The sequence below is a fragment of the Plecotus auritus genome, assembly GCF_963455305.1.
Source record: "Plecotus auritus genome assembly, chromosome: 7".
NCBI lineage: Eukaryota > Metazoa > Chordata > Mammalia > Chiroptera > Vespertilionidae > Plecotus > Plecotus auritus.
The window spans coordinates 173754214-173814180 of NC_137774.1; the positions used below are offsets into that span (position 1 = coordinate 173754214).

At 46.6% G+C, this 59967-nt stretch overlaps 2 protein-coding genes across 3 annotated transcripts; both read left to right on the plus strand.

Moving 5' to 3' along the window:
- Positions 1 to 11130: 11130 nt before the first annotated feature.
- C1QTNF3 (C1q and TNF related 3) lies at positions 11131 to 34666 on the plus strand (the record flags this gene model as incomplete). 2 transcript variants are annotated; one of them, XM_080680073.1, is made up of 6 exons in its annotated part: positions 11131 to 11381; positions 18015 to 18126; positions 22576 to 22730; positions 23723 to 23852; positions 29739 to 29838; positions 32623 to 34666. In XM_080680073.1, the coding sequence occupies 6 exons, from the start codon at positions 11301 to 11303 to the stop codon at positions 32780 to 32782; spliced, it is 738 nt and encodes a 245-aa protein (XP_080536199.1). In that variant the 3' UTR covers positions 32783 to 34666. The 2 variants fall into 2 exon arrangements, with proteins under 2 accessions (XP_080536199.1, XP_080536200.1); XM_080680074.1 differs by having other exon boundaries at positions 11301 to 11600; positions 32623 to 34658.
- Positions 34667 to 40283: 5617 nt separating this feature from the next.
- AMACR (alpha-methylacyl-CoA racemase) lies at positions 40284 to 54793 on the plus strand. Its single transcript, XM_080682520.1, has 5 exons — positions 40284 to 40636; positions 43232 to 43375; positions 44376 to 44536; positions 50944 to 51130; positions 54087 to 54793. The coding sequence occupies exons 1-5, from the start codon at positions 40288 to 40290 to the stop codon at positions 54494 to 54496; spliced, it is 1251 nt and encodes a 416-aa protein (XP_080538646.1). The 5' UTR covers positions 40284 to 40287; the 3' UTR covers positions 54497 to 54793.
- Positions 54794 to 59967: the final 5174 nt, after the last annotated feature.

Here is a 59967-nt window from a genome sequence, read left to right on the forward strand (position 1 = left end):
GCATTAGTAAGTTATTTCTTGTGCTTGTTAAACTTGCATTTTTCGTTGTTACTTTTTTGTCTGCCATACATCCCAGGTCATAAAATGCATTTAACTACATGGGCTGGTTATCTATATATATAAAAGCCTAAGCAACCATTACAACTGGTCAACCGAATGACTGGTCGACCCATCACTATGATGCACACTGACCACCAGGGGGCAGATGCTCAATGCAGGAGCTGCCCCCTGGTGGTCAGTGCACTCCTACAGCCAACCTCCTGTGGTCCCTCCCCCCTGGCTGGCCAACCTCCCGCGTTCCCTACCCTCCGCCGACCGGCCCCCAACCTCTTGCAGTCCCTCCCCTCTGACTGGGTGAGATGGCTCCCATGACCCCGATCGTCAGCCAGGCTGAGGGACCCCACCCGTACACGAATTCGTGCACCAGGCCTCTAGTTAGAATATAAAAGTCATGATAAAAATTAATAAGTAAAGTTCTACAACCCAGAATGATGTCAAAAATAACAAAAGGTGAACTCCAGTGCAAGTATTGGATATAATGTGTGTGTTTTAGGACAGGTAAAACCAGTGAAAATTTGTATAAGCAACTGTAAGAGAAAGAGCAAGAGGATGTACCATGATCAATACCTGAAATTATACTTTATCGATCCTGTATTAGTTCAGTCTCCTCTTTCCCATGAGTTGTCTGCTGTGAAACCATAAAATAATGGTTTGGAACTCATCAAAGCCTTGCATAACCTTCACTCAATGCAGAGGACCTTTCCTGGGAGACTAATTAAAATTTCGAGAACAAGTATGAAATCATGCATTTCCAGGGAAAATGGATGGGTGGTGCTCCTGAATTGAAGAGCGGTCCCTGAAATTCCAGTGACAATGACCAGGTTCAGTGATACGCCCAGAACTGTAAGCACTTGAATAGAATGGCCAGGGGTGGATGTCAGGAAGCAACGAACTCTATTACCCCAGGCCCGAGCAGCTGTCCCCCAGCTGCTGCTGTTTCAAGTTGAAGGCAGATGTGTGCGGAGTTCATCTGTATATTGGGAAACATGAGATTTTTGTGGGTATAGCTGCCAGAACATCGCAACTCTCTCCGGAGCTTCGGCTTACTGGCAAAGCCCCCACAGACTTAGAAAACAGATTGCAGACTGCCCAGCATCAACAGGAGTGAAATCCATGTCAGTGATTGGTCTGAAGGCTTCTGCTCCCTTCTGTGAATTGGAAAAAAAAAAATCCTATGCTTTTATCAGGTGAGTCTGATTATGTCGATAATCTACACCTCCCTCTCACGGAAAAGACTGCTGAACCCATAATAGACACCTGGATCGCTAAGAACTGAGGTGCAGAAATACATGTTCCTCTTATTTCTCACTCCTCTCCTAGGTGCCCTTCCTTTCCTGGCTAAACTTTCCACACACTGAACGGTAGGTAATACATGAGGTTTGCTTCCATTTGCACCTGTTTCAGAGGGCACTTCCCCAGAGGGTAGGAACAAGCCAGGGAGAGAGGATGGAAGCGGCTCACCCTGGCTCCTCGCTTCCTGGAGGGCCTGCTCAGAGGGCTGTGTGGGGAAGCCAGGTGCTCACTGCCACTCAGATAGTCCAGGAGAGCCGAGACTCAAAGCCAGGTCTTCCCAGACTGGGGCTGGTGCTCTCTCCACTGCCGCTCTACTGGTCAGGGAAGTCCTAATGGAGGTGGTGGACTGGAGTTTGCCTAGAAGCCTGAGTGAGATCTAGGCAAGCAAAGACCACTAATGACTTTTCCTTCAGTGCCTAAGCACTGAGGAGCAGCATTCGCTGCAGTAGATACATAAGGTGTCATTCATTACGAAGCACGCAGGTCACTGGTCTAGAAGTCAGTGGAGCTACTAGTATGTTTTCGTTCGGGGCTGCCACCAGCTAGCTGTGTTCCCTTGGGCATGCTCCTTCTCCTTTCTGAGCCATTCTTTGCTCAAACCTAACAGGGCAAAGGAACGAGATTAAATGGACTGCAGCAGGCTCTGCTTTCCTTAAAATCCTGGGGTGCTCTTGCTGCTCATAGAATATGGGACCTCTGATATGCATCCCAGCCCGGTGCCTGAAATCTGGCTGATTTGGCACCCAAGTCAATCCCAAGTGGGGCCGGCCAAGGATGCGGTCATGGAGCAGGCGCCTTTCACTGGATTGGTGGGAAGGGCTCTGAAGGACAGAGCAGCATGTCACACCAGCTGGCGGGAACCAATGGGGTGAGTGAAGTCAGGAGGGGATGCGGCTGGCGGGACTACAGGTTTGGAATTCAGTTTAAGGCTGGGCATAAAGAAATGTATTCGGGACGCCAAGCCCAGATGCGCTCCCTCTGTGGTTCGGGTGGAGTGTCTGGGATCGGCATTACTCATGTGGAAACATTCTGCTCTCTCATGCCTCCAGAAGCTCCTGGAGCAGGCTGTGGCAACCACGAAAGCAGGCAGGCCAGGGCTGCCCTATTCTCTGCTGAAACAAATGATTGATTTTCAAGGTGGATGAGAAGTGTCATTGGAGTTATTCATAAATCTGCAGAGCTGTATTCCTTCAGGAGTTTCTTCTGTTTCTGCATAGAAAACAAATCTATCCTTATTTTCTCAAATGCATCTCCGGGAAGTAAAATAAATTAATGAAAATTTTTTTAAAATCACACAAGGCTTCTAGACTACTCACTGAACACCAACCCCCTGTAGTGTTACAGAAGACCGGAAAAAAACCAAGCCACGCTTAGAGAAAGGGAGTTACATTTTATGAAGCGCAGGGCCAGAGAAAAATGTGCCTTTCAAATTCTGCCCGCCCCTCCCCCCCCCCCCCCCCCACGGAGGAAACCTTTCCTATTTATACTTTTCCTAGCTCTTTTATCTCCCAAATTTGGAATGAGACTTCCAGGCCTTCTGGGAAAGAAGGCCTACGTGCTGGGAAGGGGCCATGAGACCATATCTCAAGGCCTGGCCTGGTGTCAGCACTGACAACTCTGTCTGGGGCATAGTCCACGGCCTCTCTGGAATGGGAGTCCTTATTATTTAAGCAAGTGAGCGTTTACAGAAGCCAAAATAGCAGGGTTAAAATTTCAAACAGCAGTTTTTATATATGATGGATGCTTCAGTAGTACTGAAGCTGAACTCAATGGAGGAAATAGTTTCCCAGCACTTAAAGAGAGAAACTGATTGTTTTCACTCAGCTGAAACCTCTTCGTGGGTTTAATGATTCAAATGCTATTTTAATTGCTTACTCGCTAGCAGGAAGCATAATAAAGTTTATATGGACCTGATATTTTTTTTTCTAATGATTTTCTCCAGTTCCACTGTGGTTTTGTTTTGTTTTCTATCCCTGCACTACAGTAGGTAGTGAGTGCCACACAATGTGCTGGGAAGAGTAAACCATCTCTTTTAATTTTCCCAACCACCATGTGAAACAGGTATCATTAGCTCATTTTACGAAGGAGGAAAAGGAATCTTAGAATGGTTGAGGTATCATGGCTAGAAAGCTGAGGAGTTGGGACTCAGACTGAGGCTGGGTCTGGAGCCAACGCCAGCATTCATCTGTCCATCTGTCCATCCTTCCATCTGTCACCCATTTATCTGACACCCATCCACCCACTATTCTTCCATTATCACCTGCCTATCCATCCGCCTGGCCCCCAGTGAACTGCTAAGGGGGCTGGGAGGTGTCTAGGGAGAGAACAGTGAAATGGGCGCACAGGGCACTGTTTCTGCTGTGGAAAGTCCTGGAAGCTTCGCTGGGGAGAGAGTGGCTGACGGTGGAGGAGGTATACTGCCTCCTTGGGGAGTACTGGGGACCCCCAAATGCAGGAAGGATTTCTAGCCTCTACATCCTTGAGCCCAGGCAGGCTTTAACTCATTAGTCTCTACAATCGATTAATTTGGTGTGTTTTCCATTTGCTTATTCTACTGCTAGAAGGCATCGGTGGGCGCTCTCTAAGTGGAAGTTGTAGAATAAGGCTCGGCACAATAATACACACAGCACTGCTATTTCCCTCAAGGGCCCTCGATCTGGCTGAAAAGGTAAGACAACACATAGAGAGTAGTAAGTCCTAACACGATAAAGGCGGTTCGTGTATCAAAGGCATAAGCAACACAAATGGGTCATCTCACAGAGCAGGACCGTTGAGTGATTTGAAACTTGAAACTCAGCAGATCATGGATGCCAGTCAAGGACCAGGCTCTTCACATCTTTCTAGAAGTTCTGCCATCTGCATTCATAAACAAGGCAATCTTGAGTGGAAGAAAAGACAGAAAAGGTACATTTCCTTTTTTTGTGTGTCCCTTTTTAAAAGTAAAGTCCTTTCCCCAAGTACGGCAGAAGGTGTCTCTTACATTGTGTGTTGTCAGTGTCTATGCCCCGAATAATCACTGGCAAAAGACGACACCCATCCCGAGTTAATCCCTGCAAGTGGGACTCGCTTCCTTAGAAAGAAGAGCAAAATCAAATCTGTTACAGGGAGACAGGGAGTAAAGTTGTTACGGTGTCTGCCGTGGAGCTGGTGTTCAGCTCTACATGAATCGTTCAGACGTGTAGTATAACAGCAGGAACCCGCTGTGGTGGCATCTAAATAAGCCTGGCAACGCATCATGAAGAAAGGCTCCTAGCGTCAGAGAGAGCTTTTCAGGGAGACAGTGCCCAGCAGGGACAAACATCTGAGGATGGATGGGCAATGGAAGGGCGTGTCTGACCAGGCAGGGAAGTCTACGGGAGCTTGAGGAAGGCTGAGCTCAGGGAAACTGGGCGTAGGGATAGTGAGGCCCATCCCAACATACGTATCCCATCCTCCCCGGAGTATTTCAGGACGAGGAAATTAACTTCTAGTCTCCACGACTCCTGAATTATTCCTTGTGGTTACCCAATGTTCCCAGCTCTTGGGGGGTATCCGTTCACGTTTCACAATGAGGCCTGGGGCCCAGTTGCTGGGTCAAACACCAGTCTTGATGTTGCTGTGAAGGCATGCTTAAAGATGTAGTTAACTTTCAAATCAGCAGACGGTGAGTGAAGCCGATTATCCTCCATCATGTGGGTGGGCCACATCTAATCAGTTGAAGGCCTGAAGAGAAAAGACTGAGGTTCCCCCCCGCCAAAGAGGAAAGAATTCTGCATCCACAACACCTTCAGACTCATGACTGTAATGCCAACTCCTGTTGGAATTCCCAACCTGCTGGGTTACCTGGTTGGTTCCATACTTGTCAGCCTCTGCAATCTCATCAGGAAATTTCTTAAAGTAACACCTCTCTCTCTCTCTCTCTCTCTCTCTCTCTCTCTCTCTCTCTCTCTCTGCTATACTACAAGTCTGAACTATTCATTTAGAGCTTAGCATCAGCTCCACCCTAATAACGCACCTCTGATTAACAAGTCTCCCACTTTAAGGATGAGCTTGGGTTTTAGGATCTTGCTCTATAGCTCGGCAAGATCTTTGAGAAAGCAACACTTGTCTGGCCTTCGTTGTGTGGACACAGTTTGCCTTGACAGATGCCCAGGAGGCCAGCAGGGAGACAGGCTCCTGAGTGTCAGAGCTGCTTCTGCCTCGGCCTTCTTCAGGGTCTGGTTCCAGCTCATTTGGCCTGCATTGCAGGGTGAACCTGGTGAATGAGGAAAATGGGGTTGGCCATTATGTTAGTGGCCGATGTGTAATTGGCAAGTCACTGAAAGGGAAAGACTCAAAAGCTCGTCTGTGAATGCTCCAAATCTAACCCAGGGGTCCTGAGTGCCATCCCCAGGGGGAATAGGAAAGCTTTTGTGGAATTGCATTGCCCTCTGTCTGAAGAAAGAAATTATTAAGAAAAATGGAGATGAAGTGCATAAAGTTTATAAAAGGGGGATTCAGACAGACTTCCCTGGATGATGTAACTCAGGTGCTTCCCCAGGAACCTGAGCACCTGCTCCCAGTGGCAGGAACAGACCCAGGGAGCAGCTTGGTGCATCGCATTAGAAAGCCAGGCAGTTGCCTCTCGGCCCCGCCCCAGCCTTTAAAGCTCTGCCTGGTGATGCCAGCTGCGACTCTGAAAATTACTGTTCTCCTTTGTCAACCAGTAGGGGGTGCTGGAAGGTGGGAGGATCCTGGGAGACACTGGCTCATTCCTTCTGCTTGCTGTTTTTGTGTCAACTGAGCAATGGCCTTCATTTTTATTTTTTTTAAGTTTTTTTTAAAAATGTATTTCTTTATTGACTTTAGAGAGGAAGTGAGAAGGAGAAAGAGATAGAAACATCAATGATGAGAGAAAATCATTGATCGGCTGCCTCCTGCACGCCCCCTCCTGGGGATCGAGCCCGCAACCTGGGCATGTGCCCTTGGCTGGAATCAAACCTGGGACCCTTCAGTCTGCAGGCCGACGCTCTATCCACTGAGCCAAACTGGCTAGGGCCTGAGCAATGGCCTTTAACTAGTTGGTTCCAGGCCAGCATCTTTCTATTAGCCTCACTGCACCCTGACAAAGGTGCAAGCGTCAGTTGGGGAATGACCTGTCCTCGGTCATTTGAATCCCAGCTCTGCAGGGTCCCTCCTTCCAGCTTCTAAACTCTAATAACACCGGCCTCTTCCTTTCCAACGCCCATCTCGATTCCTGCAGTTACTACCTCTGTGTTCAACCCATTCCTTAGATTAAATTCTCTCTGTGGAAATACCTGGGGTGGTTTCTGTTTTTCTGTTTCTACTCTGACTACTGACACAAATGCTTAATGATACCAGCCATTAATCCTCTATTACCCAACACATTCTGTTACACACACACACACACACACACACACACACACACACACACACACTTTCCTGTTTCTCACACACCTCTCTGATTAGAATTGTCTTCTCACCCAGAGCTCCTACGGGAGAACTTGTTGTTCAGTAAACATACACTTACAGTTTTCATTTGGACGCGGTTTTCATGCCTCAGTCCCTGACGGCCCCCTTTTGGCCATGGAGGCGGACCCATCCCAGGGACACTGGCAGGAGTTTCCTGCACTTGCCCAATGAGGGTCAGACCCGAAACTGTGTCACCCCACCACAGCGATGGCGCCCTCACTAACCGACCCTCCTCCTCCTCCGGTGTTCTGCCCCCGGTCCTGCCTCATATCGGTGCCAAGCTTGAAAACGATTTTCTCTAAATGGCAAGCGCTAATACTGAATGATTATTTGCAGTTTCCTCTTTCTGAAAACACGTGTTCCTTTCTTTTCATTCTTCTCCAAGTAAAACTCACCGAGAAGGATCTGAGAAAGCCTTCAACATCAGGACATAAGTGCCCAATACGGCTACCCTACCTCATCTCAGGGAGCATTTTTGTTTTATTTGCGTTTTAAGAAACCTCTCGCTTGTTTAGATCAAGGGGATCGAGCCTTGATTTTAGAATCTCACCGCGCTGAGCACAGGGAGGGAGGACTTTTCAGTGGGGAGGGGCGGAGAGCGGTGGGTTGTACCCCAATACTGAACCTCCTGCAGACAGGCGTCGTCTTCAGCTCCCTTGACGTTGGCGCTGAGATAAAGACACGTTCAGCCTCGCACAGTCCTTCACTGTCCCAGCCAAACCACAGCTGATCTCTTTTCTGCCAAAGCACAGCGAGTGCCCCGGGGAGACCACAGGGCACCTCCACACCTCAGAACAGCTGTCTTTGTAAGGAAGGCTGAGCAAACATTTGCCTCCGGCTGGCAGCCAGTTCGCAGAGCTGACTCTGCACACGTATTCACGCGCACCCTGCTGCGCGTGGAGCTGGCGGTGCCAACATCCTGTCTGGACTTTTGGGGCCGCTGAACAAGCAGGAGTCCCCCCAGATCTTAGCAGACGGGTGTCCCCAGACATCCTTTGGAGCTTTCACAGACAGGCCGTGTGCTAGTGAGACTATGATCCTAGATGTCTTCCATACTCAGCCCACAGGCAAGAAGTTACGCCCAGTTCTAACCCACTCCTTTGAACAAGGGACGTTGCCACCACAGGTACAGGATCACAGCCCCAAGGAGGATTTAACAGGAGCCACGGTTAAAATGCAGGCAATGGGGAGGCACTGAGGCTTTGAAAGGGCCTGGGCTGGGAGGCTGGGGGTCTTGTCTGGGGCCATGCTACAAGCCATTCCTGAACTTGAACAAGTGGCTAAATCTTCTCGGACTGCTGTCTCCTCGGCTGGAGTTTTTCAGGCTTCCCTGCATGCTCTGCACTGGTGTGCAGCGGCTGCCCTCCCAGCGGCACAAATCAGGTGGCTTAACTGCAGGAATGTATCGTCTCAGACCTCTGGACATCTGAGGTGTGGGTGTCCACAGAGCTGGCTCCTTCTGAAGACTGGGGGGGGGGGAGGGGGAGGGGGAGGAGGGAGAGGGGGCAGGAGGAGACTGTACCACGCCTGGCCCTGGCTTCTGGTGGTTTGCCGGCAGCCTTTGGCGATCCTTGACTGGCACACGCATCCCCTGATCTCTGCCCTCGTCTTCACGTGGTGTTGTCCCCGTGTGCGCGTCTGTCTCTGTGTCCAAACGTTTCCTCTTGGTAACAGCACCGTCGTGTCTGGTTAGGGCCCATCCTAATGATCTCATCTTAACACGCGCATCTACAAGGAGTTTATTTCCAAATAAAGTCATCCTCATGGGGGCTGGGGGTTAGGCCTTCAACATCTTTTTTGGGGTGATACATTTCAACTCGTAACTCTCTGACCGCGGATTCCTGCAGGCAGGCCCCGTGAGCCATGAGCTGGCCTCCTGTCTGCGGGCAGCCTGCCTTGGGTCTTCCCTGCTTCTCTGGAGGGAGGCAGCAGGACCCGTGGAGGCAAATCCTGATGACCCCTTCCAGCTGTGTGACGCCAGGCAAGTCACGTTACCTCTCTGGGCCTCTGATCCGGGGGTGAGAGGTTTACTGAGAAAAGTAATGAGCTGAATGAAGCAAAGAAGTACCAGGCTGGCACGTGGTAAGTGCTCAAAAAAGTATAGACGTTATTTATTCTCCTTGAGTCAAGGAGAGGACGGGCCAGTGACTGACTTCTAACCCTGGCTGCACATTGGAATCTTCTCGGGGAGCTTTGTAAACGCTGTTGGTGCCCACACCCCACGAGACATTCTGACTCAATTGGTCTGGGACGGGGCCCAGGCACGAATATATTTAGAAGTTCCCCGGTTGATTTTATTATGCGGCCAAGATTGAGAACCAGTAGAATAGATGGAAGGCTTGAAAACACCAAAGGAAAGTCTCAATGCCGTTGAAAGTCAGAAGGGGTTGACGTGTAGCCACTTGGCCAGAGGGTCCGGGCTGAGGGAGCCGCCAGAGAGCGCTTAGAAAACTGGCGAAGGGGTGACCTGGATTCAGAGCCCTTCCTCGCCCCGGGGTCTTGCTGGTGAGGAGCATCCCCCTGGGACACAGCTCAGGACCTGTCCTCCCACCGCTACCGTCCATCCACCCGTCTGTCTGTCCGCAGGGCCCGGGGACTAGCCTTCCCGTCTCCAGCTCCAGGTCTGTTAAACAACCCCCAGTTAGAGCTAGTGTCAGATAATGCTTGAGGTGCTGCATCCCAGGGGCAGAAGCAGAGATCCTCCAGGGGGCAGGTTGTGGACAACGTGGGGTAGACTTGTAGAATGGGGCTGGCTGAGCGTCTTACACCCCACCATATGGGATCTGCCTGCTTTGGATAAGCCTGGCTCCCAAGGTCTACAGTTGTCAACTGCAGAGCTTCTGTTACAGCAGAACTCTCACTCACTCCGTCCCCAGCACCAGGTCCTTCCCATGCGTGGACGTGGGCGTGGGCGTGGGGGCAGCTGTCTGGCAGTTGCAGGGTGGTAAAGCCCTCGGGCTTCTCTGCTGAGTGAGGAGGGCAGCTGAGAGAGGGGGGCAGCTGAGAGAGGAGGGCAGCTGAGAGAGGGGGGCAGCTGAGAGAGGGGGGCAGCTGAGACAGGAGGGCAGCCCCCGCTCTCTCCAGCTGCTCCGTCACATCAGCTTCACCATCAGGCCTGGCCCCTCTGAGCGTTGGCCTTCTAACAGGGCCCCTTGTCCGCTTGGCATCAGACACTTGCACTCATCCACTTCCTGCAAGTCCCGGGGTCTCTCACTCCTCCAGTGACTTATTATTATGTGAGCGAATGAGGAATAGTAAGGGACGTATATAAATAGAAGCCACCTTAACTGTAAACTCTATATCAGGCGTCCTCAAACTACAGCCCGCGGGCCACATGCGGCCCGCCGAGGACATGTATCCGGCCCGCCGGGTGCCGCTGCCTGTCCTGCTTAGCAGCCGATGCGTCCCGGGCCCGCAGTGCGCATAGGAATTTGTTCATAGTTGTTTTTTTTAAACTATAGTCCGGCCCTCCAACGGTCTGAGGGACAGTGAACTGGCCCCCTGTTTAAAAAGTTTGAGGACCCCTGCTCTATATGAATTCTCTTAATTTATTATCGCCAAGAGGTTAGGCATGTCCATTCGCCCTTCAGCAGAATTAATAAAAGTGTAGTGAGCAGAACAAAGGACACGAGGGCCCCCTCCATCCTGCTCTGCTCGGAGGCCTGCGTTCGGCTCAGCGCGTCCATGTGTTCGATTTCAACCAACAACACGTCAGAAGGAAGAGTAGCCAGAGACGCTCTTTCAGTGCAAAGGAGGATGTCCTGGTTGCATCCACCACAGCAACTTGGTGAACTTGGACTTCACTCTGGCTTTTGGAAACTCGGGGAAATGTGTTTGCTGGATGTGTGCAGTTCAGGGAAAGAGCATTTGCTGGACAGGGACACGCAGTTGCTAACCCCAGAGACTCCGCCTGAATGCAGCCTGGCGTTCAGGACCCACCCCATGGCCTTCTGCTGCTGGTGTCGGGGAGGCGGGAGGGGAAATGAGTTCCTTTAAGGTGGGGGAAATGGTGCCTTTTCAGAGCGAGTGCAGGAGCTTTCTGGATCGCCCTGGCGGGTTCCCACTGCCTCTCGGGCCGGATTTCCTGGCAGGCCCGCCGGAGGCTTTTCCAAAAGGCGTCTCAGACTGCGGGGCGCAGCCTTCCCCTGTCTCATCTCGACAGCGAGCCCCTGGACACACGCTCCCTGTTTCCAGCTGGTCGCACATGCTTTTTTTTTTTTTTTTTTTTTTTCACGCTGGAACCAGGAAAACGGGCCAAGGTGTGACATTTACGAACCCCGGCAACTGGGAGCTGTGCGCGCAAGCCCGCGCTGCCTGTGATGTGGGGAAGTGATGAATGGGCTGTTCTGCTTCCCCGCTGGCATGCCTGCAGCCTTATTTATTACCCGGCGAAGTATAAAACCGCGGGCCAGGCCGGCTGCACTCCTCCAGCCCCGAGGAGACCGCGCGCCTGAGCCGGCCGTCTTCCCCAGGACGCTCCGGGCTCCTTGAGAACCATGCCGGGGCGGCTCATCCATTGGCATCTGCTGGCTCTGTTTTTCCTCCCTTTTTGCCTGTGTCAAGACGAATACATGGAGGTGAGCGGAAGAGCTAATAAAGTGGTGGCCAGAATAGTGCAGAGCCACCAGCAGACCGTCCGTAGTGGCTCCAGGAGGGAGACAGTGAGAGAGCGGAGCCATCCTAGAATGGGGACTGCGGCTAATAACGCGTCTGCAGACCTAAAACCCCCGAGGCCCGATGAGCTACCGCACCCCGAGGTAGATGACCTAGCCCAGATCACCCCATTCTGGGGCCAGGTACTCAGAATTCTCTTCTAAGGCTTTACTGGGAGTGGCTGTCCTTGCTTCTGCTTCAGCTGTGATGCCCAGGGGGGATGCTTCTGAGCAATCTGCTGAGCTGCTTGTGGGTCTCTTTCGGGGGTGCTCTGTGCACGAGGGGGGCTGTGGGTCTCTCAGAAAGCCAGCAGAGGTCGCATCGGTGTGCTGGGACACAGAGGCTGCCGTGGAGCCCCACCAAATAGGACACTGGGGGCCGCCAGCTCCCTGCTCTGCTGTGACTGGGGTCCCCCTTCCATTGGTTTGGAGAGAGGAGGCTGTTCTAGAGAAGGCTCATTTGCAGACCCTAAGAGAGCTGGGCTTTCCGAATCAGTGCCCAGCAGGGAGAGGCTGCCCTGGAGGTTTTGCTTTGATTTGAGAGTTTACTGTGACCTTTTATGCCAGGCGAGGTGATCTGATTTATAGCTTTCTAGGTTGCTAAGTTTCTATGTTCAGTCTGTTTAAAAAGGACCGAAGAGCCCTGGCTCAGTGGATAGAGTGTCAGCCTGTGGACTGAGGGGGTCCCCGGTTCCCGGTCAAGGACACATGCCTGGGTTTCCGGCTTGATCCCCAGTGGGGGGCGTGCAGGAGGCAGCCGATCCATGATTCTCTCTCATCATTGATGTTTCTGTCTCTCTCTCCTTCTCCCTTCCTCTCTGAAATCAATGAAGAAATACATATTTTTTAAAAAGGACCAAAGAGTTAAAATAAACAAAAGTGTTCAATCAACAAAAAGACTATATATTTAAAATGTAAACCTTATTGTATGAGTGAATGCCTGATAGTCACAGAGGATGGGATTAATTTCTCAGACTAAGAGCTCAGCAATAAGAGAACATCTTTAACTCTTTTTTAAAATTTAATCTTTATTGCTGAGAGTATTACAAACATCCCCCTTTTCTCCCTCCAATGGCCCCCTCCACTGGGTTCTCGTCCCGCCCCAGGCCTTCACCACCCTATTGTTTGTGTCCATAGGTAATGAATGCATATATGCATATAAATTCTTTGGTTGATCTCTTCCCACCTCCTGCCCTCCCCTTCCCTCTGAGATCCTTCAGTCTGTTCCATGTTTCCATACCTCTGGTTCTATTTTATCCACCAGTTTCTTTTGTTCATTAGATTCATCTTTAACCCTTTTAGGGCAGTATGGGAGTGAGCTAAATTTTCAGTGTAGTGAATGGCGAATTGGTGGGGCTCAATTTCTTTTAAACATTAAAAACAGGAAGAAACAGATTTAAAAATGTCTTTTCAAAACTATTGAACATATTTTTAATTGGAGTATAATTGACATTGTAGTGGTTTTAGGGGAACAACATAGGGAGAAACAGATTCTGATTTACTTTCTAGGCACCAAGCATGCTGAAATCAGATGAGGGGGAAAGGAGAGTTACTTTGAACTATATGATCTTTGAACAAATAGGTTTCACCACAAGAACTGACTGTTTTGATGCATTTCAATAGGCCCCCAAAAGGTACATGCAGTTGAAATCTGAACCCCTCCTACCACAGGTGGAGACTTTGGGTTGAGACTCCTTATCTGCTCAGACCAAGTTCACACACAGAACCACCTGTAGATCTAGGACTAACCTGGGGCCTCTAACCACTCGGTTCCGTGGGGCTGCGCCAAGGAAAAATTGCGTCTTAATTAAGGAGCCGCAGAAGAAATGCTGACCTTTAAATACAACCTCCATTTTGAAAGGCACTTTTAGAGCTTGTCCTCTCGTCTGACAGGCTTTTGGCTGCAGGGTGAGTGATGCTAAGCTGTGTTTTCCATTGTGGGGAAGATATTTCCCCTTCGTCCAAACCTTGATCTGGACTTTCTATTTTAGTCGATGGGATCTTTGCTGGATCCTTCCCGGCTCTGGCAGGGTGAGCCCCTAGAAGCAGCAGAAAGCAGATGTAGACTGTCATCCGTCATTATTTCTTGGCAGCCGATACCTAGCAGGCCACTAAAGTCCAAATTAATATCTACTCCACCCCACCTTCTAGTCCCCCTGGGCATTTAGCATGCTGAAATCAGATGGGGGGAGGGCAAGAAGTCAGTTTCTGTCTGTTTTTGAAGTCAGGGGGCTTTTAAACTCCTCTGCTTCTCTAACATATTTCCAAACAAACCACTAACAGGAGATACTGAGGAGATTTAGTCATTGATATTCTAGACGTCTTCAAAGCAATTCTTCTGCCAATGGATATGGAAACCCACCTGAATTGAGGATTGTACTGTGTTCTTCTTTTGTTTTAATTTTTCTGTCTCCTCATTCATTCTTTCACCAGTCATTTCCCGTGCCTCTATTGTGTGCCAAGCTTTAGGATGGCCATAAACACGCCCAAGGTCCTACTTCCGATCACTTCTGAAGCATTCTAGTGTCCGTAAATGAATAGATAATTAAATACCACGTGGCCAACTCAATGCACAAGAGACAGTTGGGGGAAAAGTGTCAGAGTGGTGGGCACTGAGTTGGATCTCAAAGACGAAACCAAAGGGTGGCTGTCCATGGGCAAAGTGGGAGGAAGACCTGGATGGTTTCAGAGCCGGGCTGGAGGGTGCTGTTGGCTGGTTGAGGAGCTTAGGTCATACTTTGCCAGGAAAAGTAGGTTTGTCTGTTCATAGCAGGGCAATAAGGTGTCAGGTTTGGGCTCTAGAGAATGCCCGTGCCCATAGGGTCCATGGATGGGAGTGTGCAGAGATGGGGGTGAACAGACCTGGACTCTTTCCCTGGCATTTTCTTCTCTGCAGCTCTTCGCCATTCACCTATATCAGTCTCCCCTCCTCGTTCTAGACATCTCTCTCCCTCTCTCTCTCTTCCTACTTCTCCTTGCCTTCTTTCTTGTCCCTCTTACTTGGGTTAAAGAGGAAGCTATGGAGTCCCTTAATAGTAAGTCCTAGAAGTTACTTACTATATTGGTAGAGTTGACTTCTGAAGAGCTACTCTGGGGCCTCCATCTTCAAAATGGACAGAACTTGTCTTAGGGTCACCTTCCTCCCCTACTGCCCATTTGCATGTCCTCGGTGTTCACATTTGACCTAATTTTGGGAAAAGGATTGATAAACTTAAGAGGGTGATAGATGGTAACGACCTAATTCGTGCTTACTTAGGAGGAAATGTCTTAATTCACATGTTCTGTCACCTTATTCTAAAAATCCATCCAAAGACTCACTAACATTGCTCCACTTGACTGAGCTTTGAAAGCCAGCCAGAGGGAGGAACACGTGATATGTTGCAGGAGGGCTCTCCGGAGGTGCCCAAGAGGTAGTGACCGGAAGTCCCTCCCTGTTTTGGTGGCAGCTCTATGCTCTCAAAGCACCCCAAGTAGCTTGGGCATGCACCCCAGTTCTAGTTAGCTCTGGTACTGAACAACCCCATCTCCTGGACTTAATTTCTCTAGCCTAGATACTAGACTTTAAAAACAAAATCTAAGTCATTATTTCAGGTTTTGAAAAATATTTTAGTATCTTTGTTTGCATCTTAGAGCTGGAAAAAAAACACTCATGACCATCTTACTCAATCTTCTAATTTAGTAGAGAAGAAAAAGTGATGTCTGGGGGGGCATGACTTTCCTGAAGTCACACAGCACTGAGATGGGACTTCCAGGCTCCAGTCCAGTCGCCTTTCTGACATTCTTAACATCTCAGTATTTCGATTCTATTCATAAACAAATTGTTCCACATCAGGATTTTACCTCCTTCCACTCCCTTCTTCTCTAAAACCCATTATTGGCGCCGGATTTCTTGGAGCTTAAAGAGCCGTATTTTCACATTAGCAAGATCATACCGGAAATGATGGAATACTTTCTCCTCAGAGTGCATGGGAGTTGGAAGGGGGGCAGTGCTGTGGTGTCTGACTTTCCAAGTGTCTGAAAGCCTTGGTCTCAGACCAATTACTTTTGCTGATTATCTTTTTCGCCACCAGTTTTACAACAGGTTTTCATGGATTCTCATACCTGTCCATAGTTGGGTCTGGTCGACTGAAAAGTAGACCGAGAGTTAGTTCCAAATGGTAGCGCCTGATCACTCAAGACTTGGGCTCTGAGCTGTTGTGGGAGAATGCCTGGGCTACACACAGTGTTCTGCATCCGCCAGGAGCAGCTTGGTGGAAACCTTTAGGAAAAGAAATGAGAGAATAAGGGAAAAGTCCAAGCCCATTTTTAAAAAATATTTTTTAATTGATTTTAGAGAGGAAGGGAAAGGGAGAGAGAGATAGAAACATCAATGATGAGAGGGAATCATCGATTGGCTGCCTCCTGCACTGGGGATGGAGCCCACAATCCAGCATGTGCCCTGACCATGACCTCCTGGTTCATAGGTCAATGCTCAACCACTGAGCCACGCTGGCCCGGCATCCAAGTCCATCAAAACAAAAAAAAGTGAAGTCTAAATGTACAGCAATGTGAAGCCTTTATCCAGTTTTCTGCTTGAATTTCTAATTATAAAATGTGAATTTTACATTTTTTCCCTCCTTCTGTCTCTCCCTCTCTATCGCCCTCTCTCTTCTTTTGAAATTCCTCTTTTTCTTCTTTTTTATGCATCCCTTAGCAACAATATGCTGTTTTCATGAAACCACTGAATTACAGTTGGTGTCTAGGAAAGTTTCCACAAGTATTTGTATGACATAATTGAAAGGCAAGTTTCCAGTTTAGATGAGACTCCAGTTTTATAAGCAACTCGAACTCTCTTGCCAATCAACTTCCCCTAGATCTCTAGCTCCTTGAAGTGAAAACACACATTTTAGAAGTTTATCTTTAAATAAATAAGCATTTAACTCAGTGTCACATTTGAACACATTTAGTATTCATTAAGTACTCATTAAATATTTGTTCAAACAATGTGGTAATCATTTTAAAGTTTGAAGTGGAATACAAAATGGAACATCATGTTAAATCTTATTAAGAGGAAGTTGAAGTTGTTTCAAGACAAAGAAAGGACTTCTCTCCATCGATGTTAATATTTATCAACCGAAGTTTAATTTTTTGAAATAAAACTTTGAGTGGTTTCTCAAATGAAACTAAATTTAAAATGAGATAATTCATAAACATGTATTGGACTAATGAATACTTCATTTCCTTGATTTCCTATGGTAATGTAAGGGTTCTGTGGCTGTTTGAAAAGCTGGAGTTACAACTGAGAATTTTTAAGAACTCTTAACCCAATATTACGAACATAGTCTTAATAACTATGTAAAGTTGATAATTCTTTTTGTAACAATGCGTTTATCTGAGGCAAACTGATGACAACACCAGGGAGCAAGATCCAAACGGTCCTGGGAATAACAGTTTTGCAGCTTCTTTTATGCCCTTGAAATGAAGGACCGGACATAAGGCAGATTGGAAAATGCAAGGTGGGGATTGGATTTCAGGATAGTTAACAAGATTATGTGCTCTCTTGAGGGTTAATATCCCCTTGGTCTTTCAAAGGTATGTTAACCTAGATGCACAGGAACAATCAAGAGGGCTCCCTTAAAACCTTTCACTAAAGAAGTTATAGACCTGGGATGTGACTACCCACCATGACCTGCCCAGTTAGGAATTTAGAATTTATGATCAGATCACCCTGTGAAGTTACTTTCTAAAGCACCCCCCTTTTTTTGTGCTCAGTTTCCTCTTTTGGTCATAAATTAATCCAAAGTATGCTTTGATGACAACATTTTGGTCAGACAATGTGGTCTCACAGAGCTAGGAAGGCTAATTCCTAGGCAGTCTCAGTATCAATGTTGTCTTGTTGACCACTGGGGAAGGGCCAATGCCATAACCACAGGATCTGAGTTGAGGCTGATACTTTTTTTCCCCCAAAAAAGGGAAGGACAGGTAAATGGAAGGCAGGTCTGATGGTTTTCATTGGGGGGAAAAAGCTACTCTGGATCTTTTCTATCCTGTGAACTATCATGATCTGAGCTTTGCCTTCTGCCGCATTCTTCTGTATTTGTTGTCATCTAGTATAATATTTGCACAAACCATGAAAAAAAAAGGAGTATTAGCAGTTACCTTATACATGTTCTGTAAAAAGTTGATAATTCTCGTTTGGGGGTCATGTACTCAAATCTAGCTGCATCTGAGGCTCCTGGGAAAAAAGGGGGTGTTTCTGAAGTTTCCTCGCTTGCTGTCATGAGTAGCAGCGAAAAAGTGCTTCTAGGGATACTGCCCAACACCCCACCCTCAGCCCCACTCACACTCCTTTCCAAAGAGTGTGTTCTTCTATTGATTCTCTTGGTTCCTTTACCTTTTGATCTTTGGTTCATCTTAGCTAACCCTGACTCTTCTGCCATTGACATCCCCACCCCAACCCATCTTTTCTGATGTTGTTGTGGGTTGTTTGGAGTTAAACTTACCTAGGGAGCAAGGCCAGAGGAAATGCAAAAGTCCTAATTACCTTGCTCTGAAGTTTCTCTTTGTCTCCTTTTAAAGTCTCCATCACCGGGAGGACTGCCCCCAGACTGCAGCAAGTGTTGCCATGGAGATTATAGCTTCCGAGGCTACCAAGGGCCGCCTGGACCTCCCGGCCCCCCTGGCATTCCAGGTAAGGATGGGAGAGATGCACTGTGCCAGCCTAATTGCAGACTGTGCCAAAATGGGAGCCAGGGGGTGAAGCCAAATCATCTGAGATTGCTTGGGTGTGATCCAAAGTGTATGCATGGAAAAGCCAAAGGAGGGTTGGGTAGACTGGGTTTATAGGGACAGTTTAGCTGGAGCAGTACAACCTCTATACTGTTTATGATTCCATTTGAAGCATGGAGTAGGGAACTACCTGAGCTTAACGGGGACATGCTCTTGCTTCAGGTTTCTGCCACAGTGCGGTTCGTGGGATGCCCTGTATCTAACGTTCAAGGAATTTGTGAGGTGAGGGTATGAAGGAGAGGGGAGTTTCCTGGTCTAGGCTACAGGTAGCTCCATGATGCCATTCACTGAGCTACCCATCCTTCTGTCAGATTCTTAATTCAGTTCAATTTCTCTTCCCCTGGCCTCGACACCTTTCATGTTCAGCGACCCTGGGTTGCCTTTTATGGCTCTCTCGGTCTCATGGGAACATTTTTGCATATGTGGAGGCACAGGGAATGCTGTAGAGCTCCACCGTGCCTCTCTAGACCCACCATTCACCTACCCCTACTCTACTGAGTGGTGTCTCAGGCATGTGGGGTTTGGATAACTTGCTAGTATCCTTGGACAGACAGGGAAAGGTTAGCCCAGGTCCTCTCCATCCTAGAACTTCCAACTCTGTTTGGGGGTTTAGTTGTCTTCCTTCTCTCCAGGTTAATTCCTGGGGTTAGACCTTTTCTCAGGGTTTGGCAAATGTCCTCTTGCTCTTCCCTGATTTATCCCATTGGTGCTAATCTCTATCAAATTAGGTTTAATTTTTTAAATACGATTGAGTGGCTTCTTGAATGTAACTAAATTTAAAATGAGAAAATATCTGCCTGGCTGGCGTGGCTCAGTTGTTGAGCGTCAACCTATGAACCAGGAGGTCACGGTTGGATTCCCGGTCAGGGCACATGCCCAGGTTGTGGGCACGGCCTCCAGTGTGGAGCATGTAGAAGGCAGCTGATTGATTATTCTCTCTCATTATTGATGTTTCTCTCTCTCTCTTCCTCTTCCTTCCTCTCTGAAATCAATAAAAATATATTTAAAAAATAAAATGAAATGAGAAAATGCCCCGTTAGAATTTAAACTGTGATTCCTGGCATTGAATCAATGTCATTGACCATCAACGACACCAGGAAGCAGGTACAGTGGTTCAAGGTGAGATATTCAGACTCTTCTAAAATCTTCTTGGGTAAACTCTTCTCAGGTGACAGGACAGGCTGGCCTTGGCTAAATGTTCCCCATCAGGAGCAGTTTAGTCATTAACTCACTAAACTATAAACACACTCAAAGTTCATCCATCTGGAAGGGTGGCAAGCCTGCTATGATACCTGACCAAAGGTAGCAGGCAGAGTCAACAGCGAAAGGGCCCGAAATGCAACAAATGTAAAAAGAAAAGAGCTACAAATATTGTCCCATAATGGCAAAATAAAGTGAAGAGTTGAAGTTGTTAGCCAAGTCTTGCTTTCAAAATTATTCTAATTTTTTATCAAAGATTTTATTTTTTCCCAGTTGTAAAGGGGTATGTGTCCTTTGAAGAAAACTTTTAAAAACACACAGAAAGAAAATAGAAAAGTATGTAGAATGACACAAAAATCACTCATGTTCTGTCCATGTTATGTAATTTGTTCTAGTCTTTTCCCCCTTCAGGTATAACACACACACACACATGCATGATATATATTCATACACACACATAGTATCATGCTATCTCTATTGATGGATAGATAACCTTTCTATAGAAAAATACAATGAATGTTTTTTAATTTAATAAATCTTTATTGTTCAGATTATTACAATTGTTTCTCTTTTTTCCCCCCATAGCTCCCCTCCACCCGGTTCCCACCCCACCTTCTGCCCTTGCCTCCCTCCCACTGTCCTCATCCATAGGTGTACAACCTTTGTCCAGCCTCTTCCTGCACCCCCCACACCCCTTTCCCCCTGAGAATTGTCAGTCCATTCCCTTTCTATGCCCCTGATTCTATTATATTCACCAGTTTATTCTGTTCATCAGATTTTTTATTCACTTGATTTTTAGATTCACTTGTTGATAGATATGTATTTGTTGTTCATAATTTTTATCTTTACCTTTTTCTTCTTCTTCCTCTTCTTAAAAGAGCACCTTTCAGCATTTCATATAATACTGGTTTGGCGGTGATGAACTCCTTTAGCTTTTTCTTATCTGTGAAGCTCTTTATCTGACCTTCAATTCTGAATGATAGCTTTGCTGGGTAGAGTAATCGTGGTTGTAGGTTCTTGCTATTCATCACTTTGAATATTTCTTGCCACTCCCATCTGGCCTGCATAGTTTCTGTTGAGAAATCAGCTGACAATCGTATGGGTGCTCCCTTGTAGGTAATTAACTATTTTTCTCTTGCTGCTTTTAATATTCTCTCTTTGTTTTTTGCTCTTGGCATTTTAATTATGATGTGTCTTGGTGTGGTCCTCTTTGGATTCCGTTTGTTTGGGGTTCTGTGCGCTTCCTGGACTTGTAAGTCTATTTCTTTCACCAGGTGGGGGAAGTTTTCCGTCATTATTTCTTCAAATAGGTTTTCAGTATCTTGCTCTCTCTCTTCTTCTGGCACCCCCATAATTCTGATGTTGACGCTTGAAGTTGTCCCAGAGGCTCCTTACACTATCTTCAAATTTTTGGATTCTTTTTGCTTTTTGCTTTTCCGGTTGAGTGTTTTTTGCTTCTTTGTATTTCAAATCTTTGACTTGATTCTTGCATTCCTCTAGTCTGCTGTTAGGTCTCTGTATAATATTTTTTATTTCAGTCAGTGTATGTTTAATTTCTAGTTGGTTCTTTCTCATATCCTTGAGGGTCTCGCTAAATTTATCATCCTTTTCTAGGAAATTCTTGAAAAACCTTATAACCGTGGTTTTGAACTCTATATCCAGTCGTTTGCTTTCCGCCATTTCTTTTGTTTGTGATCTGTTTCTTTGTCTCCGCATTTTCGTTGCTTCCCTGAGTTGGTAGAGTAGCTTTGTGTAGTAGGTGTCCTATATGGCCCAGTGGCTCAGCCTCCCCAGTTACCTGAGGTGGACACTCTTGGTGCACCCCTTTGTGGACTGTGTGTACAGCCTTGTTGTAGTTAAGTCTTGATTGTTGTTGGTATCACTGGGAGAAATTGACCTCCAGGCCAGTTAGCTGTGAGGATCAGCTGTGTCTATGCCAGGAGAACTTCTGTGCTGGAGACAGCCATATGAGACAAGACTTGCAAAATTGCAAAAGCCTCTGTGCTCAGCTTTGATGGGGCTGAGTCTCAGGGCTGAGCTGACAGCCTTGGCTTCCCATCAGCCCTGCCCTATGAGGCCCCTGGGTCTCAGTGTCCCTTGGTAATCGCTGCAAGCACCTCTGAGAGAAAGCCACCCTCAAGTTTTGCCCACTGCCAGACAGTCCAGTTTCTCCCCTAATGAATCTGGATTCCCAGATTCTCGCCCAGAACTGGAGTTCAGCGCAGTCGGGAGCTTCCGTCTTCCTCCCGCTAGAAAAAGCCAGCCGCGTACTCAGCAGTCAGTCCTCACTGCACGCACTCATGCGCGTGCCTCCAGACCTCTGCCTTTCACGGCTCCCCTGAGTTTCCGTGCACTCCTCTCTTTTCCTGACAGTCCAGACTCCCCACTGTATGAGTCTGGGACCCCAGGTCTCGCCCGGAACTGGGGTTCAGTGCAGTCGGAACTAGGGTTCAGTGTAGTCAGGAGCTTCCATCACTCTCCCGCTAGAGAAAGCTAGCCAGGCACTCAGCCGGCCATCCTTTCCACGCATGTGTCTCCATACCTCAGCCTTTTGCAGCTCCTCTGAGTCTCTGTGTGCCCCTCTCTTTCCTTCTAGTTGTAGAATTTCCACTCAGCCAGCTTTCCTGTGGTTCTGGATGATGTCCATTCTGTCCTTTAGCTATAGTTTTGAAATTGTTGTGCAAGGCAGCAGTTTAGGTGTTCACCTATGCTGCCATCTTGGTTTCTTTCCTACAATGAATATTTTTAATGTTATTACTTTTGTTCAGCATTCTTTTTTATGACTATAAAACATCATCTCTCAGTTGTACCTCTTTTTTTTTTTTTTTTTAGTTTAGTCCTTCCAGTATTAGGAGACCTTTAGGTGGTTTCTAATCTTTGCTACCATAAATGATGCTTTGGTCATCAGTCTTCTACACATTTTTTTTTCATCTAAGTTCTGTTTTATAAGAAAAACAGGTGTTGCAGCCTTAAGAGTGTCCCGTTTAAAGGAGATCCCATTTGATGGTGCTTCCATGGCTGTGTCTGGGATTGTTTCAAATGGTCCCCCTTTACAATTGAGTTGGTACATGTGGGGGCTGTGTTTGTATGGGAATAGATGGTGAGTATGAGTGGTGGGGCTTTCTCATGTGACGGTGTCTGATTGTTTAAGGAAACCATGGAAACAATGGCAATAATGGAGCCACTGGCCATGAAGGGGCCAAAGGTGAGAAAGGAGACAAAGGAGACCTGGGGCCACGAGGGGAGCGAGGGCAGCATGGCCCCAAAGGAGAAAAGGGCTACCCGGGGATTCCACCGGAACTGCAGGTATGTGCCCGATGATCTCCAGGTGATGTCTGCATTGTCCTGGGCCTCATGGTCCAGGAAAGAAGGTTCAGGCACCAGCATGGAGGAAATCCGAGTCTCAGTTTGCTCATCTCTAGCGTAGGAGGTTTGCGCAAGCTCTGTGCTGTTCAGAGTGCTTTGCAGTCATTCTTAGGGAGTAGAGAAATCTTTAAAGGGTGAAACCCAACTCCCTCAATAGACCAAATTCAAGGCGACCCTGAATGTCAGCCCATCTCCCATTTTCCAAATTTGAAGCTAGGCTAAATAAAAAGGGTTTTTGCAACTTGAATATATAAACTGTCTGAAAGATCGATGGGGGGGAAACTTTGCCTTTTATTTGGGCTTAGATAATGGTTGTTTGACTGTGGATGAATTCCATCATTCTTCTGGGCCTTGTAGACTAAGAGGTCCTGTGTGTTCCTCTAACTGCTTTTGTAAGATTTTAATGAATGTTGCTTAATAATTTTAGCAACCTTGGAGCCACGTGCCAGTATACATTTACAAATAAAAGGAGTCAATGCCACTTGTCCAGATTAAAGTTCACTAGTAAGATGGATGATACACATTCTCAAAGCCACCTCTAACCCCAAAGCTGTGAGTGGTTACACCGTGGCTAAGGGCTTCTCAAATCTTTACTATACTGAGGTGCCCTTAACAGGTATAAGTAGAAGATTTCATCCAAATTTTCCCAATATGATTTGGTAATAGAATTTTAACATTTTAAACAGCATTTTGAAGTCTAACATTCCTTGAAATGCATGATCAGACTGTTGATATGTACAATCATTTTAGTGGCTACATAGCATAAAAATGTTAGAAAGGACCATGATTTATGTAATTCACTCGCCATAGATGAACGTTCGCGTGATTTCCCGTCTTGCTGTTACAGGTACTGCTGAACTAAACTGACCCGTATAAAAACCTACTTCTTTAAAATAAGCTGTCTATTAAGTAACCACCCACCCTCTTCTTAGATTGCCTTCATGGCTTCCCTGGCAACTCACTTCAGCAACCAGAACAGTGGCATCATCTTCAGCAGCGTTGAGACCAACATTGGAAACTTCTTTGATGTCATGACTGGTAGATTTGGGGCCCCAGTGTCAGGTGAGATATAAAAAATGAATGAATGACTGAATTGATCCATTCAGCAATTAAGAAAGAAGGAAGGGAGAGAGGGAGGAAGGAAGGGAGGCAGGGAGGCTGGGAGGGAGGGAGGGTTATATTTTAGATTAGTGCCTCTCAATCCGAGGTTATTGGTTTAGACTTACCATGTAATTTAAATATTCAATGTTCACTATTAGGTATTCCACCAGAGTTTCGCAGGCATCTCTTTACCAGCTAAATTTTAGCCTCTAATTATTTTCTTAAAGCTTATGGCGTCAGTATTCCCGGGACTTCACATGTTCTGTACTCTGCGGTAACTTGAGCTGCGTGTAAAAACCTTGGCTTACAACTCTTTTCCCCCTGTCTCCTGGCATTTGACCCAAAGAACTCTGAAATAAGTCTGACTTTTTTCTCTTATAAGTAACTTAATCATTTTGTTTGACTTACCAAAGAATTCTTGCTTTAACATCAAAGTCCAATGATTTTTCTAGAATAAGTGTTGGTCATTCTGAGTTAACTTTTCCTGCTCTGCATTGTTCCCTTTTGATATGTGGGTTTTAACCCTTCTTTTTGTCCAGAAAAGTTTCTTTGAGTTACTTTTTAAAACATAAATGCTGTTTTTCCTTCTCACTGTTGTGCTAAGGCGGGGTGGCAGTGGGAGCAGTCTGACTTGTGTTAAGAAACCTAGTAATAAGAGGTACTTGGTCTAGAGAATATTTTAAAACTATAATGAAACCAATAAAAAAATCAGTCAGAGTTTATTATCTTCACAGGCCAGCCATTCTAAACAATGTCAGTGATAAAATACTCCCTTGTAGGGTGGACCACTTACAAGCATTCCCCTCTCTGCCCCCTCCCAGTGCACCTTAGCACACCACAGGCTAACTTCTTTAAAGGACTCCAATTATACCTTGTTTGCATTGTTTTTAACTTTTCTTTGTCTTCTGTGTCTGTTATTTTCTGTAATCTTTCAGTGCTCTTCATTTCCATTTCCTGTTGTTTGCTTCTTCTCTTTCTATCCTTCATGTTCTTAATTGTATCTTCTTTTTACTTCTTCCAATTTTTGTCTTGTTTCTATGATTTTTTCTTTTAAATGTCTTAATGTTAATCATGATGTCGCGATTTTTAGTTCCCCCTTTTGTCTGGCCATTTCTACTATGAATTCCTGCATTGCTTCATAATCTTTTCCTGTTTACTTCGTTGCTATATTTTAAACTCATGATGGAATACTTGGTTACATTTTTCATCTACTGCATAACAACATCTCCTCTTGATGAGTATTCTTCACCTGTTGGTAATCTTTGCTGCGCTTTTCTAGTTTTTAAAGTAGTGAACTAATGGTTGAATGAGTTGGGTTTTCCTAGACCCACTCACTACAGGCAGTTGTTTCTGGGTGAGGATGGGCCCAGCAGCCTTCCGGGCTTGGTAACTCAGTGGCTCCCTGCCCTGCTGTCAGGGGTCTCACTGCTTTTCCTGTTTCAGTCCCTCTGTGTGTCTCCCCTGTGTGGTCGCACTTCCTCTGCCTCCCCAGACTGCTCTGGGTCCAGCAAGACTTCTGAACCCAGCCTGGCACTTGCCATTTCTCTTGCATTTAGACATCTTATTTTTGCTGGCGGGTTCTAGGATCCACCACTGCAGGGCTGCTTCCCACACCTTCTGCACTTTATTTAGCAACCTTCCCCCAAAACATAACTTTTGCTTCATCTCAGCTCGGCTCACAGGAGGAGCTTCTTGTCAGTATCTGTCCTTCAGAGGGGCCTTTCTCCATCAGGGAGTGTGTTTTTCTTGGCACTGATTGAGATCTGCCGCTATATGGCCTCCTCAAACCCCACTGCCCCACCCCCTTGTCACCTCCATGCAACTTTTAAAGTTTATTGTTTTGTTGTTTTTATTTATTTGTTTTTGTCTCTTGGCTTTGCAGGAAATGGATACTTCTAGGTGTTTCTTTTCAATCCCTTTTGTTTCTCTATATGGTACCCAGAAGGAAAAGATGAAAATTCTGATGGATGCAGTGACCATGTTAGACTTGTTGCAAATGCTGTTAATGTGCGCCTTGATTTATTTCTCTACCCAGCTAAAGTCAGGTGTGAATGTCATATGAAGTGATAGAAGCAGTCTTTCATCATGCTTCCATCCACTTTAAAACTTCTTTTGTGATCTTTCTGCTCTGAAGGGTTAGTTTATGATTTTCCTAGAACTGTTTTGTTAAGCACTAAACAAAGTTTACATAAATACCTTGACAAGGCCAGTCAGTGGTCGCAGTTTTCAGTGGCTTTGTAATGGAAGCTCAAGGATGCAGTCGTTTTTTAGAACTCTTTTGGGCTGGATATGATTCTGATAATAGCAACTACCCTTTTGACTCCCACTTGACTGTTTAAGCCTCATTCAGTAGATTGCAAAAGGACTGTTTTATGATTTTCATCTTTGGGAGTGACGAGACAAAGAAGGTTGATTTTTGCAGTTACAGTAACATCTGAAAACCGCAGTACAAGTGCGTCCTCTGACTGGATGTGATACGTACTCATTTGTGTATTTCCAACTCCAGGGATTCTATTGTTCACCATCCGGTTTCTCAGTCTGCTCTTTCTGAAATGCTGCTGCAGTTCATTTATTACAGTAGTCATCATTTTTCTTCATGAAAACCAAGATCTTTTCCTGTCCTTTGATTCCAGCTTTATCTTTGTGAGGCATTGAAAATTGGTGTGTGTGTGTGTGTGCGTGTAATAGGAAGTTTTGTAAAATGTAAAAAACTGAACACATATACACTATTTTCTTCGAGTTCTCTACTTTTCTTCACCTGTGGACCACCTGGGAGTATGAATGGACATGGCTGATTTGTATGCTATTTATTTTAATCCCAGAACATTGAGTATGCGAGCCTGCACTCGTGAAGCATAATCAGACTTCTTTATTTGGTTCCACTTGACTCAGAAGCAGGTGCATCAGCATCTACCCTTACTGCTTCCAGCTTACTTGATTGCACCTTTGGAAAAGAGACTAACCCAGTGGTCGGCAAACTCATTAGTCAACAGAGCCGAATATCCACAGGACAACGATTGAAATTTCTTTTGAGAGCCAAATTTTTTAAACTTACACTTCTTCTAACGCCACTTCTTCAAAATAGACTCGCCCAGGCCGTGGTATTTTGTGGAAGAGCCACACTCAAGGGGCCAAAGAGCCACATGTGGCTCGCGAGCCGCAGTTTGCCGACCACCGGACTAAACAATGCAGGGCTGGTTTTAGATGTCTCTGGGGTTTTCTATTACAGAGCCTGCTATGGGCTGAATGCTCGCATCCCTTCAACATCCCTCCATTGAAAATCCAATGCCCAAAATGATCACTTTTGGAGGTAGGGCCTTTGGGGAGTGATTAGAATATGAGGGTGGAGCCCTCATGAGTGGGATTAGTGCCTGCCTGAAAGAGGCCCCTCTGCCAAAAGACAATACAAACAGAAGTCCATGACTTGGTAGAGGGCTCTCATCTGGCCAAGCGGGCACTGTGGTTTCAGTCTTCTGACCTCTGGAACTATCCTATATAATAAAAGAGTATTATGCAAATTAACCACCACTCCGCTACACCCACAAGCCACGCCCACAAAGCCACGCCCACCAGCCAATCAGGAGCAAATATGCAAATAAACCCAACCAAGATGGCTACAGCCACAGAGAGCAGGAGGGAGGCTTGGGTTTCCCCGGCGATGGAGGAAGCCAAGCTTTCCGCCTGCCCTTGATGGCCTAGGCCGCCACTCAAGGCTACAAAGTTTCAATGAGAGAAGATACATAAATCCAAACAGAAATGGCGGCAGCCACGGATCTGGAAAGAGCAGGAGGCTAGGGTTGCCCCCGGTGATGGAGGAAGCCAAGCTTTCCACACACCCTGGCCGACCCAGGCCTCCGCTTAAGGCTACAAAGTTTCAATTATAGAAGATACATAAATCCCCCCCAAAATGGCTGCCACCACGGAGCAAGCAGAAGGCTTGGCTCCACTCCAGGCTCCAAAGTTTCAATTATAGAAGATAAATAAACCCCAGATACCAGGGCCTCCACTTGGGTCACCAGGGGGCATGGCCTGCCTGCAAACGACCACAAGCCCCTCGCCCAGGCCGCCCCACGCCCCAAGGGAACCCCCACCCTGATCCGGGACACCCTTCAGGGCAAACCAGCTGGCCCCCACCCGTGCACCAGGCCTCTATCCTATCTAATAAAAGAGTAATATGCAGATTGACCATCACTCCAACACACAAGATGGCTGCTCCCATGTGGTCAAAGATCCTGCCCCCATGTGGACACAAGATGGCCACCACAAGATGGCCAGCAAGGGAGGGCAGTTGGGAGGGACCAGGCCTGCAAGGGAGGGCAGTTGGGGGCGATCAAGCCTGCAGGGGAGGGGAGTTAGGGGTGACCAAGCCGGCAGAGGAGGGAAGTTGGGGGTGACCAGGCCTGCAGGGAAGGGCAGTTGGGAGGGACCCAGGCCTGCAGGGAAGAGCAGTTGGGGGGGACCAGACCTTCAGGGGAGGGCAGTTGGGGGGGACCAGGCCTGCAGGGGAGGGCAGTTAGGGGTGACCAGGCCTGCAGGGAAGGCCAGTTAGGGGCAAACAGGCTGGCAAGGGAGCAGTTAGGCATCAATCAGGCTGGCAGGGGAGTGGTTAGGGGGTGATCAGGCTGGCAGGCAGAAGCGGTTAGGGGTAATCAGGAAGGCAGGCAGGCGAGCAGTTGGGAGCCAGCAGTCCTGGATTGTGAGAGGGATGTCCGACTGCCTGTTTAGGCCCGATCCCACCAGGATCAGGCTTAAACGGGCAGTCAGACATCCCTCAAGGGGTCCCAGATTGGAGAGGGTGCAGGCTGGGCTGAGGGACACCCTCCATCCCCCATGCACGAATTTCGTGCACCAGGCCTCTAGTGGGAAATAAATGTCTACGGTTTATAAGCTACTCAGTCTGTGGTATTGTATTACAGCAGTTCGAATAAACTAACATGTGGCCATTAGTTTAAAAAATGCAGCGTGGACATCAATGAGAGCCTGGTGCGTTATGTTCAGTCATCTTCCCAGAATGCACTCTCAAATCTAGGCCACTTGGGAGTTGAGGAGATTTTCCTTTTCTCTCCTCTCCCTATGATTGGATTCTTCTTAATCACCCAGTAAATGTACTGTCTGTCTACACTGGCATTTCGAATGTATCAGGTTATATTAAGGTGCGTTCGATTAGGAGCCCTGGAGTCTTACAAAGAAATTCGTATCTTTTAAAATATGTTTGCCTTTTCCAGATGAGAAGGATTCATATTGATAGGAGCAAGGTCATGCTGCTGAGTCAACGTTGCATCTTTCTGTTTATTGTACATAATTTCACCTACTTACAATGTCTACTGTGAGGAATTATCGGGACTGGTTCTTTAGCGCTAATACACATTTGTCTTTTCTTTGGCTGAATCTGTGGCGTTCATTACACAGGTTTATTATTTTCCTGGGCCACGGAGGCCGGGTGTCTGTTGTTCAGGGCTCTGTGCCTTATCCATGTGAGTCCCAAGGTGTGTGCTGAAGAAGGTTCATCTGTACCTGGGAACTTTGTACTCTGTACTCTGTAACTTTGCCTTGAGCACTTGGTCAGGGGTAAGAGGAGGCAATGACATGCAGCCAAAATGAGGTCGACTCTTTCCTTTAACACACACGATACACATTGAGAAAGTCTGGAAAAAAAAAAGGAAAGCAGTTTGAAGGTGAGAGCAGATAAAGAAGCCCTCGAGCAAATAAGGGCCCAGAGGAACCTGCAGACCACATAGAATATCAACAAGAGAAGTGGGAAGTCATGGGGCCTATCTGCCTGCTGTCTCGTGGTCCTCAATGTACCATATATTAACATACATGTGATTAAACGCCTGCCTTTTTCAGGGGTGTATTTCTTCACCTTCAGCATGATGAAGCACGAAGACGTGGAGGAAGTGTATGTGTACCTCATGCACAACGGCAACACGGTCTTCAGCATGTACAGGTGGGTGGCCTTCTCGATCGAAGGTAATGTCCACGCCACCATTGTTTGCTCAAGGGATGGCCAATGCCAGGGACTAGATAGGAATCAATAGACCCTGACGTGGACCCTTCATCCCTGAGAGCTCCCACACACTAGGATATGGCCAGATTATAACTACTAATTGGGATAAACAAACCTGATGAACTTGGGCATAAACAGGTTAAAAGGCCATGAATTAATTACTAGCAACGCTCCCCATAACCAATCATTTGTATACTTTTTTTTTTAACTCATCATCTCTTTCCTTCTCTCTCATTCTTTCCTTCTGCTTTCCTACTCTCTCAGCCCTTTTGCTTAGAGCTTAGCCCCATTGATGGCCTTGTCTACCATCCTTGTGGGCTGATGGATTGAGAGCTTGGTGTAGGTTCTTCTCTCCTGGCCGAGCTATTGCTCTGATATCTATCTTAGCAACCTGGCACTAGGGCTCCTTGAGGAGGAAATTATTTTTAAAAGAAATATTTCAATTTACTGTGATGTAAGCATAAGATGTGGGAAAGAGGCAGAGAGCTAACATCTTCCCCACAATTAAATTGGTGGTTAGTTATCTATGGAAAATTTTGGGGCTGTTATCATTTCTCTGTTATTTTTTTAAAAATATATTTTTATTGATTTCAGAGAGGGAAAGGAGAGGGAGAGAGAGATAGAAACATCAATGATGAGAGAGAATCATTAATCGGTTGCCTCCTGCATGCTCCACATTGGGAATCGAGCCCACAACCTTGGCATGTGGCCTGACTAGGAATCGAACTGTGACCTCCTGGTTCATAGGTTGGTGCTCAACCACTGATCCATGCTGCCGTGCTTCCGTTATTTTTGATGAGTTGTGAGGATTGTACATTTTCTTCTGGAGCCTGGCCACCAGTGGTAGGAGATATCTGAAATGCCAAAAGAGAAAAAGATGAGTCATTTAGGTGAAGGTGCTGTAACAAAGAGATACAGCGTATAGTGGCTCATACACCTTAGGACTCTATTCTTCTTGACCAGGTCTAGGTGGGGGAAGGTCTGAGGCAGAAAGGGAGAAGGAGGGGGTGTGTGGAGGTTGGGAGGAGGGTGTGGGCTCTGCCTGGTTTTTGAAAACATAGTCTGGTGAAAGCAGTTCTGCCTTCCATACAACTGACTTCCAAATTCTCGCCCGTCATTGTCTTTGTCACAGTCAGAAGGAGGAAGGTGCAGCAAGCTCGTGGAAATTTTTAGGCACCAGGCATTCTATTCAGAGGCCTGTGCCCCATTGTTCCCCGCCTAACTTTACCCAGCCAGAGACAGCAAGGATGTCAGTAGCTCCTATGGAAGGGGGGATGTGAAGTCTAGTGAACAGCCAGCCTTCTCTGCCTCTCTGGCTATCAAAGATCTGTTGAACCCTTCTCCCCACACTTAGAATACTTGTCTCCCTCTCTCTGCCCCCATGGGAAGTACCCTAAACGGCAGTTAATATATTCAGCCAAGAGCCCACTCAGAGGATGAAGAGTCCTTTTGTTCAAGTTAGTCTCTGGGCTATTTGTCTCTTTGGCCCCGATGCTGACCTCTGGGAGGGTCGTCCTTGTTTAGGTGTCTCCAGGGCCATATCTCATGAGTAGGTTCTCTGAGGGGGCCTTTCACAGCCCATTTTCTGCTCGTACCAATCTGAAGGCTAAGAGGACTTAGTTGAACATCCCAAAGTCTTTTTAGGCCAGTTTTTTTTGTTTCTGTGTGTGTGTGTGTGTGTGTGTGTGTGTGTGGTAATACCATTTTCTCAGAAATGTAGATTTCTGATCTATTTGCTACCAGTCAGTTATATATGTTAATAAATCACATCCAGTGTTATTTTCTTGACAGTTTTTCAGCCTGTTATTTTCTTGATCTCATACCTTTTTCTCTCAACTTAATGGTGGCTACCAGAAGACCTTCAAAAACAATCAACTTAGGTAGAACAGCTAATTTTTTAAAACTTTTCCTATTAAGGTATAGTTGACATACAAATTGTATTCATTTCAGATGTACAACATAATGATTCGACTTATGGTATTTCAACGTACGATGGGTTTATTTGGACATAATCTCATCGTAAATCAAGGAGCATCTGTATTTTAGTTTGGCAGCCCTCCCTCTAATACCAAGTTCTAATTTAGCTAGGGTAGACTAAACTACTGCAACATTGGCCCAGTGTGAAGGCTTGGCCACCACAGAAACCCCTTTTCTCCTCATGGGACAGTCCAGAGTGGTTGCTCCAGGTGTGGTGGACAATAGAGATCTTTCCTCTACACAGTCTTCAAGAACTCAGGTCTCAACACACAACTTCCAAGGTCATTCTGGTCATTGTCCTTAGCATCCCACACAATCATAACGAGGAAGGATCAAGGAGGGGTCTTCCTGAGAGTTGCACTGGCCAGGTCTGTTCCCATGTCCTTGAAAGAACTCAATCACAGGACTATCCCTAAATGTGCGGGAGCTGAGAGAGAAGGGGAGGGCAGGTTTGGGTAAAGGGCAGGCGGTCCACTGCAAAGCCTATCAGGCGTCCTCAAACTACAGCCCGCAGGCCACATGCGGCCCACCGAGGACATTTATCCGGCCCGCCGGGGGCCGCTGCCTGTCCTGCTTAGCAGCCGACTCGTCCCAGGCCCGCAGTGCGCATAGGAATTTGTTCATAGTTTTTTTTTTTAAACTATAGTCCGGCCCTCCAATGGTCTGAGGGACAGTGAACTGGCCCCCTGTTTAAAAAGTTTGAGGACCCCTGGAGCCTAAGTAGACGGGGCCTTTTTCTCTTTCCAGCTATGAGACAAAGGGGAAGTCAGACACGTCCAGCAACCACGCAGTGCTGAAGCTGGCCAAAGGAGATGAGGTTTGGCTGCGAATGGGCAATGGCGCTCTTCATGGGGACCACCAACGCTTCTCCACCTTTGCAGGCTTCCTGCTCTTTGAAACTAAGTGAATGTATGACTAGACCAGCTCCACTTTGGGGAAGACTTGCAGCTGACCTGGTATTGTTATGATCTGAGGAACATTAGAGTTAAGGGTTCTACCTGTTGTATTTTTTAAAAAATTAATCGGTTACATTGCTAATGATGCTACAGATACAGCAACAATGTGGGATGACTCAGGGGTTCAGAAGAATCAAACACAAAACCGTTTTCCCAAGGGACCTTGACTAAAATACTCACCACCTTTATCACTCTTCCCTCGGCACCTAAAAGAGATTTCCCCGCTTGGTACAGGTGGGAAATACTGGTTCTGATAGAGAAGTCATTTGCAAAGAGTTTTGGCAGCTGTGTTTTTAATTTAACAGCAGCTTTCAGGAACCCCTGCGGTTTTGAGTTCATCACTGTAACTTTTCAGCAAATAGGATGCAGTGATTAAGATGGGGCTGAGGCAAGAACAGGGGCACTTGCTAGGATCAAGGTACCAGAAACATGTGTACAACCTAGACTGGGAAGTAGGACTCTGATCCAGTGGGTCCACATTCATAAATGAAGTACAGATATTTTTTAGTCATTCCTGATAGCTTTTAGATAGCAAAAGTATTCACAACGCCCACACACGACCGACTCATTTTTTTTTTTAAACAAGAATGTTACTGTAATCAAATCCTAACTTCTAGTAGTTTGTATTTTTCAAAATAGAATTGTGTCCATGATCCAGAGTCGGGCTGACAAGATCTGGTTTATCAGGTTGCCCCTTTACCACCGGGTTTCTTAGATTACAATAAATCTTGGTGCTGAACTGCAGGTGAGTGTAGGTCCACCTTTTCTCTAGAGATTACCCTCCTGAACTTTACACACGCTGACAAGTCATGTTGAAGACGCTGTAGACTTAGTTATATATAGTCAAACTGGTGGATACGAAATAGGAGACATACAATAAAACCTCTTAGCCTTTTTAAAATACAAATTCTGTGACTTTTTTGATTGCCACGTTTAGCCAATATTCACAGAGCGGCTGTGTCACTTGACTTTTGCCTACCCCTTCCCTAAAAATCTGTTCTCCGAGGATTAAATGAGTCACCCAACCAATATTCATGAGGATGCACCATAGGCACATCTGAAGATAATACCCAAAGATAGAACCTAAAATTGGTCTATTTGAAGCAAAGAAATTATCACTGGAATATGTGTTTACCCTGATGTTGAATCATATTTAAAGTGCACTAGAGAGATGCTATCTGACAGATATCATACAATGAATTCCCTTATAAGTAATGAGCCCTTCATTTGTTTTCTGTTACAAATTGGATTTCTACAGAGGCTTAACCTGTGGGTTTACTTTTTATTGATTACCCCTCTACAGCCGGAGGCGGAGAAAATTAATTAGGGCCGCTCTATTAGCTGACAGTGTGTTTCACGCTCAGTTCAGCCTTTGACCCTTTCCTTCCCATTTGCAAATATTTTAAAACTCTCCCTGAATGCGCATGTAATGCTACTCAAAGTGGAATGGATCGTGGCTAAAGTGTGCTTGACTGGAAAATGTTTTTGTGATTTTGTATGTGTCCCCAACACCTCACTCACTCTTTCCCACAGAATGCGGTTGACGTTGACTATGACCAAATGTCATAAATACCCTGTAAGAGTGCATTGGTGACAGATATTTGGATGTTGCATGCTAAGGGAACTCCATGTCTAAAGAACACACACACACAAAATAAATAAATGAAAATAAAGAACACACAGTACAAGTCAAGCGCCTAGAGGAAGATACTGGCCAGGCTTTCCGTCAAATGGAGGCAAGAACAATGTAATAAGCATTATGTGAATAATAAACACACCTTTGTTAAACGTACTGTTTTATGATGTTCTTAATAAAGTTGAGTAGTCACACCATTGTAAGTCCCCATGATTTGTTAACACAAAGTTAAAATATTTTCACGCAGATGATGGGAAGGGTCACACAATCACTTCTGTGGGCACAGACGTGGATCACTTGTCTACTCCAAACTCCACTTTCAGTTAGTCCATTGTTAGCACTTCAACCTTTTTTTAAAAATTATTATTATTTTTTTAATATATTTTATTGATATTTTACAGAGAGGAAGGGAGAGGGATAGAGAGCTAGAAACATCGATGAGAGAGAAACATTGATCAGCTGCCTCCTGCACACCTCCCACTGGGGATGTGCCCGCAACCAAGGTACATGCCCTTGACCGGAATCGAACCCGGGGACCCTTCAGTCCGCAGGCTGATGCTCTATCCACTGAGCCAAACCGGTTTCAGCAGCTTCAACCTTTTTAAGACGTTGCTGTTTAATGAAATCCGAGTGTCTTGAAGGGGAAGGGAACTTCATCACAACCCAAAGTCTTTCTATGTTGAACCTGAAATTCCAGTCTTCACCTTAGTAGAGACAGACACCTAAGGTTTGGTTGTGGCCGGCAGAAAGCACTTGGGACTTTCAAACAAGTCCCAGGTGTGAAAAAGAGTGTTTAGTCGGGAAGGTAGGAGGAAGCGAAGATAATTATCAATGTTTCCCAATTTTACCGACTTCCAGAATTTGAAAGACTGATTTTACAAATCTTCCTAAAACTGAGGCTCTGTAGAAGAGATAGTAGGCAGGTGCCATGGGAAATGTAAAGATATCATCTAAACAACCAACTTTTAAAAATATTATTTTTTTTTATTGATTTCAGAGAGGAAGGGAGAGGGAGAGAGAGATAGAAACATCACTGATGAAAGAGAATCATTGATTGGCTGCCTCCTGTACGCCCCACACTGGGGATTAAGGGAATGGAACTATGACCTCCTGGTTCATAGGTTGACGCTCAACCACTGAGCCATGTTGGCTGGGCTAAGCAACCAACTTTTAAATTCTAAAACCTAAGGGAAGGTAAAGTCCATAAATGACACATGTGGGTTTCTGCTTGCTGCAGAAATGCGGTCAGTTCAGTGTAGCTGCTCCACAAAGTGGTCAGGCTGGATGATTTCCAGTGTTGAAAGGGCTGCATTTGAACTTTAAACAAGTAGATTATATTGAAGAAATATTATTCAGCAAATTGCAAACAAAAGCTGAAGTAAAAAATATTCAAGCAAAGGATAGAATAATTCTATATAATAAAAGCCTAATATGCTACGTGTCTGGTCGTCCCGTCTTCCATTCAACCAATCAAAGCATAATATGCTAATGATATGCTAAGGCCACTCAACTGCTCGCTATGACCTGCACTGACCACCAGGGGGCAGACGCTCCGACCGGTAGGTTAGCTTGCTGCTGGGGTCCCGTGATCAGGACTGAGCAAGATGGGCCAGACCTTCCCTTGGTCCCTCCCCGGCCTGGATAGTGCACTGGTGGGGTCCCTCAGCCTGGCCTGTGCCCTCTTGCAATCGGGGACCCCTCAGGGGATGTTGGAGAGCCTTTTTCAGCCCTATCCCACAGGCCAGGCCAAGGGACCCCACTGGTGCATGAATTCATACACTGGGCCTCTAGTCAAATATAAACTGCAAAGCGCATGGCTGGAATTGATAAACATCTACTTTGTGCAAAGATACAGGGCTATTCCAGGAGCTACTCAGCATTTAAAATGCAATTTTCACCTCCCGTGAGTTTTTAACCTGAGATGAGAAACATTCTGAGATGCCCTAATCAGTGGTCGGCAAACTCACTAGTCAACAGAGCCAAATATCAACAGGTCAACGATTGAAATTTCTTTGGAGAGCCACATTTTTTAAACTTAAACTCCTTCTAATACCACTTCTTCAAAATAGACTGGCCCAGGCCATGGTATTTTGTGGAAGAGCCACACTCAAGGGGCCAAAGAGCCGCATGTGGCTCGCGAGCCGCAGTTTGCCGACCACGGCCCTAACTGAAATGACAGCGGGCTGGAGGGTGGGTGGAAGAGGTGAGGGAGGTTCACTGGTGAACAATCGGGGCTGAAACCAACAGAAGACGGCTAGCCTTCCTGAAGGTACTGACACCTTGGATGGACTTCCCAGCAGCCATCTGGAAAGAATAGCTGCCCCCAGATGCCACAGCATCCTGCTTACACGCGAACTTTCAGGCCTGTTTCCCACAACCGACACAGAAGCATCAAGTACTTCTTCCTTACAGACGATTCACCTATCCCAGAACTTTCTAGAACTTCCTTTGATTTACCTTTTCCCTGCCCCCTTATCTAGAGACGATGTAAATCCTTTCAAAGCAACTTACATCTTTCTTCCTCAAACGCGTTGTATAACAGAGCTCTAGCGATCCCAGGACGATGGACACGTTTGCCTTCTCCATCCAGCCCTGCTGCTGGTCTAGATGGTGTGACCCAGAACCTGGCCCTTTTCTGGCTGGTAAGTAGCTCAATAAATCCGTTCTTTCAGGAAAACGTTCTGTCTCAAAGTTTTTTGTTAACCCTAATGGAGGAAGATAGGCAAATGAGAGTACGTGCATGGATGACGTGATGTAAAGCGTGTTTTAAGAGCCACAGAAGGCAACGGGCTAGGCATTGACAAGAGAGAGAAACAACACCAGCTCACAGCATGACACGGCTGCGGAAAACGTGGTGTTTTATGGCCAGAGACAATTGTTGTGGAGCGAACGCAAGTAAAGACCACTGGAGTCCAGACCAAATTAAAATTTAGGGAGCCTTCATTGCCGGCCAGCGACGGTCCCCTCTCCACTCAGGGAGATCAGAGAGCAGCCCCGACCCTTTGTGTCTGACCGTATTTAAACCCCTTCACTACATCCTGTTTTTGCAGAGCATTCATTCTAAAACAATTTAAAACAAAGGAGTTCTATCCAATTAAAAAATACACCTGGCATGGCATTGAGGGTATGGGCATATCTAGTCTCTGGCCTACAGGGTCAGACAGCTAAGTTTATCTTCCTCATTATTCAAGCAGGCTAAAGCAGGCTAGAAAGCAAAGTTAGAATAAGAGTTGGTCTAATAAAAAACAGCAGAGAATTCCAAACAGTAGTTTTACAAAATAGGGGTTAGCCTTCTCACTAGGAGGAAGCATGCTCAAAAATTCCCACTCTCCACAACACAATTTCATGCTTTATTATGTTGGGAATGTTACTTTTAAAAATAGCTTTTTGTTCTTTCCTGATTATAAAGCATACTGTGGAAATTTTGTAAAATACATAAAAGCATTTAGTATAAAAATCATCGCACCAAACATAATACTACTATTTTGAAGTATTTATGTCTGTCTTCTCCTGCACATCTTTATGCTTTTTAGTTTGGGGAACATAGTAATAAAACAAAGCACTTGACATTATACTTTTCATATATTTCTGTGTCTCCCTATGGTTTGCCCTAACATATTAAGAGCACTCTCAAATGCTATTGAGAAACATTGGAGAGAGAGAGACAAGGAAGCGTTAGATTAATTAAACAAATGAGATCGAGGTGGCTCTAATGCTGTGGCATCCTGGGAAGCAAACCAAAATTGAAGCCTGAAATGCCTCAAGATTACGCCACCAAAACCTGAGAACAGCCAGTCACAAACAGCCAGCTATGCTTTCTGCCACAGCCCATCAACAATTTCCTTGTTTTGCTTCCACCTTTTTTTTTTTTTCTGTGAAAGTCTCTCCTCATTTCATGTTGGCAGAGCACTCCCAACCACTTCCAGTTTGACACTCAGATCGGAATAGACTTCTGCTCTTCTAAATTCTTCAAGCTTTTACTATGCCTCAGTGTGTCTTTTAACGAGGCTCTTCAGAAATGAAGGCAAAGAGAAGGTGTCTGGGTCAAGGAGGAGGCCACAAAGGGGAAGCCACAAGAACCCCCAAATAATTCTAAAACGGATTAAGACTACTTCAAGCTTGCCTGAAAGATCTTGATTACCATTGTGCCAAATTTGGCCTCCACTTTAATCACCTGCCTCAGCATACATGAACCCCTATGTATGAAAGGACTAGGGCAGATTGATTGTGCTGGCACCCACTTCTGGCTCCATTAAAATTCCCAGTGACCATGCCACCTACACACAGGCCATACAGAGATGAGAGAAGACGATCTGTAAAAGCCGTAGGGCTATTTGTGGTGACTTATTTTATGGTACTTTAAAAAGAAAAAAAGGTTGTGCATTAAAATGAAAAACTCGGATGTCATTATCCATAGAAATGGCAGGTGACAAATCCAAAATATTTTTAGACCTCTCTCATTTGGCCCTGAAGAGCACCCCCTTCTGACGTTCTTCTGATAGTACACTTTATACATATTCCGTAGTGTAGTTTGAACTTTTTTTTTTTTTTGAAAGGCATGTAATCCACAGTTTATAACTCAAAATTGAGCGCGTCTAGAAGGGATCTCAAGCCATGTGTGGATTCAGTCATCCGTGGATAAGAAGCACGGGCGGTGAAGGAGACAATATGCAGGCCACAGGTGGCAGTAGCATCCTTTTTGTTGTTGTTGTTGTTGACCCTCACCCAAGGATATTTTTCCATTGGTTTTTAGGGAGGGGGAGAGACAGAGAGAGAGAGGAACATGCAGGTGAGAGACACGTGGATTGGTTGCCTCCTGCACATGCTGACCAGGGCGGGAAGATTGAGCCTGCAAACTACGTACCCGCCCTTGATCGGAAGTGAACCTAGTCCTCGGGCGGAGCTGTTGGAGAGTGGGAATTTTTGAGCATGCTTCCTCCTAGTGAGAAGGCTAACCCCTATTTTGTAAAACCACTATTTGGAATTCTCTGCTGTTTTTTTTCAGACGAACTCTTATTCTAAAATATAACTTTGCTTTCTAGCCTGCTTGAATAATGAGGAAGATAAACTTAGCTGTCTGACCTTGTAGGCCAGAGACTAGATATGCCCATACTCTCAATGCCATGCCAGGTGCATTTTTTAATTGGATAGAACTGTGTTGTTTTCAAGGCCAGCAGCGAGATAACCACTAAGCGTAAATAGGGCTGGCTCTTTAATTAAGGAAAACTGCTTTGTTTTAAATTGTTTTAGACTGTTTGCTCTGCAAAAAACAGGATGTAGTGAATGGGTTTAAATACGGTCAGACACAAAGGGTCTGGGCTGCTCTCTGATCTCCCGGAGTGGAGGGAGAGCAGTCGCCGGCAGGCAATAAAGGTTCCCTAAATTTTAATTTGGTCTGGACTCCAGTGGTCTTTACTCGGGTTCGCTCCACAACAGAGCTACAATCACTGAGCAAAACCTGCTAGGGCTTTTTTTTTTTTTTTTTTTTTTTTTAATTTATAGCATCACTCTTAAATAGTCATTCACTTTTTATTTCTCCAGGAACGGGCAGATTTAGGGGCTCGAGTGGCACAACGGCTGGATCAGGAAGATGAGAGCAAAAGCGTCCTCAGAGGACAGTGACAGGCCAGAGACCTCTCAAGGTCAAGCCTGGGGGTCATTTCGGACGAGGCTGCGGGACCAAAAAGACAGAGGCTCCATGGATGCCACGCCCATCACTCCGGGAGGCGGGGCCGGGCCGCGCTCATTGGGCGGAGTCCGAGGCGCGCTCATTGGGCGGAGTCCGAGGCGCGCTCATTGGGCGGAGTCCGGGCCGCGCGCATGCGCAGGAGGCGGTGGCGCCCTCGGGGCGGCGCGCCCGGGCCTGGATGTAAGGGCCCCCGGGCCTGTGCCCTCCACCTTCCGAAAGGAACGCGGGTTGTCATGACGCTGCGCGGCGTCTCGGTGGTGGAGCTGGCGGGCCTGGCCCCCGGCCCGTTCTGCGGTATGGTCCTGGCGGACTTCGGGGCGCAGGTGGTGCGTGTGGACCGGCCGGGCGCCCCGGGCGACGTGAGCCGCCTGTCGCGGGGCAAGCGCTCGCTGGCCGTGGACCTGAAGCAGCGGCGCGGAGCGGCCGTGGTGCGGCGCCTGTGCGCCCGCGCGGACGTGCTGCTGGAGCCCTTCCGCCACGGTGAGCGGCCCCGAGGGCTCGGGCCAGGCCGGGCCCGGCGGTGGGAGGCTGCGCCCCCCGCGCCTTCGCCGGGTGGCCGCGGGGACCCTCCCGGCCCAGCCTTTCTGGACCTTCCTGTTGACGTGAGGTCCTTGATCATTGGCCCCTTGGGAACCTCTTCCCGGCGTGGAACCCGAGGTCCTGCTGGTGCCCGTGTTCTCCTTCCCCTTCTCTCCGACTTCTTCCCCAGTTTCTCTTCCCGGTCACCCGCGTATGTCTGCCTCTCTTAGGGACTCGGGGGTCGGGAACCCTCTGAGAATCTAACGGAAGGCACCGGCGTCTACCGGGAAAGCGGCATGGCGGTGCACAGCCATCGGGCTGCATTTCGGGGAGCGGGGGTGGGGTTGGTGTACCCTCCAAAGCCATCCCCTGACCCAGGCTGACACCCCCTGCCTCCAGGGCAGTGTTCCCAAGTGCCAGCGTCCGCTCAAGTTCATGCGCACGGCTCCCTGGAGCCCCCTTCTCCATCCCCATTAGTTTCACATTTCGCAGGCAGGTGATGCCCAAGTCCAGGGGTCCTCAAACTTTTTAAACAGGGGCCAGTTCACTGTCCCTCAGACCGTGGGAGGGCCGGACTATAGTTTAAAAAAAAAAAAAAAAAAAAAAAAAAAAAAAACTATGGCCAAAACCGGTTTGGCTCAGTGGATAGAGCGTCGGCCTGCGGACTGAAGGGTCCCGGGTTCGATTCCGGTCAAGGGCACGTAACTTGGTTGCGGGCACATCCCCAGTGGGAGGTGTGCAGGAGGCAGCTGATCGATGTTTCTCTCTCATCGATGTTTCTAACTCTCTGTCCCTCTCCTTCCCTCTCTGTAAAAAATCAATAAAATATATTAAAAAAAAAAAAAAAAAAACTATGAACAAATTCCTATGGGCACTGCGGGCCGGGACAAGTCGGCTGCTAAGCAGGACAGGCAGCGGCACCCGGCGGGCCGGATGAATGTCCACGGCGGGCCGCATGTGGCCCGCGGGCCGTAATTTGAGGACGCCTGCCCAAGTCTCTCCCTGCACACCCCTCTTTCCAAGCCGTAGACTGCGGGAACGAATACTCAGGTCGTGTACAGAGGCCCTGCTGCCCCCACAAATCCCAAACGCAGCCCCCTCGTCTTCCCTCCTACCATGGCATCTCCTTCTGCGTTATTTATCTCAGGGCATGGAACCAATGTCCACCCAGCTGCCTTCGTCAGAAACCTGTGCTGTATCCGTGAGACTCCAAATCTCCCTTTCAGTCCCCACATTTTCAGTGACTGGAACCCAGCTGTTCTCCCTCCGGGATGCTTTCTGTCCGCACCTGCTGCAGCCGACTTGGGGCGCTGTTGTCACAACCTTCCGAAGGTGTTTCTGGAGTCTGCACCGCTGGGACCCAGTCTGAGCCAGCACTCAGAGCAGTCCGGCTCGAGCACAGATCCAAAGCTTTGCCTGGGGTAGAGCAGGAAGTGGGTAAACGTTTAGTGAATGGATTGGATGTCTGTGAGGCGCCAGGCGTGTTTAGGTGCGTTCACGCATCTCCCCTCGCAGCCAGCTTGGAGGAGAGTATAATTAGGGTTATATCACAACTTCTAATGCCCCGTCTGAAGATGAAGGAAGCTCAAACTGGTTACTTTGTCCAGGGCCTGGCAATTAGGAGGGAAATAGAGCCGTGAACACAGAAGTAGCTGCCAGGTGAGGTGTTTATCTACGAGGAGGACCAGAGTTCTTCTGTGATTTATTATCGTCTTAGGAAAACCGTGACAGGTTATGCAATTTTTTTTATGACTTTTAATTCCAGGAGTCTTTAGGTGCCCGTTACCTGAATCTTGTGCAGTAGATACTGTACTTGCTGATAACATGAGCGCTTGGGCGCTATTGTAGCTGGCCTTGCTTTCCATGGACATGCACTGAGCCTTTCTGTGAAGGTATGGGTGCTAGGCGCTCTGGAGGCCTGGCGTGGAATCAGGCAGGAATCCTGCCCCAGAGCTGCTGAGCTGAGAGGGAAGATGGCATGTGTACATGCCTAAGTACACCCCGAGGTCTCAGGCAGCAGGCACCGATGCTGGCATTGAAAAGGAAGAGGTCCTGAAAGGAATAGCAGTGCTCAAACGTGAGTCTGGGGCCACACAACGACCCAGGGTAACTGTTCCAAGAGGACAGACCGTTTCTCATCAATGGCCAAGGAGAGGATTTGAAGTGCTCACCGTAGGGACTGAAGAGGCCTGGATAGGCCTGAAGGGATTTAAATAAGGAAGCGCTGGAAGGAGACAGCCTTCCGGGGCAGAAGCCACACATCCCAGAAGTGGTGGCTTCACTCTGGGTTCCAAACTCCTGGTTGCTATGTCGTTGGGAAATGCTGATGTGGTTTGATTCTGACACCGCTCTTCCTCCACCTTCATTGAGAATCATTGCCTGAGTCACCATTTGAGACTTGTAGGGACACTTGCAAGCAATGCTGTGTTGGGTTTAACAACAAAAGTTGTTAGTATTACTTGCAAGAGTGCTGTCTTATGTTTGCCACAGAAAAGGGAGTACACCCACCCTCAATCCATGCGCCCTTAAAAAAAAAAGGCTTGCTTTTCTCGCAAGGTGTCATGGAAAAACTCCAGCTGGGCCCCGAGATCCTGCAGAAAGAGAACCCCAGGCTCATCTATGCCAGGCTGAGCGGGTTTGGCCAGTCGGGAAGATTCGCCACGGCAGCAGGCCATGACATCAACTACTTGGCTCTGTCAGGTATGCTGAAAAACATGACTTCTCTACACTTTTCATTTTGTTTCCCGTCAGGTTCTAAAGTTACACTGATTCATGAAAAGGAATCTTTAAAGGTGAACGTTTAAATCAATCAGGACAGTATGGTGGTTTCATAAGGGCTGGCTTGTCTTGGGACAGTCCCTCTCAACCCTGTCCTCTGTCTTCACACATCTGATGGATGATATTCTCTCAGAAGTAGCATTCTTGCTACATGTGTGGAGTCACTTCTCAGGCAAGTCCCTGCCAGGGAGTCAGGGACTGGGTGGTGATAGGGATGGTTGCTCTGTCGTTAGAAAATGCTGATGTGGTTTGATTCTGACACCGCTCTTCCTCCACCTTCACTGAGAACCATTGTCTGAGTCACCCTTTTAGATTTTTATAGATACTAGACAACTGTTGTTTTTCAGGTCGTAGTACCACTTTATTAGAAATGTTACCTGTGAGAGCATGTCTTACAATGGCCTGATTCTAGAATTTAAGGATTGAGGGTTGCTGAGTTAAATTGTCTCAAAATCTATGAGTACACATTTAAAGGCTGAGGAAAGAGTGCGTACAGAATTGGTTTTTCAAATCTAGTTAATCCCTTTTCTTTTTCTTGTGTTTGATTATTGCATCTTTTTTTCTAATAAGAATGGAAGTGCATTATACTGTTGTTAAGTCATAAACTAAATTGATAACAATCTTTTTTTTTTTCTTCTGGAATCATTTTTCTCATTTTACTCAATAAGTAAAAAACTTACAAATACAATTCTGAAAATGTTCGGTGGAATAAAGTTTTAGAGAAGAAAAGAACAAAACAAGGAACCTGGTTGGAGGGAAAGCCTGTTTATTAGCAGGCTGAATGTGTTTGGAATTGGAAAAGCATTATGTGCCCGTTTCCACTTATGTCAGCAACTAGAGAGACGGTTATTCCTGGGTGTTCATGTATTTATTTAAAAGAGACATTACCTTTACAGTGAATGGGCTCCGATTTTTTTGGTAGGTGTCCTGTCAAGACTTGGCAGCAGTGGTGAGAACCCGTCGGCTCCGCTGAACCTCCTGGCTGACTTCGGTGGTGGTGGCCTCATGTGCGCCCTGGGCATCGTGATGGCTCTCTTCGAACGCACGCGCTCCGGCAAAGGTCAGGTCATTGACGCCAGCATGGTAAGTGTTCCCTGGGGAAATGATGGCCCTGCCATTTGCTCCTAAGTATGGTAGATGGCTGCCTCAGATATTTTTCTGAGCAACTCAAGAGATCAGTGAGATTTGAAGATTGAATCCAAGTTACCAAGAACATCTTTAAAAAAAAAATAGCCTCATGTCCTTTACATGAGTCAGGATGTCGTATCTTGATCCTGTGTCTGTGGAGTCCAAGTCCATCTTACACAGTTTTCATGACTCACCTGATTCTTGTGTTTTATTAACTTTCCCCAAGCTGTTTCTTGTGATTAGAATATAGTTTTCAAGAAACCCTCCTTCAAAACTGGGCTCAGGAAGTCTCCCCTAGCAGAGAAGATTCTTACGGATGCGAAGGTAAAGTGAAGCCAACCAGACCTTCTTGCTGCACTTTGTAGGGGAGACTTGGGCATCATAATGCTTCGGTTTTGATACTGTCTTACCTTGGTCATGTGCTTGTGCGGTGGTGAGCCAGGCACTGTCCCTGTGTGATTTCTTCTAATGCAGTTTCATTTGGAACACGTTGTTATTTTAAAGAGCGGAAAACTGAAGCATGGGAATGTGCCCAAGGTCTCACAGCTAGTTGGTAAGAGCCCAATCAGTGCCACTCCATGTTTGCATCAGGACCAGCCTCTAGAGTAGCCGTGGGCAAACTACGGCCCGCGGGCCGAATCCGGCCCGTTCGGCTGTTCTATCCGGCCCGCAGAGCCGAAAGAGCGGAGGGTTCTCTTGCTCTCCCCTCCGCTCCTTTACTTTGAATTTATATTAGTTCACACAAACACTCCATCCATGCTTTTGTTCCAGCTCTCCGGTCCAGTTTAAGAACCCATTGTGGCCCTCGAGTCAAAAAGTTTGCCCACCCCTGCTTTAGAGGGAGGATGGGGGATGGACTGGAAGGAGCTAAGGCTGGAGGCAGAGAGACGGTTCCTGGGTTATTGCCAAGAGATGAGAGCAAGTACTACGTAGTTAGTGGTAGAGTGGGTGTGGATTGAAGGGATATCTGAGATGTGAATAGCTGGGATTTGGCAGTGCACAGGCAGTGAGGGGAGAGGGAGGATCAAGGATGGCTCCCTTATTTCTGGCGTGGGTGACCTGGTGGATGTGTCACTGGCCCCCTGGGGCAGGGTTACTGAAGGAAGAGGCAGTGTGGGTAGTGGTCGAGGGCGCAGACTCTGATGGCTGACTTCCTCCATCCTGGTGCTGCCATTCCCTAGCTCTGTGATCTTGGGTAAGTGACTTAACCTCTCAGTGCCTCCACTCCTTGTAATAATGGCATCTACCACGTAGCAGTGAGAGCATTAAATGAGGCGCGTGTGCAGTGAGTAAACAGCGGCTGGCACTCTGGAAGAATTTGTTGTTATTAAAAAAGGGAATTTGGCCCTTGCCAGTGTGGCTCAGTGGATGGAGCGTCGGCCTGCAGACTGAAGGGTCCCAGGTTCGATTCCGGTCAAGGGCATGTACCTTGGTTGCAGGCACATCCCCAGTAGGAGGTGTGCAGGAGGCGGCTGATCAATGTTTCTCTCTCATCGATGTTTCTAACTCTCTATTCCTCTCCCTTCCTCTCTGTAAAAAAAAATCAATAAAATATATTAAAAAAAACACAAAAAACAGAAGAATCTTATATAGTGAACTGGATTTGTCATCAGTGACCTTGTGAAAGCTGTTTCCTGCCAGAATCCCTCATCTCTGGAGCCTTTGCCGTACTTTCTTCTCCTCTCAGGCTCATCGCCTGCAGCTCTGCAACTGCTTCTGTGCCTTGTGATTCTGCCCCCGGGGTGCAGCTCACATTGGCCCTCGTGCCCGTTGATCTTCTGTCTCAGCTCCTCGCCCAGTCCCAGCATGCACTAGGAGCGGCAGTAGTGCCAGGCTCGCTTTCTGCAAGGCAAGCGCAAGGCCGGGTGCTTTCTGTGTGCCTGCCCTCCTCAGATGCCCACGGCTCCCCGGAGGAGGTGTGCGCATCTCATCTGGCACTGGAAGACTTTCAGACCAGGAGCGGGTGACTGGGAAGCAGCTCAAGGGTCAGAAGCACTCAGGCAGTTGGACAGGGAAGCCCGTGCTTTCCGTTATTGCCCTTTGCTGCCCTCTGCTGGTCCGTGTGACCCAAAAGGACTGAACTAAGGGTAAACATGGGCCTTGGGAGTTTTAAGGAGAGTACTAATTACTTGTTTCGTAATAATTTAAATAATTTATTAATGACATTTAATTGCTTATTTACTAGTATGTAAATGTGTGTGTGTGTGTGTGTGTGTGTGTGAGGCCCGGTGCATGAAATTCATGCACTAGGGGGGAGGTGTCCCTCAGCCCAGCCTGCACCCTCTCCAATCTGGGACCCCTCAGAGGATGTCTGACTGCCGGTCCACAGGGATCGGGCCTAAACCGGCAGTTGGACAGCCCTCTCACAATCCAGGACTGCTGGCTCCTAACCGCTCACCTGCGTGCCTGCCTGATTGCCCCTAACTGCTTCTGCCTGCCAGCCTGATCACCTGCCAACCGCTCCCCTGCTGGCCTGATTAACACCTAACTGCTCCCCTGCTGGCCCACTTGCCCCCAACTCCCATCCCCTGCTGGCCCGGTCACCTCCAGCTGCCCTCCCCTGCCGGCCTGATCTCGCCCCCAACTGCTCTCCCCTGCTGGCCTGATCTCGCCCCCAACTGCCCTCCTCTGCCAGCCAATTTGGTTCTGATTGGTCAGTTTCTATGCTAGTCAGCGTCAAAAGCTCTGCCTCCTAGGCAGCCATTGGCTCCTCACAGTTGACCCAGATTTGGTTCTGATTGGTCCGTTTCTATGCCAGTCAGTATCTCTGGGCCTGATCATAGAGGCGGGGCTGATCAGCAGCCTCCCCAGGCTACTGGCAAGCGGGCTGAACTGCTGACCTCTGGGAGAGAGAGAGAGAGGCTTGGCTGCTGGCGAGGGAGAGAGAAGTAGGATCTGATCACCCTGCTTCTCTCTCCGGACCTCGCCAGCAGCCACTGTCACTGCTGATCAGCCCCGCCTCTCTCTCGCTCTCCTAGAGGTCAGCAGTTCAGCTCACTCACCTGCTGCGTGCGCAGCCTGGCGAACAGTCGAGCCTCCCAGTCATTGCGGATATGACAGACCCAGCGTTTTTACATATTAGGTTATGTGTATATAATTGCGTGTATCATTATATGTGGGATATCTAAGATATGTGTAACACAGATTCAAAAAATTGCACTGCCATAGGCTCCTTATACAAACTCCACTATTTGGTGATGCCAAGTATCAGGCATACATTCAGGTGCACATGAGGATTCAGGTTAAAAAAGGAAAACTGGGATGCATCCAAAGTGATAATTTGCATTTGTTTCACAGCTAGTAACTGTGAGAAATTCCATGCTAACAGCTGGAATTGGCCCCCTGTGGGTACCCTCAGCTCACAGCTGGAATTGGCCCTGCTGTGGGTAGCTCAGATCTCAGCTGGAATTGGCCCCCTGTGGGTACCCTCAGCTCACAGCTGGAATTGGCCCCCTGTTGGTACCCTGAGCTCTCAGCTGGAATTGGCCCCCTGTGGGTACCCTGAGCTCTCAGCTGGAATTGGCCCCCTGTGGGTACCCTGAGCTCACAGCTGGAATTGGCCCCCTGTTGGTGCCCTGAGCTCACAGCTGGAATTGGCCCCCTGTTGGTACCCTGAGCTCTCAGCTGGAATTGGCCCCCTGTTGGCACCCTGAGAGGAGGACTCTTTGATGGCTCTCTTCTGGGCAGCTGGGACCATCAGGGTTGTAAAAGCCACAGGAGAGGGAAGTAGTCTTCTCTAAATAGTGCAGTGCCTGAAGCCTATGGGCGTCATAACTGAGCATGTGAACCCATTCCTTCTTCTTCAGGACTCGGTGGGAAGTTGGCATCCTAAACCAGTTTGCCAGGGCTCAGAAAACCCATATATGTGCCACCCACATTATTGTTAACAGGCATACCTGGGAGATATTGCGTGTTTAGTTCCAGACCACTGCAATAAAGTGAATATTAAAATTGAGTCACACGAATTTTTGGTTTCTAGTGCATATAAAAGTTATGTGTACACTATACTGTAATCTATTAAATGTGCAATAACATCATGTCTAAAAAACAATGTACATACCTTAACTTTTTAAAAATATTTTTTTATTGATTTCAGAGAGAAAGGGAGAGGGAGAGAGAGATAGAAACATCAATGATGTGAGATAATCAGTGATTGGCTGCCTCCTGCATGCCCCCACTGGGGATGGAGCCCACAACCCAGGCATGTGCCCTTGACCAGAATTGAACCTGGGACCCTTCAGTCCGCAGGTCGATGCTCTATCCACTGAGCCAAACTAGCTATGGCCATACCTTAACTTTTTAATTAAAAAATACTTTATTGCTAAAGATGCTAACCATCATCTGAGCTTGTTGGGAAAATGGTAACGGTAGATTTGCCCGACTCTGGGTTGCCACAAACCTTCAATTTATAAAAACTGCAATACCTAGAACATACAATGCAGTCAAGACAGTTTCTTCAGTAAATGGTGTTGGGAAAATTGGACAGACACATGCAAAAAAAAACGAAACTAGACCACCAACTTACACCATACACAAAAATAAACTCAAAATGGATAAAGGACTTAAACGTAAGACAGGAAACCATAAAAATCTTGGAGGAATCCACAGGCAGCAAAATCTCAGACACATGCTGAAGCAATATCTTCACCGATACAGCTCCTAGGGCAATGGAAACTAAAGAGAAAATAAACAAATGGGACTACATCAAGATAAAAAGCTTCTGCACAGCAAAAGAAACCATCAATAAAACAACAAGAAAGCCCACTGCATGGGAGAACATATTTGCCAATGTTATCACTGATAAAGGTTTAATCTCTAACATTTACAGGGAACTCATTCAGCTTAACAAAAGGAAGATAAATGATCCAATCAAAAAATCGGCAACGGATCTAAATAGATACTTTTCAAAAGAGGACATAAGGAAGGCCAAGAGACATGAAAACATATTCAAAGTCAGTAATCATCTGAGAGATGCAAATCAAAATGACAATATGGTACCATCTCACACCTGTCAGAATGGCAATCATCAACAAATCAACAAACAACAAGTGCTGGCGAGGATGCGGAGAAAAAGGAACCCTCGTGCACTGCTGGTGGGAATGCAGACTGGTGCAGCCACTGTGGAAAACAGTATGGAGTTTCCTAAAAAAACTAAAAATGGAGCTCCCATTTGACCCAGTGATCCCACTTCTAGGAATATATCCTAAGAAACCTGAAACACCAATCAGAAAGAACATATGCACCCCTATGTTCATAGCAGCACAATTTACAATAGCTAAGATTTGGAAACAGCCTAAGTGCCCATCAGCAGATGAATAGATTAAAAAACTGTGGTACATCTACACAATGGAATACTACGCTGCAGTAAAAAAGAAGGAATTCTTACCATTTGCAACAGCGTGGATGGAACTGGAGAGCTTTATGCTAAGTGAAATAAGCCAGTCAGAGAAAGATAAATATCACACGATCACACTCCTTTGTGGAATATAATGAACAACATAAACTGATAAACAAAAACAGATCCAGAGACAGAGAAGCATCGATCAGACTGTCAAACCTCAGAGGGAAGGTAGGGGAGGCTGGGGGTAAGGGGGAGAGATCAACCAAAGGACTTGTATGCATGCATATAAGCCTAACCAATGGACACAGATACCAGGGGGGTGAGGGCATGAATGGGGTGGATGGGGGAGGGATAATGGGGGAATAAGGACACATATGTAATACCTTAATCAATAAAGAAAAATAAATAAATAAAACCTGCAATACTTGCGAGGTGCCATACAGTGAGGTGTGCCTGTATTTTGAGACTTTCTAGTGATCATTGAAGGTAAGATATAGTAAATACATAAGTACAGTTTTCTTGGGCTTGGAGTCAAACTAGAATAAGCTAAATTTCACTTAATGTGATTTACCTTTAGAATGAGCTATGTTTTATATATCTGTGTGTATGTGTTTATAAATACTGAGATCAGAAAATGGACTTTAAAAAGCCTTTGTGCTTTCTTTTAGCTTTCTATCCTGATAGTTTTAACATATAAAAAAAGCAGAGAGAATATACTATAAATGAACTTCTATGTACCCTCACCTAACTTCAAAAATTATCCATATTTTGCCAGTCTTATTTGAAAGGGAGAACAAAGTAATACCTTCTAGTTTTCTGAACAGTATTTTCTGAATCGAATAGTGTAGAAGCCCACTCTACCATAACTTAAGTACCAAGGAAGCTGTATAATTAGGTATAACCTTGTTAACCTCTTAAGATAAACATTTTCCCACAACTGTTAAAGAAAAACCTAAGTAGAAAGTAGTTGTGCTTTACAGTTTATTGATCTGGATTGGTATTGTATTCCTTTTCTTTAAAGGTGGAAGGCACAGCATATCTAAGTTCTTTTCTGTGGAAAACCCAAAACCTGGGGCTGTGGGAACAGCCTCGAGGGGAGAACCTATTAGATGGTGGTGCACCTTTCTACACAACGTACAGGACGGCCGACGGGGGGTTCATGGCTGTCGGTGCGTTAGAACCCCAGTTCTATAAGCTGCTGGTCAAAGGTGGGTGCCTGTCTTGTGCCTCCTGCCCCTCTGCTGTGGCTGCGCTTCCGCTGCTCTTTCAGGGCCTTTTGAAATTCCTGATGTCTTTCACTACACACCCACTTAATAATTAACCCAGTTACAGCCATCATTCTCCTGTGGGGTATTTCCCCCATCTTTTAAATTGACAGGTAATTTTATCCTGTATAATACAGAGGTAATATGCAGATTGACCATCACTCCAACACACAAGATGGCCACCCCCATGTGGTCAAAGATCATGTGGACACAAGATGGCCACCACAAGATGGCCAGCAGGGGAGGGCAGTTGGGAGGGACCGGGTCTGCAAGGGAGGGCAGTTGGGGACTATCAGGCCTGCAGGGGAGGGCAGTTAGGGGTGACCAGGCTGGCAGAGAAGTGCAGTTGGGGGCGACCAGGCCTGCAGGGGAGGGCAGTTGGGGGGGACCAGGCCTGCAGGGGAGGGCAGTTAGGGGTGACCAGGCTGGCAGAGAAGGGCAGTTGGGGGCGACCAGGCCTGCAGGGGAGGGCAGTTGGTGGGGACCAGGCCTGCAGGGGAGGACAGTTGGAGGGGACCAGGCCAGCAGGGGAGGGCAGTTGGGGGGGACCAGGCCTGCAGAGGAGGGCAGTTGTGGGGACCAGGCCTGCAGGGGAAGGCAGTTGGGGGTGATCAGGCTGGCAGGGGAGTAGTTAGGGGGTGATCAGGCTGGCAGGCAGAAGCGGCTAGGGGCAATCAGGCAGGCAAGAAGGTGAGCAATTGGGAGCCAGCAGTCCTGGATTGTGAGAGGGATGTGCGACTGCCCGTTTAGGCCCAATCCCGGGCTGTTGGACATCCCTCGAGGTGTCCCAGATTGGAGAGGGTGCTGGCTGGGCTGAGGGACACACCCCTGTGCACGAATTTTGTGCACCAGCCTCTAGTAATTCTACAAAATAGCTCAGATTTTAAAAAATAATGACCTCTTTTGTGGGAGTTCAGTGTTTTTATTACATTTTGTGCTCACTAGCATTAGATATTTATCTTGCCCTTGTGTGCTATTATCTTATTCTTCCCTAGAAATGATCTGCTAGCCATCCTGTCCCCTGATAGATGTCCCTCTTGACACCTCAGTGAGGGTCACCAGAGCATGGAGACTTTGGTGACAGATTTTGTTGAAATATGTTACTGTCACCTGATGCTTCTGGTGAGAAGAGTATACTCTGAAGTGGTGTGACAAGCTGGTCACAGTGCATTTCTCTCTCAACTTTAGAGTTTCACTGTTAGGTAAGGTAGCTTTTCAGATGCAATGTGCTACTCAGAGTTATGTGTATATAGCTGCAATGACTGTTTTTGCCAGCATCAGAGAGCAATTTATGATCAACTAAATTAACTTCACCAACTTAAATATAGTTGAAAAACTGTAGAACAGTTTTCAAGCATTACAGAATTTATAAAGTAAGAAGTAAAAAAATTCTTTCTTGTCTTTCCACTTGGGGTTAGTTTGGGATGTGGTCTTCCAGTTCTTTTTTTTTGTGTGTGTACATACAAACAAAACTATTTTATTTTATTTTCAATTTATAATTTACATTAACATATGCAGTTATATAAAATTATAATTAATAGCTGTTTCCTTTTATTCAACAACTAGAGGCCCAGTGCACAAAATTCATGCAAGAGTAGGCCTTCCTTCCCCTGGCTGCTAGCACTGGCTTCCCTCTGGCACCTGGGACCCGGCTGCCCTCGCAGCCCCGGCTTCATCTGGAAGGTAGTCCGGAAGGACATCTGGTCTAATTAGCATATTACGCTTTTATTATTATAGATACAACAAAGGCATCATTTCTTGTCATTATGAGAGATCTTCATTCTGCATTTTTAGAGCAGCTTACAGTTAGTTGTTCTTCAGCATGGGAGAGAAGGAAAGAGTTAGGAAAATGAGAATTACTTTATTAACTTGGCTAAATTTACACAAAATATGCATAAGAAGAAGGGGCTTTTATTATTATTTCTCTCTTAAACTTCCACACTAAAAAACCCTCTTTTGTGAGGGAATAAATGACATTTACACCACCCTAGTCAAGTGGCCCTTTTGGGTATAATTTAATTAGCACTGGAGTCCTGCGGGGGTAGGAGCTTGTCAATGAAGGACGCATGAGCCAGAGGAGCCATCCTTCCTGTAACTCCCCAGCAGGTGCCTTCATCCTTTCTGCCTGCGCAGGGGTGGGCCCTCCAAGGCCCTTTATGCTCAAGAGCAAAGTCTGTGTGCCCCACCAGTGACTGGGCGGCCGATGACCTTCTGTACTGTTTGCGTAGGAACAGTGCAGTGAGTCTTCGATACTTTACAACTTTTTGATTCCTCGTTCACAGTGTTTTTAAGGGGGTAATGAGTCACATATCACTCTCCTCCCAGAACTCTTTCATTTGATTAAATACAGAGAAATGAATACTGTTCATAAAATTGCAATCTTGAGTTTAATCATTTATTGTTAGGCCTCTTCCTTGAACACTAAGGTAGACAGGTGCAAATTGTTTAAATTTTATCTTCTGTGGGGTTGGGAGCATTAGGTACATTATGAGGTTACTGTAGTTCAATCTGACAGATAATAACATCATGAGGAAATTCCTTAAAAACCCATTCAGAGGGAAAAATAGATTTTTAAAACTAGACTGTTTTTTAAAAAAATATTTTTTTTATTGTTGATACGCACTCCCCCCCCTTTACCTCCCTAGACTGCTTTTGATGACGTGTAAATAATAAAACCCTGGCATGGAAAGTCTGTTGAATCCTGCCACCCCTACTGCCTCTGCCCTCTCCAGCCTCGGGCTGCAGCTGCCAGTGGAGTTTGAATTTCTTCTCTGGACCCATTTGAGAAGCCCGGATAGAACGTCCTGTTTGGGACAGTACGCTTAAAACGCTCTTTTGTTGTTTTATAATGGTTCCACCCAAAACATAATAATGTATGAAATTGTGTTTTTCCTCTCAGGTCTTGGGCTAAAATCCGATGAACTTCCCAATCAGATGAGCATGGCTGACTGGCCAGAGATGAAGAAGAAGTTTGCAGCTGTATTTGCCCAGAAGACAAAGGCAGAGTGGTGCCGGGTCTTTGATGGCACAGATGCGTGCGTGACTCCGGTTCTGACTTTCGAAGAGGTTGCCCATCATGCTCATAACAAGGAACGGGGCTCATTTGTCACTGATGGGGAGCAGGGTGTGAGTCCCCGCCCGGCACCTCGCCTGTCAAACACCCCAGCTATCCCTTCTTTGGAAAGGGACCCATTGATAGGAGAACACACTGAAGAGGTCCTTAAAGAGTTTGGGTTCAGCCAGGAAGAGATCACTCAGCTTTACTCAGATAAAGTTATTGAAGGTAATAAGCTGAGAGCTAGTCTCTAACGTCCCTCAGCTCAGTGAATCTGAATATCGCATGTATAGAATGATACATACAGATGTGTGCATGGGAGCATGAGAGGACAGGATGGCAGCATTCCAGCTGTTCTGATTCAGAAACAGTAATGATCCGTTCTGAAAATGATTAACATCAAGTGGCTTTTGATTTAGGAATGTTTTTAATTTACTAAATTGTGGCAATCGTTCTGCCTTGATTATATGTGTTGATATTAAAACACTTAAATATTTATAATATACTTTAAATGAATTAATATAATTTTTTATTAAATAAAGCTTTTTTGCCCTAAACTTTACTTGTGAGCTTTTAAGTCTGAAAAACTTTCAGGAAAGTCCTATGAAGTAGCACTTAAATAGCATATTGTGACTCATTGAAATATTTTTGATTCTACTGTTTACCAAAACGAATGTCCTTAGATAGAAAAGTCTGATCCTTTTAATTTGATAAGGAAATTATTCAGCCAGTCTTGAAACTTCCTTCAGATCATGCCCACCCCTGCCTCTAGACCACCCTCCTGAGAGCCTGATCCCCCCATGTGACTGCCTGTTAGCATCAGCCAACATGTCTCTGACAGTAAGTTGCACTGTCATCCATTTGACAGGCCTCGTGGACTTCTTCCTTTCACCAGGTTCTGGTTTCCAGTCCCATCACGCCTCCCTCTGCCCCGTAGGTCCTGGCTTACCCCTCACTTCACGTAGGCCACTGCCCAGATGTCACTTTACAGGAGTCCTTTCCTGACCCCTGTCTAAAGTCACAGTCATGTTACCACTCGCCGGCCCCTCGCCAGTTTTATTTTTCTTCACACCACACAACACTACTAACCCCAGCCCTCACTCCCTCTGAACCACTGCGTGCTCGACTGGAAGCTTTATACAGGATTTGCCGGTTTTAGTCACGCTAAATCCCCCGTTCCTAGGACAGTGCCCAGCCCATGGTGAACACAGGGAATAATTATTAAAGGAATGAAAGTCAGAAGCGATGTGCAGTCAGTCCCACCTCCCCACCCTCGTGCCCGTCCGCCTGCCCGTTTCTTATTCACGCCCCGTCACCTCTTCCCTGGACTGCTGCTCAGCTTCCCTATTCACTTTGACTTCCAGTGTCATTGCCTTCGTTCATTTCCATCGTGGTTTTGACGCCAGACCGGTCCTCTCAGTCCTGTAAAAGTCTTCAGTGTTCCTCTTCGTTCTTACGGGGTAAAATACTAACTCAGTTATATAGCATATCAACTCTTTACTTGTCACAAGACTTCTACCTCGTTGTCCAGTCCCATCCATACCCTCCCCTCCCCAGCACTTTATATGGGACTGCCTAACGTTTCTAAACGGGCTTCATTCCTTTCCATCACTGCACCATTTTCTAGGACTAACAATACTCCTGCTCCCTTTTGCTCCAGCACGATGGCCTGGCAAACTCAGACTTGGCTCAGACACAGTCTTCCTAGTGCAGCTTCCTTCATTTCTCAACCCTAGGGTGGTTTTGTACAGTGATTATGAACTTTGGAGCAGAAAGGCCTTGGGTTCGAATCTCACCCTATCGTTGTGATGTCCGAGACGATGACTTTGCCATGCCTGAAACATCCTAGGTGCTAGGTATTGGCTCCTAGGCTTAGGAGCTCTTGCTACATTCCCATTACACTTTGTACTTACCTCCAAAGATAGTCATTGTTTTTAGTGTCGTTTTGATAGCTCTTCACTAGGCCGCGAACTCCCAGCACACAAAGGAATCAGATGGAGATACTGTTAAAACACAGATAGCTGCATCCCAACCCTGGAGATGTGAATGCAGTGGGTCCAGGGCAGGACCCAAGAATTTTCATTTTTACCGAACTTGCTTATACTGCTTCCAATTCCAAGGCCACACTTTGAGTAGCACCGTTCTAATGGATATGAACCCAGTAATTTTATCTTTTTACTGTCATAAGGTGCTAAAAAAATCTGTTGAATAGATCAGTGAGGAAAAGGACAAAAATAAGTTGGCAAAAAACTTGTAAATAAACAGATGGGCTGACTTAGAATATTGATTTCGGTGATTGATTAACTTTGTATAAAATGTTGAATGAAAAGTTTTTTGTAGGGTGTGAACTTTTAATGAATAAATGTATATAAATAAAGTCACTAGCTTTTGTTAGTGACCCATACTTTTCTTCTGAAGAGTATAAGACCTTGTGCAGAAAATGCTATACTTTCTCTTTTTTCTAGTTATCTTTTGGCAAAATGTAGATTTAGAAATGGGCAAGGGGGCAGGTGAGAGGATGGAAATTCTAGTGAAAGAGGGATTATATTCGTTTTGTTTTACTCAATTTGAAAAATTAAATTTATTGGGTGCATTGGTTAATATGACATAAATTCAGGTGTACAAGGTCATAATTTGACATCTGTGTACTCTATTGTGTGCTCCCCACCCGAAGTCTGGTTTCCTTCCATTGCCATACATTTGGTCCCCTTACCACTTCACCTTCCCCGCATCCCCTTCCCCCTGGAGTAACTGTCATTCTGTTGTCTGAATCTGAGTTTGTTTTATTAGTTTGTTACTTTTTGTTTTATATGTCACATATGAGTGAAATCATACGGTTTTTGTCTTTTCCATCTGACTTATTTTACTTAGCATAATCGTCTCAAGATCCATCCATGTTGTTGCAAATGGCAATATTTCCTCTTTTTTATGGCTGAGTAGTATTCCATTGTGTATATGTACCACATCTTCTGTCTCTAATCATCCCTCAATTGACATGTAGGTTGTTTCCCTGTCTTGGCTATCCTATCAAATAAAGAGGGAATATGCTAATTGACCATCACACCCTCACAAAGATGGCGGCGCCCACAGCCAATAAGGAGGAAATATGCTAATTGACTGCCATGTCCTCAAAGATGGCGGCACCCACAGCCAATAAGGAGGAAATATGCTAATTGACTGCCATGTCCTCAAAGATGGCGGCACCCACAGCCACAAGATGGTGGCACCCAGTCCCCTCAGCCCTGCTGGGGCGGCAGGCGCGTGGCACGGCCGGGCCCACCCCTAGGCGGGTCTGGCTGCTCCACACACCTGCCTCCAGAGTGCCCCAGTCACTTCAGCCCCCCAGCTGCCCAGGCCTAGCCCGAAGCGCAGGCAAGCCTCGGATATTGGCTGTCCAGCCGCCCAGGGCTGCCCGAGGGTCAGGTAACCAGAGCTGGCCGAAGCTTGCACTGCCAGCAGTGGCAGCAGCAGAGGTGTGATGGGGGCGTCACCTCCCCCTGATTGCTGAGTTGCCTCCTGCACCTGAGGGCTCCCGGACTGTGAGAGGGGGCAGGCCGGGCTGAGGGACCCCCCTCCAGTGCATGAATTTTCATGCACCAGGCCTCTAGTTGTAAATAATGCTGCAGTGAACACAGGAGTATATATATCTTTACAAATAAGTGTTTTCACATTTGGGGGTAAATACTAGAAGAGGAATTACTGGGTCATATGATAGTTCTATTACTAGTTTTTGAGAGGCCTTTATACTATTTTCTATAGTGGCTGTACTAATTTACATTCCCATAAGGGGAATTATATACCTGCATACATAGGAATACTAGTATATTCTTGAATGCATAATTCAGTATACATTTATTTCCACTCTCTTTTGATCCTACAATGTAGGAAGTGATGAGGTGCTACAAACTGTATGGTGATAAAAAACAAAAAACAAAAACAAAAACAAAAAACAAGTCACATGGGACAAGGTGACTGGTTGCATTGACCCCTTCTAGCCCACCCCGCCCCCCTGCCCCAGGCCTTTACCACCTATTGTCTGTGTCCATAGGTTATGCATATATGCATACAAGTTTTTTGATTGATCTCTTCCCACCCCCACTCCCTCCTACCTTTCTTAGTTCACATTTTCCTTAGTGTCTCAGTTTTTTTTTTCACAGTGCCCCTAGGTCAAAAGAAAAATCCAACCATTCCATTTATAATTAGGTCCCTGAATTTAAATATGTATATCCTAACAATTAGCTGTTTGAAAAAAATAATATGCGTAAGTAGAAGGAAGTCACATTTTAATTTTTATTTCATTCTTAATTACAGTTAGCTACTAATGGATCATATATGCACCTGTGTGACATGACACAGCTTCATGTTCATAGAATCAAATTGGATACTGATAGTCATTCTCTGCAGTGCGATCTTATGTTGAAAGTGTGAACTACCTCACAAGGAGTTCATGTGGTATCACACAGATGGTGAGGTTCATTCCATTTACTGTCTTCAATTTTTTAAATAACCGAGACACCCTTGTGAATTTATCATAGTGGCCTGGGTCACCTTGGTATACAGTTTGGGAAACACATTTTAAGTGATTTGCCCAGGGAAATACAGCTAGGAAGAGGCAGAACCAGAACTGAAACTTGAATATTCTGATTCCTGACTCTATCTCTTCCTCTTAAACCATTTTTAGAGCCCTTCCTATAGGATCATGTTTCACCTCCACTCAGTCTTTTCATTTGAACTCAGGTTCCAGCAAGGAAAATAAGACCCATTCCGGTCTTTAAAACAGAGGAAATTTGAGATAGAGAATTACCCTGGTGACAAAAGAGCTGAGAAGCCAAGAGGACAATGAGTCAACCCAGATAGGAGCAACACTGGGAAGCCAGGACCACTCCTGTGTCTGCAGGGACGAAGGCAATGTTATCAGGTGGAAACTGGACCCAAGTGGAGATGCAGCCACTGCCTGAGACCTCTCAGAAAGGAGAAAGTGGAAGAGGGTGGGATTTCTTCCCTTCTCCTGCTCTGTCTTTTCACCAGTGCCTCCATTGGCCAAGTCTGCCTCATAGCCAGGGAGCAATGGAACCTGGGAATGTAGTTTCTTATGGTACAGAGCATGGAGGGAAGGGCAGGAAATGGACCTGAGCAAATAGGCAGTTGACTGGCACTACAAAGTGTAGTGTATATGCTTCATTCAATACTTCCTTTAGCAACTGTTTACTGAGAACCCACTATAGGTGTCAGGGATCTTGCTAGCAGCTGGGGATACCATAATGAGCAACATGGTCCTGATCAGAGATGGAGTAACATAGGATAAATAGAATAAACACACGACCATCTATACTAATAAAAGGGTAATATGCTAATTAGACAGGGAGACCTTCTGGGAGACCTTCCAGACATCCTTCCGGACAAAGCCATGGTGGTGGGGCCGAGGCAGAGGCGGTTAGGGGCAATCAGGCCAGGAGGGGAGGGCAGTTGGAGATGCTCAGGCCAGTGGGGGTGGGGGGGCAGTTGGGGGCGAGCAGGCCGGCAGGGGTGGCCAGTTGGGGGTGAGCAGGCCAGCAGTGGGGGGCAGTTGGGGGCGAGCAGGCTGGCAGGGGGGGCAGTTGGGGGTGAGCAGGCCAGCAGGCAAGTGGTTAGGAGCCAGCAATCCTGGATTGCGAGAGGGATGTCCGACTGATGGTTTAGGCCCAATCCCACAGGGCCTAAGCCAGCAGTCAGACATCCCCCGAGG

Coding starts and splice junctions, on each gene's coding strand:
- AMACR (XM_080682520.1), top strand. CDS start 40,288: ATGCGCAGGAGGCGGTGGCGCCCTCGGGGCGGCGCGCCCGGGCCTGGA. Junction 44,537..50,943: donor AGGTCATTGACGCCAGCATG/GTAAGTGTTCCC, acceptor TTTTCTTTAAAG/GTGGAAGGCACAGCATATCT. Junction 51,131..54,086: donor CTATAAGCTGCTGGTCAAAG/GTGGGTGCCTGT, acceptor TTTTCCTCTCAG/GTCTTGGGCTAAAATCCGAT.